This window comes from Coregonus clupeaformis, chromosome 31 (genome assembly GCF_020615455.1).
Source record: "Coregonus clupeaformis isolate EN_2021a chromosome 31, ASM2061545v1, whole genome shotgun sequence".
Taxonomy (NCBI): Eukaryota; Metazoa; Chordata; class Actinopteri; order Salmoniformes; family Salmonidae; genus Coregonus; species Coregonus clupeaformis.
The window spans coordinates 37290656-37351603 of NC_059222.1; the positions used below are offsets into that span (position 1 = coordinate 37290656).

Here is a 60948-nt window from a genome sequence, read left to right on the forward strand (position 1 = left end):
AGAGCAAAATGTGATTAGGGTGTACAGCACATGTCAAACTCATTCCACGGAGGGCCGAGTGGCTGCAGGTTCATTCTTCCCTTGTACTTGATGAATTAAGGTCACTAATTAGTAAGGAACTCCCCTCACCTGGTTTTTTTAGGTATTAATTGAAAGGAAAAACCAGCAGACACTAGGCCCTCCATGGAATGAGTTTGACACCCCTGGTGTTCAGTAACCAAAAATGTTGAGAACCACTGCTGTATGGTGACGAAATGATTCTTGATAATATGATGGGCATGACATACTTGCCTTTCATTTTCTTCTCTTATCCACCAAGAGGCGCTAGAACCTACTAAATGACAACACTAGCGCCCTGAAAATAACCACCATTCAAGTAACTGCTAAAATACTGGAGTAAATGAGGGATACAATGTATATTGAATGCAGGTGGTTCCACACGGGTATGGTTCCTGAAGTATGCAATCATGTTTAAAAATGCTGGGCATGCATTTACAGTATTTTTGGTACCATCGCTACGCCACCATCGGAAGACTATGCCCCCATCCACAGGGAACAAATGGTCACTGAATGGTTTGATGAGCATGAAAAACCATATGCCATGGTCGTCTCAGTCACCAGAGCTCGACCAAATTGAACACTTATGGGAGAATCTGGAGCGGGGCCTGAGACAGCGTTTCCCACCATCAACAAAATACCAAATGGAATTTCTCATGGCAGAATGGTGTAGCATCCATCCAACAGAGTCCCAGACACTTGTAGAATTTAAGCTGTTCTGGCTCATGGTGGCCCAACACCCTATTAAGACACTATGTTGGGGTTTCCTTTATGTTGGTAGTTAACTGCATGTCCACAAGTGGATGAAAGGCCAAAAACAATCATGCATGGTTTTAATCATATTTAATAGTGGAATTCACTCAGTGTGACAATTTGAACAAACAAATAACATTGACAACATACCCATCATTCAAACGCAGCGATTGTTTTACAAGCAGCATGGGCAAAAAAAATGTATACAAAAGACGGCCCAATAGCTACACTGAGTACACAAAACATTAAGAACACCTTCCTAATATTGAGTTGTGCACCCCCCTCCCCCCTTTTGCCCTCAGAACAGCCTTAATTCGTCGGGGCATGGACTCTACAAGGTGTCGAAAGCGTTCCACAGGGATGCTGGCCTATGTTGACTCCAATGCTTCCCACAGTTGTGCCAGGTTGGCTGGATGTCCTTTGGGTGGTGTACCATTCTTGATACACACGGAAAACTGTCCGGCGTGAAAAACCCAGCAGCGTTGCAGTTCTTGATTCACTCAAACTGGCACCTACTACCATACCCCGTTCAAAGGCAAACATTTTGACTTGCCCATTCACCCTCTGAATGGCACACAAACCATGTCTCAATTGTCTCTAGGCTTAATAATCCTTCTTTAATTTGTCTCCTCCCCTTCATCTACTCTGAAGTGAATTTAACAAGTGACATCAATAAGGGATCACAGTTTTCACTTGGATTCACCTGTTCAGTCTGTCATGGAAACAGCAGGTGTCCTTAATGTTGTGTATACTCAGTGTATAGTGACAGATCCAATTGTCTCAAAAAGTAAAGTAGGCCATGAGTGGACATTCGGCCTGGAATGAAGAGTAGTGGAATGAATGCATGAAGTGGAATGAATGCACCTTTATCCACAACAGTTTCCAGCAGTCCATCCTCTTAGGGCCTTCATCTGCGCCCCATCGTTTTAAAGGCCTTCAGAGACTTTGCCATCATAGGTGCCACCCCTCAAGAGAAAAAAAAAAAAAGTAGAACGTTAGCAACTTGACCATAGCCTGGTGTAACAAGCCTCATCTCTGCGTTCACCATTGTATTTCACAGTAAAAACAGAATGGTTAACACCGTGATCAAGCTGGTTCCACAGGCTAATTTGACCGGTCTAGGATTATGAATGGCCAGACTGATGTTTAATTCTATATTTGATCTTCACAAGTACACCTTCAGTATACCATTGGCCTGGGGTATATTCATTACGCCGATTCTGTTGAAAAGCGTTTCTTAAACTGAAGCAAACAGAACGGGGAGGGACCTACCTGAATTTGTCCAATAGAAACTCATTTTGCTCTGTTTGGTTCTTAAAACAGTAAACAGTTGAATAAACCAAGCCTTTGTAGGACAAATAACTCATTTCTGAATTGAATGAAAGATGCTGGCATATTTCAAGGAAATCAAATCCATGTAATATAGCCATTGTGAACAGACCATTTCTACTCCTACAGAGTAATTTAGCAGAGTATTTGTAGGAAGTAAAAACGTGATTTAATCCAACAGTCAAACTCACTAACTCCATTGTGGGAATGCCTGCCTTTAACACCTGCTGGTTTAAATGTCATCCTGTAATAAGGCACACGCATCCACTTCTACTACAAGTTGCTGGCCTATGACAGCTGCATGCACAAAATGGAAGCAGTACAATTTAATCCACGTATATTATTACCATTAGCCAAAAGCATCAGTCCCTGGAGTAAAAAGTTACAATTAAATGTCATTACAATTACACTATTCATGAAATCAGTAGTGATGTAACGTTAACCCATTAGGTGCCAAATGATTCTACTCACGTGTTTTTTTGCGGGAGTCTTGTGCTTGGCTGGTCCCAGAGACAGTGGTGCTAGGTTTAGGGGGCTCAACATAACAGGGTCTGGCTCTGTTTTCCTGGGCCTTGACACTAAGGAGAGGGGCAGTACATAGTGTTAATGTAGATGCCACGCTCTAACGGTTACATCCCAATCGTACACACCCCAAAATGATTTCATATCAACACACTGTTAGTGAAACTGTAAACCACACACGCACAGACAAGTAAAGGATTAACACTCAACATGTTTTTGGATTTTGAACAAGTCCGGTTTTTAAAACAGGTTTAAATAGCAACAGTTCAAAAGCACCACCAGAAACATCTAAATAAACCATGCTACAGATGGCAGAGTCAAGGCAGAGCAGGGACTATGTACACACCAGCAGTGGACATCTAACCGAAGACAAGCAGAACGAAACCAGTTTATCCAGCACTTTCCTCTGGTCTCTACTCTCGCCTAACCTCACGCAAAAGGTATTTCATCTAGCACTATCACAATCTCTAAAAGCCAGGTTATGGCTCTGCTTAGCAACCGTTGCTGGTTATTTTCATTTGGGGGAGTAGTGCGTAGACCACAGGAACAAAACGCTGTCAGTGGTCAGGCAATTTTGAGCTACAATGAAAGTACAATGACATGAGTAAACAGTTTAGTAGAATGTCAACCATGCGTTATGTAGCAGAACTAGATCCTCTATTCTAGGGAATACATTAGGCTCAAAATTGAGTTACCCATCTTATGAAATTATATTTGAAAAATTAGTTTATCAAGCCATTGACTGAAAAATGAATAACTTTAGTTAAAATTATGAATTATTCTAAGGATAGCAACTCCATATTAAGATGTAGGATTGTCAAACAGAGCAAGAATAAGGTATTTTCTGGCATATAAACTCAGCAAAAAAAGAAACGTCCCTTTTTCAGGACCCTGCTTTCAAAGATAATTCGTAAAAATCCAAATAACTTCACAGATCTTCATTGTAAAGGGTTTAAACACGGTTTCCCATGCTTGTTCAATGAACTATGCACAATGAATGAACATGCACCTGAACGGAACGGTCGTTAAGACACTAACAGCTTACAGACGGTAGGCAATTAAGGTCAGTTATGACACTAGAGGCCTTTCTACGGACTCTGAAAAACACCAAAAGAAAAGATGCCCAGGGTCCCTGCTCATCTGCGTGAACGTGCCTTAGGCATGCTGCAAGGAGGCATGAGGACTGCAGATGTGGCCAGGGAAATAAAATACAATGGCCGTACTGTGAGATGCCTAAGACAGCGCTACAGGGAGACAGGACGGACAGCTGATCGTCCTCGCAGTGGCAGACCACATGTAACACCTGCACAGCATCGGTACATCCGATCATCACACCTGTGGGACAGGTACAGGATGGCAACAACTTGCCAAGTTACACCAGGAACGCACAATCCCTCCATCAGTGCTCAGACTGTCCGCAATAGGCTGGACTGAGGGCTTGTAGGCCTGTTGTAAGGCAGGTCCTCACCAGACATCACCGACAACAACGTCGCCTATGGGCACAAACCCACCATCGCTGGACCAGACAGGACTGGCAAAAAGTACTCTTCACTGACGAGTCGCGGTTTTGTCTCACCAGGGGTGATGGTCGGATTCGCGTTTATCGTCGAAGGAATGAGCGTTACACCGAGGCATGTACTCTGGAGTGGGATCGAGTTGGAGGTGGAGGGTCCGTCATGGTCTGGGGCGGTGTCACAGCGTCATCGGACTGAGCTTGTAGTCATTGCAGGCAATCTCAACGCTGTGCGTTACAGGGAAGACATCCTCCTCCCTCATGTGGCACCCTTCCTGCAGGCTCATCCTACATGACCCTCCAGCATGACAACGCCACCAGCCATACTGCTCGTTCTGTACGTGATTTCCTGCAAGACAGGAATGTCAGTGTTCTGCCATGGCCAGCAAAGAGCCCGGATCTCAATCCCATTGAGCACGTCCGGGACCTGTTGGATCGGAGGGTGAGGGCTAGGGCCATTCCCCCCAGAAATATCCGGGAACTTGCCGGTGCCTTGGTTGAAGTGTGGGGTAACATCTCACAGCAAGAACTGGCAAATCTGGTGCAGTCCATCAGGAGGAGCTGCACTGCAGTACTTAATGCAGCTGGTGGCCACACCAGATACTGACTGTTGCTTTTGACCCCCCCTTTGTTCAGGGACAAATTATTCAATTTCTGTTAGTCACATGTCTGTGGAACTTGTTCAGTTTGTGTCTCAGTTGTTGAATCTTGTTATGTTCATACACATATTTACACGTTAAGTTTGCTGAAAATAAACAGTTGACAGTGAGAGGACTTTTTTTTTGGTGAGTATGTATGTATATATAAATAAACAAACCAGTCAAAAGTTTGGACACACCTACTCATTCATTTTTTTAGTGAAGACATCCAAACTATGAAATCATGTAGTAACTAAAAAGGTCTTAAATCAAAACATATTTTATATTTGAGATTCTTCAAATAGCCACCCTTTATGACAGCTTTGCACACTCTCTCAACCAGCTTCACATGGAATGCTTTTCCAACAGTCTTGAAGGAGTTCCCACATATGCTGAGCACTTGTTGGCTGCTTTTCCTTCACTCTGCGGTCCGACTCATCCCAAACCATATTAATTGGGTTGAGGTCGGGGGCTTGTGGAGGCCAGGTCATCTGATGCAGCACTCCATCACTCTCCTTGGTAAAATAGCCCTTACACAGCCTGGAGGTGTGTTGGGTCATTGTCCTGATGAAAAACAAATGATGTCCCACTAAGCCCAAACCAGATAGGATGGCGTATCACTGTAGAATGCTGTGGTAGCCATGATTGTTAAGTGTGCCTTGAATTCTAAATCAATCAATCACAGACAGGGTCACCAGCAGAGCACCCCACACCATAACACCTCCTCCATGCTTTACGGTGGGAAATACAAATGCAGAGATCATCCGTTCACCTACACCGCATCTCACAAAGACACGGCGGTTGGAACCAGAAATCTCCAATTTGGACTCCAGACCAAATTCCCACCGGTCTAATGTCCATTGCTCGTGTTTCTTGGCCCAAGCAAGTCTCTTATTGGTGTCCTTTAGTAGTGGTTTCTTTGCAGCAATTCGACCATGAAGGCCTGATTCACGCAGTCTCCTCTGAACAGTTGATGTTGAGATGTGTCTGTTACTTGCACTCTGTGAAGCATTTATTTGGGCTGCAATTTCTGAGGCTGGTAACTCTAATTAACATATCGGTCCTCATGAGAGCCAGTTTCATCATAGCGCTTGATGGTTTGAGACTGCACTTGAAGAAACTTTCAAAGTTCTTGAAATTTTCCGTATTGACTGACCTTCATGTAAAAATACCTATTTAGTTAAAGACCAAGTAATGGACTGTCGTTTCTTTGCTTATTTGAGCTGTTCTTGCCATAATATGGACTTGGTCTTTTACTAAATAGGGCTCTCTTCTGTATATCCCCCCACCTTGTCACAACACAACTGATTGGCTCAAACGCATTAAGGAGGAAAGAAATTCCACAAATTAACTTTTAACAAGCCACACCTGTTAATTTGAATGCATTCCTGGTGACTACCTCATGAAGCTGGTTGAGAGAATGCCAAGCATGTGCAAAGCTGTCATCAAGGCGAAGGGTTGCTATTTGAAGAATCAGAATATATATTTTGATTTGTTTAACACTTTTTTGGTTACTACATGATTCCATGTGTTATTTCATAGTTTTGATGTCTTCACTATTATTCTACAATGTAGAAAATAATACAAATAAAATAAAAATGCTGGAATGAGTAGGTGTGTCCAAACTTTTGACTGGTATTGTGTGTATGTATATGTATATGTATATATATATATATATACAGTGATGGAAAAAAGTATGATCCCCTGCTGGTTTTGTACATTTGTCCACTGACAAAGACATTATCAGTCTATAATGTTAATGGTAGGTTTATTTGAACAGTGAGAGACAGAATAACAACAAAAAAATCCAGAAAAACACATGTCAAAAATGTTATAAATTGATTTGCATTTTAATGAGGGAAATAAGTATTTGACCCCCTCTCAATCAGAAAGATTTCTGGCTCCCAGGAGTCTTTCATACAGGTAACGAGCTGAGATTAGGAGCACACTCTTAAAGGGAGTGCTCCTAATCTCAGTTTGTTACCTGTATAAAAGACACCTGTCCACAGAAGCAATCAATCAATCAGATTCCAAACTCTCCACCATGGCCAAGACCAAAGAGCTCTCCAAGGATGTCAGGGACAAGATTGTAGACCTACACAAGGCTGGAATGGGCTACAAGACCATCGCCAAGCAGCTTGGTGAGAAGGTGACAACAGTTGGTGCGATTATTCGCAAATGGAAGAAACACAAAAGAACTGTCAATCTCCCTCGGCCTGGGGCTCCATGCAAGATCTCACCTCGTGGAGTTGCAATGATCATGAGAACGGTGAGGAATCAGCCCAGAACTACACGGGAGGATCTTGGCAATGATCTCAAGGCAGCTGGGACCATAGTCACCATGAAAACAATTGGTAACACACTTCGCCGTGAAGGACTGAAATCCTGCAGCGCCCGCAAGGTCCCCCTGCTCAAGAAAGCACATATACAGGTCCATCTGAAGTTTGCCAATGAACATCTGAATGATTCAGAGGAAAACTGGGTGAAAGTGTTGTGGTCAGATGAGACCAAAATCGAGCTCTTTGGCATCAACTCAACTCGCGGTGTTTGGAGGAGGAGGAATGCTGCCTATGACCCCAAGAACACCATCCCCACCGTCAAACATGGAGGTGGAAACATTATGCTTTGGGAGTGTTTTTCTGCTAAGGGGACAGGACAACTTCACCGCATCAAAGGGACGATGGACGGGGCCATGTACCATCAAATCTTGGGTGAGAACCTCCTTCCCTCAGCCAGGGCATTGAAAATGGGTCGTGGATGGGTATTCCAGCATGACAATGACCCAAAACACACGGCCAAGGCAACAAAGGAGTGGCTCAAGAAGAAGCACATTAAGGTCCTGGAGTGGCCTAGCCAGTCTCCAGACCTTAATCCCATAGAAAATCTGTGGAGGGAGCTGAAGGTTCGAGTTGCCAAACGTCAGCCTCAAAACCTTAATGACTTGGAGAAGATCTGCAAAGAGAAGTGGGACAAAATCCCTCCTGAGATGTGTGCAAACCTGGTGGCCAACTACAATAAACGTCTGATCTCTGATTGCCAACAAGGGTTTTGCCACCAAGTACTAAGTCATGTTTTGCAGAGGGGTCAAATACCTATTTCCCGCATTAAAATGCAAATCAATTTATAACTTTTTGACATGCATTTTTTCTGGATTTTGTTGTTGTTATTCTGTCTCTCACTGTTCAAATAAACCTACCATTAAAATTATAGACTGATCATGTCTTTGTCAGTGGGCAAACGTACAAAATCAGCAGGGGATCAAATACTTTTTTCCCTCACTGTGTGTGTATGTATGTATATATATATATATGTATTTGGTAAGTAGGTATCTTTGCCACCATGATCAATATGGGAATTAATGACAGGATGGTGGGAACAGACCTGGGCCTGTCCAGTGGGTGAGGCGGCAGTACAGCACCAGTAGTAGTTCCATTGTTCTCCTGCTGGATTCGTGGATGTCTAGCAGTTCCATGGATCTCTTGCTGGATTCTCACATTTCTAGGCGGCTTGGCAACAGAGTTAATAAACGCCATTTTCACCTGCCGGCCTAGGAGTGTGAGAAACAGGAAAAACTCACTTTTAGAAGACACATTCTTATTCCAAAACAACTAGTATTAGTGAAAATACCTACAGTAAGTAAATATGCCAACTGTGTGAGTTTAGATGATATGGTTGGAGAGATTTAAACCAAATAGCTGTTTGACCTAATAATTCGAAGAACATAATGTAAGTATATATTTTTTCACATTTTAAGGGATAATTGCACTATAGCATTTAGTTTACTGTTAGAAATGGGGAGATTGGGATTTTACAGAACCCCAGTCAGTGATGGGAAAGGCTTTTGGAACCTCTCAAATTCTACATAAAAAGGCCAGCCGAGGCCATGACAAATTGACAAGGTTTAATTTAACCCCGTAGCCAGTCTCACTTCAGATCTATTCATAGCCTCAGATGGTCAGGGTCTACGTTAACCCAGTGCCTGGCCAGCATTTAGGAGATCACTTCAAAACAACTGGTCCAACTGTTGCCCAGTCCCTTTCAACCAGAGACTGGAGTTTGTAAAGAGGACGATCTCAGTTCAAACAGAAGCATAACAACTTAACGTCAACTGAGCATGAGCACTATCCAATGGCTGATTGGAAAGACATCTATGGTTACTTTTTGACCTGTCCAAGAACTTGAATGTTAAGGATTTCCTGTGAATGATGTGAAGCGATACAAATCAACAAAAACGTGATGGAATAGCAGCTTGACACACACCTTTGGGTTTTCCTGAATGAGCAGAGACTATGGTTTTTGTCAGTCTTTGGAGCTTCCTCTCTCTTTCCTCAGATAGCCTCATGTGCATCTCTCGCCAGGACTCGTATTCCTCCAGCTGGGCATTCCTAAAGTCCCGCTGACAGTGCTTCTCCCATAAGTGATCAGTCAATCCAACATACATCTGTCAGAGAGCATAGACTGTTTAGCTGACAACATCATGAAAATGATGTGCACGATTCAATGGGGCAGAAGTCTTGTTGTGATTCTGGGTGGCCAGATAGCTAGCAACAATGAGAAGAAGCTGCCATGTGGGGAATCGTAGGTGGCTCGTTTCAGCTAGCTTTATCTTGTTCTTGATACCATGTCTTGTTTTGTGTTGACTGTCATGTCTATGCTAATTTCACAAAAATTCGCTAGCTAACCAACAACTGTACCGATGTAGGAGACAACAAGTGGTCATTATGCGCGTCAGTTTTGTTGCTGAACAACCAACCCATCTATTGGCTGATCAGTCAAAATAAGGGGTCAAGTTAGGTGATGGGAGGTCTTTCCAGCATTAACCCTTGCAGGCACAACACTTAAATCAGGCCTCCTCAAAATCAACTCAAGACTGGGATTCTTACCGGGTTGCACTCTTCAATACGAAGCAGCTGATCAGGTGTACAGCGCTCTAGTACTGGCTCAAGGATTTCAAATGGGACCCCTCCGATCTCATAGAGCACTAAGGAAAGATCAGAGCGTTAACGTTCTCTCCGTCCAAAGGACTGCCTGTGTGTGAGTGTTGAGGTTCTCTGCCTGGGCCATACTCACAGTCAATGTTGTTCTGCAGTGCCCGGATACATTGCTGGTACAAAGACATCATGGTTGGGAGAAAGGCAGACTTGGCACCAGAATAGACCTGCATCTTCCGGTTGAGTCTTTGACCAGTGAAGACCGGACCCTCAGAGACAGAGACTTTAGACTTGTCTTCCACTGAAACAAATTAAAGTATAAAACCCAGCAAATACACTTTATTTTTGATTATTCAACAGGGAGTCCCATTGAGACCAATGTCTCTAACAAGGGAGCCCTGCAGGGAGCCCTGCATTTTACACAGCAAGATTAACTCAAATTAAAGTCATGACACACAACTACGTGTTCAGTGGAGTTACATTGAGCAAGCTGTGCAAACTTACAATCTACAACAAACCCTTGGGGGAAAAAACACCACATTTGAAACTCACTTTTCCTGTCGTAGTAGTTGAAGTTGGAGAGCTCGTCATATTCAGGTAGAAATGTGGGCAATGGAATATTAAGCAAGTCCATCACAGACCCCTTCATAGCCTTAAAAAAGGATGTCCTTGATCAATGTGACATTGTTGAGTCAGAATGTCAGCACAAAACATTTTTATGAAACATTTGTAATGCATTAAAGCTCCATGCCAAATGTACCTTTTTAGGGGGTGAAAGATCTGCAGTCGCCGCAGGTAACTGCTTATTGGATTTCGTGCTGGGTGTCTTCACAACCTTTACTTCTTTTTCAACAGTCTTGAATTTCTTTGGAGTTCTTTTACTGTCAGATGTTTTCTTCCTCTTAGGTGTGTTGATGTCATAGCTTAAGAAAGACTCAAAAGACATGGAGGGCACCTCAACCTCATTCTCATTCGGCTTGTCCTCAATAATCGTCGCCATTTTCTCTTTAGTCTTCGCTTTTCCCTCATGTACAGTCTTTTTTTTGTCTTCATGGTAGACTTGCTTTCTTTCACTTGGTTTCGGCCTCTCTCCATTACAACCTAAGGAGTCACTCACTTTTTTAGCTTTTTTGTTGTCTTGGTCATTGGATTTGTCAATAACTGTCCCTTTTCTATCAGGTTTAGATTTTGAAGACTCATCGCTGGATGGTTTTGGACACTGCAGTGTTTTTCTATTGGACTCTTTCCACGTCCCACATTTCCCCCCGTTATCTGAATTGTTTTTAGATTCTTCCCTGGAAATCGACTTGGCTTTCTTGTGGCTGCTCTTAGATGTTGTGCTTCCAAGCACAACATTGTCATCTTCAGAATTTCTACTCCAATGATGATTTTTTTCAGAAACCATTAAACCCTCTCGTTTCCCCTTGTGTTTTTTCGACTCATCCTTGGAATTGTCCTTCTTCAAAGTATTCTTGTTTTCCTTCTCACTTTTAAAATGATCCTTCTTCAATTCATTTGAGTCTCCATCTACTTCCTGTAAATGAGCCTTCTCTGCAGTACCTTGGTTTTTGTCTTCAGTTTTCAAATGCTCATCTTTTACATTTTCTTGATTCTCGTCCCTTTTCAAATGCTCTTCTTTTGAAGTAGGCCCATCTTGGTTTTCCTCATCAGTTTTTAAACACTCATCTTTTGAAGCATTTTTACTTTGGTCCTCTATTTTTGAGCACGCCTCCTTTGAACAGTTTTGAATCTCCGCTTCAGTTACCAAAAGCTTGCTCTGCGAAGCATCATCCTTCTCTGTATGGCTGAATGAGGGAGAAATTCAAACACGTTAGTAATGAACACTGGACAATCATCATACAAATTATTCCAAAGCAAATGTGTTAAGTACAATACCTCAAGGTTTCTTTTGGAACCAATTTCTTCCAGTGACTGACCAATAGCCTGACGACTTCTCCTGCATCCCCATGCTTGCGCAAAGAGTTTACAGCTTTGCCGATTCCGGTCTCCTAATCAGAATTAAGACAAACATACATTCAATTGAGTACAAATTGGTGCATGCAATCCACAACTCGTCATGAGATATATATAATTATTACAAAAATGTTAAGTATAGGATTGCCTTACTGCAAGAATGCCTAGGGTTATATCCAACTCCTGTAGTTTCTTTAAGATTTTCAGGACCTGTAAAATAAACAGATGGCTATGAATAAACCAGACTGTATATGGTATAAACCTTCAGTTTACATTAGAATGCAAAATATAGTTCCCTTTTCCAAACATCGGTACACAAACTGTCCTTGCACGATTAGAATGGCCAACATTAATGTTTATCATGAATAACTACCATGGGGATCAGGCAGAGTTTGTATGACAAAGGTAATTTAAAATAAATGTGTATGAAAGCTGAAACTGGAAAATGGAAAGATATGCCCAATATGATAATCCTTGTTTCAGTTCATTAGAAAGCAATGCTTGACTTGGGCAGGAGCTCACCAGAGCAGAGTACCCGCACCTCAAGTTTACTGCTAGAGCTCCTGTTCCTCTTTAAAATGTGGCTGCCCACGTAGGATACTGCATGTGTGCAGCCCAGAAACACAAGACACACACACCTGAAACAAGGTCTTCACATGACAGGTGGTGAGCATTTCATCTGTATTCATAATTATCTCAAACAAAACTATTCCAGTAAGTGTTTAAGCAACTCCGTGCCGAATTGACAGACAGCAGCCACAAGTTGGGCAACTGGCTGGGTTGTTAATTATAGCGCCAGAGCATATCCCATTCCCCCCCAACACTCTCCCCCACTCCTCACTGGTTGACTAGATAGGATGCAGCTTATGTCAAAAGTGACATTTCGTAGCAGGTTAGGATAATTAACGTAGCAGGTTAGGAGAATTAGGTTAAGGTTAGGAAAAGGGTTGGGGTTAGCTAAAATGCAAAAACAATCCGACGCGACTTGAACAGGCAACTTTTGACGACACTTTGACATTAGCTGCAGCCCTTCTAGCCATGATCCCCCACACTCCTACCCTAATATGAAGTTGTTGCACAAATGCTCAGACACAGCAGCATCCTCAGCAGCATATAGTCAGTCACAAGAGATCCCCATGTCAACTTTAAAGTTGTTAAACTCTTTCAAACATGAGTGTCAAACAAAACAAGCATTTCATGAATGGATTTGGGGGAGCAGACCTGCAGACAGTGAATATACATGTTAAAATATAATAGGCCACGTTATTTATTTTGTAAACCTCAGTGCTTCTATCACTATCCTACTGTACAATAATTGTGATTCAGTCGAGAAGGCGAGAGGGCTATCAAATTTGAACCATTGGTGGCAACCTATTACTGTCCAGGTAATGAGTAATTGTACAATAAAGGACCGGCTTAAAACGACAGGCAATTACACTTGTTATTAGTGCGTCTAAAATACCTTCTTTGAGTCGGTCGTTTCTTTGAGCTGAAGTTTTAACTGCAACACCTTCTTCGACACATCAACGGCGTCCATCACGGCGGCTCACGTCCATTCATTCACCTGCAGACCCAAAAGCTCTATTGCGCCATGGTCACATTTTATAAGGGGCGGTGTCAAAGTGTTTTTATTAAAGAGGTATGTCCAATTATATAAATATCAATTAGTGAACGTGAGCAGATGTCAATGTCACTGTAAAAGACCCCTCTACATCAGAGCAATTATGAATCCCAAAAAACCTTCTGTATACAAATGAGCCGATTAAATTATATGGTCCTAATGTCACAAATTACACATCCATTAGACACATTAGACATCACGGTTGTCTGAAAATCTTCATCCTCATGATAATATTTTTTCTCCATATGCAATCTGAACTTCATCACTAGTCGAATTAATCACCAGATAACCATGACATCTATTCGAGGTATTAAATTGGGTTGACAATTAGGCCCTACCCCTGATAATCATGCCATAGAGATGGATTTGAATGTTGCCTATGCTATATGACAAGTTATTCAGGGTGATCCCAGCTACCATATTTCAAGTCAATAGACTAGTATTGTTAGGGTGTCTGATTGCCTGGTGAAGGGTATGGCTTCAGGGTCTTCAAACTCATAATACAGTATGTGTTCCCCTCACGCGTATTGCGCAATAATTCTATTCGCATGCTCGGAGGAGGAGTTTGCCCCGCTTTTCTGACACTGTTGAGGATAGCCAGTTTCTCCTGCACACTATCTGGAGGTGCAAGTCTTTTTTTCACCGGCTTCTCATCTCTTTGGTAAGTAAGCCACGTTTAGGCCATATTATTCCTATGTTTGTAATGTCTTTATGTCTGTCTGTCAATGAAAAAAGTTGCCTAAATGTTTGTTAGCATGTTTGGTTTGATTTTGGCACAGTAGCCTAATGTGTAAGTTTGACACCATAGTTGTATTGTCAGTTTATTTCCATCAGATTTCAAATTAACTAGGAAAGTTTTTACTATAGGCTTATTATTTTATAGGCTATAATATATATCTGCTGACTTTTTGGATAATGTTTTGGATTTTTCGTTCAACTTTCAGTTTCTTTACATTTATCATTTCTAGAAACGTGAATTATTTAATTGATTAGTTGATCATTGGGCCTTCTTTTTTTTTAAACCTTCAGAACGTTTTAGAAGGACATTTGGCCAGGTCCTCCTGACACAAGTCTATAAAAGGAACGTCATGGGTGAGCTATCCAGCGTTGCTATTCCTGGACATGGCACTGATAAATCGCGACAGATGCAGAGAGCGGAATGTTGACTCGCTGACTTGCGCTATAGGGTCATTCTGGTATAGGCCTACTATACTGTCGTTTTAACTTATTTGATGGAAAAGATTGGTGGTCTATAGTAATCATGTTTACGTTGATTATGTCTAACAACATTGCTTTAAATTGTTATCAAATATAAATGTCAAAAATGTAAGTAAGATAGAACAGGCCTTCACGTGGTTAGGGAATGTAATGTCATTGTCACAATCGTCTACAAATGTAAATAAAAAATAATAAAAAATACAACGGTTTATATTTTCATTAAGGTGTTGAACTTTGGTTGCAAATTTCAAAATCTCAAAATGACAGGATAAATGTACACAAATGATTGTGTTTTCTTCCGACTGCCACTTATTCACACATTATTCAGCCACTTTGTCAATTATTCCACAACATACATTGTCAAATGGCAGCAGCAACATATATAACATGCCTAGATGCAGGACTGACATTTTCGAAAGCAGGCCTACATATAACCACAAATAAAAATAAAGCTGTAATGATTATAGCCCACTATATTACACATTTGAATTTGACAATATTTTGTGTGACAATATTTCAGTCCATTGTACATCCGTCAGATTCGTCATAAATGTATCACTTGCCATATGGTGTTGTGGTTGTGATTGTTCATATCAACAGGTTGCTCTCTTGCTCTGACATATTCTTATTTTCTTTCCAGTAGGTCTGGGCTGTGCCCCTCTGCTACAGACATGGCACCCAAAAAGAACAAGAATGCCAAAAAGAACAAAGGAGATATCAGTGAAGTAAGCATAGTGGTCGAGGATAGCCCGATCAGAAACATTAACGGGTTGAACACCTTGTTGGAGGGAGGAAACGGCTTCACCTGCATCTCAAGTGAAGTCACTGACCCTGTCTATGCTCCTAACCTCCTGGAAGGTCTTAGCACCATGAGGCAGGACAGTTTCCTCTGTGACCTGACTGTCTCCACCAAGTCAAAATCCTTTGATGTCCACAAAGTTGTCATGGCCTCCTGCAGTGAGTACATTCAGAATATCCTGAAGAAGGATTCCGCCCTCACGAAGATTGACCTCAATGACCTTTCACCCACAGGCCTGGCCACTGCCATCACATACGCCTACTCAGGGAAACTAACCCTGTCGTTGTACAGCATTGGCAACACCATCGCAGCAGCCATGTTGTTGAAGATCAACACCCTGGTGAAGATGTGCAGCGACTTCCTCATGCAGGAGCTCAGCGTGGAGAACTGCATGTACGTGGCCAACATCGCCGACACCTATGACCTCAAAGAAACCAAAGAGGCCGCCCAGAAGTTCATGAGGGGGAACTTTATTGAGTTCTCTGAGATGGAGCAGTTCCGGAAGCTCACCTACGAGCAGATCAACGACTTCCTCAGTGATGACTCCCTGCAATTGCCCTCTGAGATTACAGCCTTCCAGATAGCAATGAAGTGGTTGGACTTCGATGAAAAGAGACTGAAATACGCCCCAGATCTTCTGACCAACATCCGCTTCGGCACCATCTCAGCCATGGACCTGGTCAACCATGTCCAGAGTGTGCCCAGAATGATGCAGGACCCCGAGTGCCATCGTCTCCTGGTGGATGCCATGAATTACCACCTGTTGCCTTACCAGCAGAACATTCTGCAGTCCCGCAGAACAAAGGTGCGTGGTGGCCTCCGTGTCATGCTGACAGTGGGTGGACGACCGGCCTTGGCGGAAAAATCTCTCAGCAAAGAGGTTCTCTACAGGGATGAGGACGACGTATGGAATAGGCTGACAGAGATGCCAGCCAAGAGCTTCAATCAGTGTGTGGCAGTCCTGGATGGATTCCTTTATGTTGCTGGTGGTGAAGACCAGAATGATGCTAGGAACCAGGCTAAACATGCTGTCAGCAACTTCTGCAGGTGAGCATTTGTTTCTATATAAGCTTATTCTATTGTAAATGTATTCTTTCTGCTCTTAAAGTATGGCCGATATTACACAGACCATTACAAGATATTGTACTGTGCATTCAATTAATAATTTGTATCTAATAACATGTCTTTGTCCATTAGGTATGATCCTCGATTCAACACATGGATTCATTTGACCAACATGATCCAGAAGCGCACCCACTTCAGTCTCAACACCTTCAATGGCCTCTTGTTCGCTATTGGAGGTCGTAACTCTGATGGGTGCCAAGCTTCAATGGAGTGCTACGTGCCCTCCTCCAACCAATGGCAGATGAAAGCCCCCATGGAGATCCCCCGGTGCTGCCATGCCAGCTCCGTCATTGATGGCAAGATCCTTGTTAGTGGTGGTTACATCAACAACGCGTACTCCAGGGCTGTGTGCAGCTATAACCCTTCCACTGATATGTGGCAGGATAAGAACAGTTTGAGCTCCCCTAGAGGCTGGCATTCCACTGCTACAGTCGGAGACCGGGCTTACGTGATTGGTGGCAGCCAGCTGGGTGGTCGTGGAGAGAGGGTGGATGTCTTAGCTGTTGAGTGTTTCAACCCTCACAATGGACAGTGGAGCTACTCTGCCCCGCTAAACACAGGAGTGAGCACTGCTGGTATCGTCAGCATGAATAATAAGATCTATCTCCTTGGAGGCTGGAATGAGGTTGAGAAGAAGTACAAAAAATGCATCCAGGTGTATAACCCTGACCTCAATGTATGGACTGAGGACGATGAGTTGCCAGAGGCTACAGTTGGCATCTCATGCTGTGTCGTTACCATACCAACACGGAAAACACGAGAGTCCAGGGCCAGCTCAGTTTCATCTGCGCCAGTCAGCATATAGAATCTGGCAGTTTGTTTGAAGATGTAGTTTGCTTGCTAATTAAAGCAAGACCAAAAATCCTCTAGCTAGTCCATTTCAGAAAATCCTTTATGCAGAAAGGGATCATCCCTCCTTGAGTTCACAAAAAAAAAACTGATAACATACAAATTTCACGCATACATCTAATTTGGAATTGAATCAGATATATTCAAATTGTTTATTCAAGTTTTATTACGAATTTCTTCCAAATTAAGGCAAATCATAAAACTGTTATGTGCGACATGAATTCAGGAAGTTGTTTTGTGTTGTGAGACTAATTTAAATATTTTATTATCAAGGGAACATTTCCATAATAGTTGAATCAGCCCTACTCTCTGTAGACCACAGATGTAATTCCCAATATTAAACTTCTTTAAAACTTTTGGTGTATATGTGCTAATGGTAACTGCATTATTTGTACAATACACATAAACATGCCTATATTTTGAACCCTTGTTATAATGTCACTATCATTATTTACCAGTGACATAAAGCTAAAAACACTGTATATAGTATAATCAACGACTGGACATATGATGATGATGGACGACCATTGACTTTAATCCTCATATGCAGAAGTGGAGGCTGCTGAGGGGAAGACGGCTCATAATAATGGCCGGAACAGAGTCCATGGAATGGCATCAAACAAAATGTATTTGATACCATTCCACTTAATCCGCTCCAGCCAATACCACGAGCCCGTTCTCCCCAATTAAGGTGCCACCAACCTCCTGTGATATACAGGTATACAACTGTGATTAACATTTAAAGGGAAATGTAAAAAAAATGTCAACTCATATTCCTCATCTCCAGCACCACCCCAACATCAGCATATGTACATGATGGTGTGTTTCTATGTTTTGTAGTAAAATAGATAGAGGAAGATAAATGTTTCCAATGACATCATTGGTTTGTATCATGTGATTTTAACCAATTATGAGTAGGCATTGCATACTAATTGCCTACTAATTGTCTACTAATTGGTTGATGATGTCATTAGAAACACTGATCTTCCACTATCTTTTTTACTACGAAACATAGAAACGCGCCATTTTCACATCCAGTATGTTGATGTTGTTGTGGTGCTGGAGATCATAAATATTAAGTAGAACATTTTTGAAATGTCCTTTAAAAACTTCAGATGTCAATGGAGAAGATAAAGGAATGACTAAGCATTCTCTGTTGCTGAAATAATACATTATGAAGAAATGATATCATACCTACCAGGAGTAGATGCTGCTGGTTACTTGATGGTTCGTTTTCTTGAGCATTTAACACACTACACAGTACAGCCATGTGAATTGTATGTACTGTCCTGACTCAGAAGAAGCTGTTGGGAGAACGTTGTTATGATGAAGGTTGAATGGGTTCAAAAATGTATTTGACAGTGGTAATATTTATTTTGTAAAAAGCTATTAGCCTGAGCTGTTAAGGGTGTGGGCACTCTGCAACAGTGCCTCGTAATTTCCCTGACAGCTCATGATTTGTTTTATTCTTATATTTAACAATTTTTAAAGTTGTGTATGAAATAACTGAAATTGTTTATTTAAGAGGTGGATGGTTCTAATTTTCACAACACATGCCCTCACTTGCAGGTGCTGAATTGATTAGTCTCACCATACTCTTTTCAAAGCAATACACCAGTATTAAACAAATCCTACATAAATATTGTCTGAATTTGTCTTTTCCTCTGTTATTTATGCAAAGCTACATTTTAAAATTATATATGCAAACATATTTTAAACTTGATCTTTGGTGTAAGTTTTTTCATATTTATACGAGGCCACAGAAGCATTTTGCTTTCGTTTGGCAGCAAAACATCTAGAAAAAAAGTTACTCCTCATCAATCAGTATATCAACTGTACTTGAGTAGTTGTTTTAGTTTGCCCTGTACAATGGAACCAAGGGAGTAGTCTAATTGAATGAGTGAGCTAAATCAAGCACACCTCAAACACTAAGTATATACAGTACATTCAGAAAGTATTCAGACCCCTTGACTTTTTCCACATTTTGTTACATTACAGCCTTATTCTAAAATTGATTAAATTGTTTTCCCCCTCAATCTACACACAATACCCAATAATGACAAAGCAAAAACTGGTTTTTATAATTTTTTGCAAATGTATTAAGAAGAAAAAACTGAAATATTACATTTACATAAGTATTCAGACCATTTACTCAGTACTTTGTTGAAGCACCTTTTGCAGCGACTACAGCCTTGAGTATTCTTGGGCATGACACTACAAGCTTGGCACACCTGTATTTGGAGAGTTTCTCCCATTCTTCTCTGCAGATCCTCTCAAGCTCTGTCAGGTTGGATGGGGAGCGTCGCTGCACAGCTATTTTCAGGTCTCTCCAGAGATGTTAGATCGGGTTCAAGTCTGGGCTCTGGCTGGGCCACTCAAGGACATTCAGAGACTTGTCCCGAAGCCACTCCTGCGTTATCTTGGCTGTGTGCTTAGGGTCGCTGTCCTGTTGGAAGGTAAACCTTCAACCTAGTCTAAGGTCCTGAGCGCTCTGGAGCAGGTTTTCATCAAGGATCTCTCTGTACTTTGCTCCGTTCATCTTTCCCTTGATCCTGACTAATGTCTCAGTCCCTGCCGCTGAAAAACATCCCCACAGCATGATGCTGCCACCACCATGCTTCACAGTAGGGATGGTGCCAGGTTTCCTCCAGACTTGACGCTTGGCATTCAGGCCAATGAGTTCAATCTTGGTTTCATCAGACCAGAGAATCTTGTTTCTCATGGTCTGAGAGTCCTTTAGGTGCCTTTTGGCAAACTCCAAGTGGGCTGTCATGTGCCTTTTACTGAGGACTGGCTTCCCTCTGGCCACTCTACCATAAAGGCCTGATTGGTGGAGTGCTGCAGAGATGGTTGTCCTTCTGGAAGATTCTCCCATCTCCACAGAGGAACTCTGGAGCTCTGTAAGAGTGACCATCAGGTTCTTGGTCACCTCCCTGACCAAGGCCCTTCTCCCTCGATTGCTCAGTTTGGCCGGGCGGCCAGCTCTAGGAAGCGTCTTGGTGGTTCCAAACTTCTTCCATTTAAGAATGATGGAGGCCACTATGTTCTTGGGGACCTTCAATACTGAATAATGTTTTTGGTACCCTTCCCCAGATCTGTGCCTCAACATAATGTTGTCTCTGAGCTCTACGAACAATTCCTTCAACCTCATGGCTTGCTTTTTGCTCTGACATGCATTGTCAACTCTGGGACCTTATATAGACAGGTGTGTGCCTTTCCAACTCATGTCCAATCAATTGAATTTACCACAGGTGGACTCCAATCAAGTTGTAGAAACATCTCAAGGATGATCAATGGAAACAGGATGCACCTGAGCTCAATTTCGAGTCTCATAGCAAAGGGGCTGAATACTTAGTAAATAAGGTTTTTTATTTCTTTATTTTTAAAAAAAATTCAAAATTTCAAAAAATAAAAAACTGTTTTTGGTTTGCCATTATGGGTTATTGTGTGTAGATTGATGAGGGGAAAGTGTATTTAATCAATTTTAGAATAAGGCTGTAACATAACAACATTAAGAAAAAGGGAAGGGGTCTGAATACTTTCCGAATGCTCTGTATGACATGTATTTGACCCAGGTCTGCTGAACAGGTATGAGCTTACCTGGCTTTAGTGCAGTAACTCCAGTGGCTGTGAGACATATTTGCCTATGAAAACTAATCATAGATCAGATAAAGCCACCTGTACGTGAGTCTCCCTGTTTCATGGTCTAACAGTCATCGTTGTTGAATCATTGTGACTATCAGGATCAAACCTCATGTAGAAGACTACAGAGGGCGTCATTTTCAGTCCGCTTCACAGTGCCAAAATGTGCAAACACCGTGTTAGTCCTATAACTTGCAGCATATATAATACAGACCTATATTTATGACGTCCATGAGGTATCAATAGTATAATACAGATCTAAAGTCAAGTGTATATATGTGATGCAATAACGACCAGCAGTGTAGGTCACTCTATGACATCAGCATTATTCCATCAAATTTGCTTGACCCATTTTGTTTTGATATCTGAAAAACCTATATTGTTGTTTTTCATTGTATAGTAGTTTGGTTTAGAAAGTAAACGTTTATAAGTTATAAAGATGTCCTATTCACTTTATTATAATCAACCTTATTATTATAATCAACTTGATGATAAACTGAATAATTAGAAAGGAGACAAAGGGAGGTAGAGAGGAAGAGAGAGGTAGAGGGGAAGAGAGAGGTACAGGGGAAGAGAGAGGTAGAGGGGAAGAGAGAGGTAGAGAGGAAGAGAGAGGTAGAGAGGAAGAGAGAGGTAGAGAGGAAGAGAGAGGTAGAGGGGAAGAGAGAGGTAGAGGGGAAGAGAGAGGTAGAGAGGAAGAGAGAGGTAGAGAGGAAGAGAGAGGTAGAGGGGAAGAGAGAGGTAGAGAGGTAGAGAGAGGTAGAGGGGAAGAGAGAGGTAGAGAGGAAGAGAGAGGTAGAGGGGAAGAGAGAAGTAGAGAGGAAGAGAGAGGTAGAGAGGAAGAGAGAGGTAGAGGGGAAGAGAGAGGTAGAGAGGAAGAGAGAGGTAGAGAGGAAGAGAGAGGTAGAGGGGAAGAGAGAGGTAGAGAGGAAGAGAGAGGTAGAGAGGAAGAGAGAGGTAGAGGGGAAGAGAGAGGTAGAGAGGAAGAGAGAGGTAGAGGGGAAGAGAGAGGTAGAGGGGAAGAGAGAGGTAGAGAGGAAGAGAGGAAGAGAGAGGTAGAGAGGAAGAGAGAGGTAGAGGGGAAGAGAGAGGAAGAGAGAGGTAGAGAGGAAGAGAGAGGTAGAGAGGAAGAGAGAGGTAGAGGAATGAGAGAGGTAGAGGGGAATAGAGAGGTAGAGAGGAAGAGAGAGGTAGAGAGGAAGAGAGAGGTAGAGGGGAAGAGAGAGGTAGAGGGGAAGAGAGAGGTAGAGAGGAAGAGAGGAAGAGAGAGGTAGAGAGGAAGAGAGAGGTAGAGAGGAAGAGAGAGGTAGAGAGGAAGAGAGAGGTAGAGGGGAAGAGAGAGGTAGAGAGGAAGAGAGAGGTAGAGGGGAAGAGAGAGGTAGAGGGGAAGAGAGAGGTACAGGGGAAGAGAGAGGTAGAGAGGAAGAGAGAGGTAGAGAGGAAGAGAGGGGTAGAGGGGAAGAGAGAGGTAGAGGGGAAGAGAGAGGTAGAGAGGAAGAGAGGAAGAGAGAGGTAGAGAGGAAGAGAGAGGTAGAGGGGAAGAGAGAGGAAGAGAGAGGTAGAGAGGAAGAGAGAGGTAGAGAGGAAGAGAGAGGTAGAGATATAGAGAGGAATAGAGAGGTAAAGAGGAAGAGAGAGGTAGAGATTAATAGAGAAGTAGAGAGTTAGAGAGTTAGAGAGAGGTAGAGAGGAAGAGAGAGGTAGAGAGGTAGAGAGAGGTAGAGAGGAAGAGAGAGGTAGAGAGGTAGAGAGAGGTAGAGAGGGAGGCCCAGTGGGTCCAGACCAGAACACATGGTTACTGTACCTAAACCTCCTGAAAGAGGTGGGGCAGGTTGCGTGAGAGGAAGAGATCTGGAGGATCATGAGAGAGAGAGTAGCAAAGACAAAGAGACCAAAAAGAGACCAGTAGAATTCCTCAAATAGACAAACACCTCTTTTATCTCCCATTTTCTTGAACTAATAACCTCTGTATGCCCCACCCTCTCCAACATTGTAATTCTGGGAGACTTTAACATCCATGTTGACTAACCCAAGTGCTCTATGGCTGCAGACTTCCTTAACTGGACTGGCTAAACCTTGTGCAACAACCATGGACACACATTGGACCTGTTCACTATTTTACAGTCTGGCAGTCTTGATGATCTCTCCTCTTCTGCTTTTTGCCTCCTCCTCAAACTTAGTGATGGCCTCATTGCATGTTTTTTTCTGTGAGTGGAAAATAAAAAACATTTCAATCAGGTTCATTTCGTGTCATGATAATTGTCCACATACGTATCTTCAGATAATACATTTTTAATTCAAAGATATGCCTGTATTTATACAAGACGTTTGACCTCAACATCACCTGATGCGTGTTCTGCTGCATTATGTGTATTTTTTTTGCACAAGTTCTTTAACTGGACTGGCTAAACCTTGTGCAACAACCGTGGACACACATTAGACCTGTTCACTCTTTTACCGTCTGGCAGACGGTATCGGACCATCAGTCTCGGACCACCAGGCTCAGAGACAGCTTTTACCCACAAGCCATCAGACTGCACATGCACTCGCCCATACATTCACTCACACATATGCACAATCACATACACACACCCACACACTCATGCACACACCCACACTCACGCGCACACACACAAACATATTTTTAGCACCTAGCCCAGTATTGCTATTTTACCTGACGTGATTCTAAATGTATGTTGTTTTTTTGAGATTTGACATAACTCTGTAATTAAAAGTGCTATACAAATTCAATGTATTATTATTATTATTTATTATAACTAGTATATAGGCAGTGGAATTAATGTATATTGTATAACAGTCAGGTTATTGTAACAGTTATTGTATAACAGTGGGGCGGCAGGTAGTTTAGTGGGTAAGACCGTTGTGCCAGTAACCGAAAGGTCGCTGGTTCTAATCCCCGAGCCGACTAGGTGAAAAATCTGTCGATGTGCCCTTGAGCAAGGCACTTAACCCTAATTGCTCCTGTAAGTCGCTCTGGATAAGAGCGTCTGCTAAATGACGTAAATGTAAACAGCAGGAAATCACAATGATTATAATTTTTTATGTAATCTATGGCTGAAGATAAAATAAATTGTGAGGCAATTTAACAACTGTAACTGCTGTAATTGTCTTTTCAGTTTCATTTAAGTTTAAAGCTGAGAGTAACTGCCAGTGTAGGTATTTACTATCTGGGCAATGTAGACACTAACATGGTTTCCATCCAACCATTCCATGTGGATGAATTACCTGACGCATTAAAAAAGTCATGACCGGGTTGATGGAAACAGGATATGCCGGTACAATTGTATTAAATGCCGACAGACAATTTGTTCGTTCGACCTGGTAGGATATTTTTGTGTCTGTAAAATTAACTATGCGAGCAATGGCGGTGGAAAAACGCCTTTAAGCGCAAATGTTCATATAATAGGCTAACCATCATGTCGAAGTCAATTTGGAGTCATGCGATGATGTGTTGTGTGGTCCTCACACTACGACTCGGGAGACCATGCAATGTATTAGGTTACATATTAAATAAATTATGGTGAACTTCACAGGGTGCTAGCTATTGCTAGCTTTTTGGTTGAGCAACTGGGTAAAACGGTTCAGGAGGACGGTCACGTGTGTTTGAGTGGCAGGTCCTGGGTTCGAGCCTCTGAATCAGGAGGAAGGGGTACCTGCTAAGCAAGCAGTGTGATTTACGGCCAATGTCCACTTGCAAGCGATGCTTTGCCTACTTTCGCTAGGTATCAACGGCCAATCCAGTAGAGGCTAGGAGCTATAGTGAGCTTTGATTGGTCAATCAATAGACGAGTATTTGCATAAAGTAAAATTGTTCCTGATTTAAGTCCAGCCCTCTTCACGCTCCCTCACCTATGTTTGCATCGCCCAACTGTCCCACCCCACTTCTCATTGCTTTTCTTCCATTGAAAATGAATGGCTTCCGTCGTCCGACATTGTTCCCAGTTAACACCAGCCGTTAGCCCTACTTTACTTGCATTCCACTGGGCTGGCATCTCGACACAATGCATGAATTCCACTCTGACTTACATTTTAGTCATTTAGCAGACGCTCTTATCCAGAGCGATTTACAGTTAGTGAGTGCATACATTTTCATACTGGTCCCCCGTGGGAATCAAACCCACAACTTTACAGGGTGGTGAAAGTGCACGGTATGATGTCAGCCACAGAGATCTTTTCAAATTTCTTACTGGGCTATAGGCTAGGCTACTCATTCTATTATGCCAAACAATGACTTTGGCTTAATGCCCAGTTTGGTAAAGATGGGGAAACTAGGTGAAAGACCAGCACAGTAAGTGCAATCACTTGCATTGTCATCGTTACATTTTTATTATTTTTTTTTTACACACCTTATGGTGCGTTCAAGACACCTGTGAATTCGGAAATAATAGAGGTCAAATAATGACATTGGTGATCTTTAGGTCAGAAAGTCGGAGCTCTAGAAAGATGCCCGAGTTTCCGACTTGGAATTCCGAGTTGGATGACCATTCAAAAGATTTTCCCAGTTGGAGATCGTTTTTTCCCCCAGTTCCCAGTTGTTTTGAACGCGGCAGTAGTAGAGTGGTTTAGTCGGCGGATGCCTAGTGTTTTGAGGCAGGAGGGAAATATTGCTGAGTCATAATGACGTGTTCTGCCTGTGACATTGGTTGCTTTTCCCTGTTGTGTGATACGTAATCGACTAGGTCATCGATTTACAGATTAAATAAATGATGTTAAAGGTTAAATAAAAAATAAAATAAATTGCTATAACATATAATGTGGTTAGCTAATATGTAAAATATCTCTCCAGGCGTTGTAAGATCTGGCAGACATACGAAACGTCTGAGGAGGACGCGCCCACAGTCACACGTGTTCAGTCACTGTGGGTGTAAAGAGAGCAAGGAAGGAAATGTTGTACACTCGGGTGATGCACTCTGAAACAGAGGATTCATAGCCAGTGGATTGAATTGACCGGTCCTCATTACAAGGAAGTGATTCCATCACGGAAAAATATATTTAGGTGTAGGTGCTATTCTGAATTAGATAGGTATTGCTGGGGGAACAACCTTGACATTATAATTGGCGCGTGGGACATTGTATCGGCTGCACATTTTAATAGCTTGCTAGCTAGATAGATAGCAAGATATGTGTGATGCCCTCTCCCTTGTTGGCTAGCTAACAAGTATCCAGCGTTACAGTTTAAATAGCAAGACCATTGTTGGTTGGGCTCAAGTTCTGTTTTGTTTTGTTGTCAGTAGCTACGTCGCTGAACTTGGATAAAACGTTAGCGAGCAAAATTAATAGATAGCTAAACAAAATAGCAAGCGCCAGTCTCGCTGTTGGTACCGAACGCTTGCGATATGGGCTTGCTGTCAAAAGGGTCACCGCTCAACTGGGAAGAAACCAAAAAGTATGCAGACCATGTTAGGAAACATGGCATTGTTCAGTTTCTCAACATCTATAACAAGGTGAAAGAACGACAGAAAGATGTCTTGTTATGGGGCGATGAGGTAAGGATGTTGTATTGCTTAACCTTTGCATAACGTGATTTTTGCATAACAAACAATAACATGTGATCCATAATAATGGAATTGTCAGTGAGTCTGCTCTATCACCAGTGAAGTGAGGTTGTAACTATGTTGCCAACGTGCCAACTTGGATTGTGCAGATGAAAGACTGTAACCGATTTGCAGCAACGGCGTGTAACTAGTGTTTCAGTTAGGCTACATCCTGTCGTCAGGATAGTAGTGCATGCAGTACAAGTAGTTGTAGCGAATGCTTTGATGTTTATACTCCGTCCATAGACATTGAACCCATTCAAAGCATCTGACCATTACATAACTGTTTTAGATTTAGACAACTTTTAATCAGTAACTGATGTATTATTCAGTTACTTAGGCCATGGAACCGTTTATATTGTTGCTAGGAGCGGCAGGTAGCCTAGCGGTTAGAGCGTTGGGCCAGTAATCGAAAGTTCGCTGGTTTGAATACCTCGTTGTGCCCTTGAGCAAGGCATTTAACCCTCATTTGCTCCAGGGGAATCATACAACTATGGCTGACCCCGTAAAACAACAACCTATCCATTCGCTGTATGTGAAATCTTTTTATTTTTGTCTGGAGAAAGTTTAGGTTTTCTTATCTATACAATTGTTTACATTTCATGAGAACCGATGCATACTTAATACAAAAGTTTTCCAAATGTCTGTCATCGAAAAAGTGTTTGGTAAGTAAATGCCTAAAACGGAATAAATACGCTTATTTATCATAAGGTTTGCACCTATTGAGACATTTTTTCTTTTTGAGAGATTTCTTATCTGAGCTTTATATGTTTCTAAACAAAGGTTGTCCCTTAACATGCATCTGGCACGTCGATAGGTTGTTTAACAAAAGTTGCACATAGCATCTAGATGTAGTCAATATGTGATTTCTGTCTGTGCTGCCTTCAGTGTGCCTCAATTTGATGTGGAATGTTGTTGTTATAGATTAATCCCTCTTTCAGACAGGGGGATTACAGGGTAGCAGAGTCAAAGTCAAGGAAACATAATTGATGAATTGGAATGGATGTGATGGCTCCCCGTTTTGATCTTGGGAAGTATGGATCAAGGCTTTGGGTCTACACAGTGACGCACATTGGAAAGAAAGGTGGTGTTTGTAGACATGGTCTGCTCCATTCTGGTCTAATGAACAACAACAAAAGTTTAGCCTTATGGCTGATAATCTTGCATTGTCATTGGAGAATATAAAAAAAAAATTGCGATTGGGCCACACCATCCTATTGATGTTGAAGGCCTCTGTGGTGTCTTCTAGTCGGCAGCACAATGGTTACTAGGTTCAGGTGCAATAATATACAAAAGTGAACTGATGTTAATGACATCAACAACAAAAAAACATTCAGGCTGAATTTGAGCTGTGATATCTTATAGGGTTGATTATGCATCTTGTACACATTGACAGCTGAATTGCAGTGCACTTGTGATATTGAGCAATGGCCAGAATGTTTGATGCCACAAATGTCTAAACATGTGGATAGTTGGGAGTCTTTTTAGCAGTCTTGTTTGTCACAATTACAGTTGTGCTGTTATAGGCTTAGGATACATCATGTTAACACTAATCAACATGAGCTTTGATTCTACTTTCATCTGTTTTTAGTCAGTGGGTGCAGTCACAGATGTCAACATATGCAGTAGGCCAAACTGATTTCAACATGAAAGGCATTGAATTTGCACACAGTTTTTATGGTTTGAAATATAAACAGATTATGCTACATTTCTTTTCCTCCCCTTTTAGGTGGAGTACATGTTGATTGAAATGGATGAGAAAAATGGAAAGGTTCGTCTTGTTCTCAATGGTGAGGAAGTTTTGGAAACCCTTCAAGACAAAGGAGAAAAGACCAACCCCAAGTAAGTCAGCTTTAAATCTGTTTAGAAAATGACCATATTATCGTGTTGAGTGTGAAATGGTCTGCTATGTAACGGCCTTTCTTATGTTAACTCATTTGTGTGGCGTACACTACAGGGACTAAAGACTGCTCCTGTCACTGCGTAACACTGTGTTCCACTAGCCTGTTCTGCAACTTTTTAATTAAAAAAAATACAAGAAAAGTCGAACTTCCCTTATTGCTCATGCAAAAGCTACTTTACAAGTATGCAACTTCAGCATGAGTTTAAATTTTTTTGTTTTCTAGAACTATGCCCTTACAAATGCACTATTGATTCAACCTGCCGCTTTACCTTGGGCTGCTAAATTCCTTCAACATGGGTTAAAAAGCCTTCATCTCTATTTGATGGGAATGTGTTTGTACAAGCCTCACTGTGGTAGTCTGGTTGCTAACTGTCCATGACATTCTAAATCTGTGAAGCTGACTTAACCCAGGCCAATTGTAGGTATAGCAGTAGCATTCCTCATTACTGCCTCTCTGGCGCACATATTGAAGAGCACGCGCCCTGTAGCACAAATGCATTGCCCACAGCATTTTCCCTCTGGTGAGATAGTGGCTCACATCAGATTTTTTTAAAAGCACAACATGTTTACTTTTTAATGTGAAAGACTGGCATAATACAATGGACTCTATCGAACCGGGAGCTTGTTTTGTTAGACAACATTATTCAATGACTTCTAAAAATGGAAGTTGGCTTTTTTATTTCTTTATTTATATATATAATGCTTTGTTTTTCCTGGTAGCCATCCTACCCTTTGGAGGCCAGAGTATGGCAGCTACATGATCGAAGGGACTCCGGGGCAGCCCTACGGTGGGACGATGTCAGAGTTCAACACAGTAGAGGACAACATGGGGAAGCGAAGGCGAGAGGCCTCATCTGTGCTGAATAAGAATGAAACACTTGCCACCATCACGTCATTCCCAAGGTAGTTAACTACCTATTCTGTCACTCACTAAATCATTTGAAACGGTTGTATTTTATTCATAGTACCTTAACATTATTGTTATTCTTGTAACAATGGTTTTAGGTTAGGTTGTCCAGGCTTCACACAGCCAGAATACAAGCCAACACCTGTTGAAAAAGGAGTGTCCAAATCACTGTTCTTCCCGGATGAAGCTATAAACAGACACCCAAGATTCAGGTAGACTTGAATTTTATATATATATATATATATATATATATATATACACACACTACTGTTCAAAAGTTTGGGGTCACATAGAAATGTCCTTGTTTTTGAAAGAAGTTATTTTAAATGGACAAAAAAATTGCATCAAATTGATCAGAAATACAGTGTAGTCATTGTTAATGTTGTAAATGGCTATTGTAGCTGGAAACTGCTGATTTTGTAATGGAATATCTACATAGGCGTACAGAGGCCCATTATCAGCAACCATCAGTCCTGTGTTCCAATGGCACGTTGTGTTTGCTAATCCAAGTTTATCATTTTAAAAGGCTAATTGATCATTGGAAAACCCTTTTGCAATTATGTTAGCACAGCTGAAAACTGTTGTGCTGATGAAAGAAGCAATAAAACTGGCCTTCTTGAGACTAGTTGAGTATCTGGAGCATTAGCAATTGTGTGTTTGATTACAGGCTCAAAATGGCCAGAAACAAATAACTTTCTTCTGAAACTCGTCAGTGTATTCTTGTTCTGAGAAATGAAGGCTATTCCATGCCAGAAATTGCCAAGAAACTGAAGATCTCGTACAACGCTGTGTACTACTCCCTTCACAGAACAGCGCAAACTGTCTCTAACCAGAATAGAAAGAGGAGTGGGAGGCCCCGGTGCACAACTGAGCAAGCGGACAAATATATTAGTGTCTAGTTTGAGAAAGACGCCTCACAGGTCCTCAACTGGCAGCTTCATTAAATAGTACCCGCAAAACATCAGTCTCAACGTCAACAGTGAAGAGGCGACTCCGGGATGCTGATCTTCTAGGCAGAGTTGCAAAGAAAAGACTGCCCATCTTAATCTTTTATTGTCTGAGATATGGCTTTTTCTTTGCAACTCTGCCTAGAAGGTCAGCATCCCGGATTCGCCTCTTCACTGTTGACGTTGAGACTGGTGTTTTGCGGGTACTATTTAATGAAGCTGCCAGTTGAGGACCTGTGAGGGGTCTGTTTCTCAAACTAGACACTCTAATGTATTTGTCCTCTTGCTCAGTTGTGCGACTTACAGTCATGCGTGTATACATTTTTATGTACGGGTGGTCCCTGGTATCCAACACACTATCCTGGCCATGCTCTACCAACTGAGCTATATAAGTTGCTATGGCACTAAGTTTGTCACAGGTGTTTGCACTATGTTATGTCGCTGCCTTGTGTTGTGTCATGTTTCAGCTCTTCATTTGCAAAGTATGTTGTGAATGTTTTTTCAGCACCCTGACCAGAAACATTCGTCACAGAAGAGGAGAGAAGGTGGTGATCAATGTACCCAGTAAGTCTAAATCAAAACAGGTCTTCACCGTTTGCTTTCAGTCAAATACATTTAGTAATATTTTATTTTCACTGGTCAAATTTAGGCCACATTTACAATTTAGTCATTTAGCAGATGCTCTTATCCAGAGCGACTTACAGGAGCAATTTGGGTTAAGGGCCTTGCTCAAGGGCACATCAACAGATATTTCACCTAGTCTGCCCGGAGATTCGAACAAGTGACCTTTCGGTTACTGGCCCAATGCTCTTAACCGCTAGGCTACCCATCGCCCCAAATTTGCTGCAACATTTTTTATGAGTTGAAATGACTTGCTTATGGTTATCTACTTTCCTTTGTGCTTCTTTCTCCTTGTTAGTCTTCAAAGACAAGTGCACCCCATCTCCATTTGTGGAGAAGTTTCCGGAAGATGATGGGGAGGCCGCCAGGGCAGCTCTCCCTGATCACATCTACATGGATGCCATGGGATTTGGAATGGGCAACTGCTGTCTTCAGGTATACGCAACACTTTATAGGATTATAAACCTGGTACACTGGAGTTATCTGTCTGTCTTTAGATGCATGTTCTTTTAATTTTTTATTACGTGTTTATTTACTAGACTAGAGAAATATTTTTTATAAGTCATGGACATGTTTTATATACAGTGAGGGGGAAAAAGTATTTGATCCCCTGCTGATTTTGTACGTTTGCCCACTGACAAAGAAATGATCAGTCTATAATTTTAATGGTAGGTTTATTTGAACAGTGAGAGACAGAATAACAACAAAAAAATCCAGAAACACGCATGTCAAAAATGTTATAAATTGATTTGCATTTTAATGAGGGAAATAAGTATTTGACCCCCTCTCAATCATAAAGATTTCTGGCTCCCAGGTGTCTTTTATACAGGTAACGAGCTGAGATTAGGAGCACACTCTTAAAGGGAGTGCTCCTAATCTCAGCTTGTTACCTGTATAAAAGACACCTGTCCACAGAAGCAATCAATCAGATTCCAAACTCTCCACCATGGCCAAGACCAAAGAGCTCTCCAAGGATGTCAGGGACAAGATTGTAGACCTACACAAGGCTGGAATGGGCTACAAGACCATCGCCAAGCAGCTTAGTGAGAAGGTGACAACAGTTGGTGCGATTATTCGCAAATGGAAGAAACACAAAAGAACTGTCAATCTCCGTCGGCCTGGGGCTCCATGCAAGATCTCACCTCGTGGAGTTGCAATGATCATGAGAACGGTGAGGAATCAGCCCAGAACTACATGGGAGGATCTTGTCAATGATCTCAAGGCAGCTGGGACCATAGTCACCAAGAAAACTATTGGTAACACACTACGCCGCGAAGGACTGAAATCCTGCAGCGCCCGCAAGGTCCCCCTGCTCAAGAAAGCACATATACAGGCCCGTCTGAAGTTTGCCAATGAACATCTGAATGATTCAGAGGAGAACTGGGTGAAAGTGTTGTGGTCAGATGAGACCAAAATCGAGCTCTTTGGCATCAACTTCAACTCGCCGTGTTTGGAGGAGGAGGAATGCTGCCTATGACCCCAAAAACACCATCCCCACCGTCAAACATGGAGGTGGAAACATTATGCTTTGGGGGTGTTTTTCTGCTAAGGGGACAGGACGGTGCCATGTACCGTCCTGGGCATGGGCATTGAAAATGGGTCGTGGCTGGGTATTCCAGCATGACAATGACCCAAAACACACGGCCAAGGCAACAAAGGAGTGGCTCAAGAAGAAGCACATTAAGGTCCTGGAGTGGCCTAGCCAGTCTCCAGACCTTAATCCCATAGAAAATCTGTGGAGGGAGCTGAAGGTTCGAGTTGCCAAACGTCAGGCTCGAAACCTTAATGACTTGGAGAAGATCTGCAAAGAGGAGTGGGACAAAATCCCTCCTGAGATGTGTGCAAACCTGGTGGCCAACTACAAGAAACGTCTGACCTCTGTGATTGCCAACAAGGGTTTTGCCACCAAGTACTAAGTCATGTTTTGCAGAGGGGTCAAATACTTATTTCCCTCATTAATATGCAAATCAATTTATAACATTTTTGACATGCGTTTTTCTGTCTCTCACTGTTCAAATAAACCTACCATTAAAATTATAGACTGATCATGTCTTTGTCATTGGGCAAACGTACAAAATCAGCAGGGGATCAAATACTTTTTTCTCTCACTGTAGGCAGGTTGAGTAATCCTTAAATTAACTTTAACCCTTTTTATGATGTTTTTCCAGGTGACATTCCAAGCATGCAGCATTGAAGAGGCGAGGTACCTTTATGACCAACTAGCAACATTCTGCCCCATAATGGTAAGATATGCTTAGAAAACATACAGAAAGTATTAATTGCCTCAAAATAGTAATTGGAAAAAATCTAAGGTGTCATAAACAGCTTTGTTTAACCACATCTTTGAATCCTTACAGTATTCAATAATGCTTTGGTTGTTTTGAGTGCCTTTTGTGTGGTGGAAACTGGAAAGCTAACTGCTGATCTGTTTACAGATGGCCCTCAGTGCTGCATCGCCTTTCTACAGAGGCTATGTGTCAGACATTGATTGTCGCTGGGGAGTTATTTCTGCATCGGTGGATGACAGGACCGGGGAAGAGAGGGGGCTGGAGGTGAGCAGATTAATCAGGAAAAACTGGCTCCTAATGAAAGGAACATGACCCAGCCAAACAAGGCCCACTCGCTTGTTGCTAGTTGCTTCAGCGGGTTGAATGTAACGCTTGGATAGTGTCAGCCTCAGACAGGCATTATTAATTTCTCTGATTTCCTGGTGTTCAATTGTAATGTTAGTCAGAGCAGGTTTTCAGTTATTTGTCTTCTTTGTTCCTTGATATGTCAGAGGATTTTCAGACTTGTCTTTCAACGAGCATGAAAATGTGTTTTCTTTGCAGCCTTTGAAAACCAACAAATTTCGAATCTTGAAATCAAGATATGATTCAATCGACAGCTACCTCTCCAGCTGTGGCGAAAGGTACAATGACATAGATCTGACAATAGACGAGGAGATCAACAAACAGCTGCTGGATGCAGGTAAAGCACTTTGTAACAATAACATAAATATTTGATACTACATGGTGTATAGAAACAATAGAATATGGTGAAGGACAGGTGATTGGTGAAAAATACTTTCAAGATGAATAGTGAAATAATCTTACAAAAGAAAAGTAACTTTTGATGTATTTTTCAAGCAATAAAACTGTTTGTACAACCGTTTGTTAACAATGTGGTTATTCATATTTTAATCGTAAAACCTTCTATAGAGAAGTGATCAGAATCTGTTTTTGTAGGGATCGACAAGCTGCTGGCCCAACACGTAGCCCATCTCTTCATCCGGGATCCGCTGTCACTCTTTGAGGAGAAAATCCACCTGGATGATGAAAATGTGTCTGATCACTTTGAGGTAAAAAATAATACTATACTAGACTGACTTATAGTGACTACATGACTGTATGCGAACTAGACCAATACTTGTGATTTAGATTTTATAAGGAGGCATTTTAGTTGATATAATCTAATTTCTCTTTCGTCTTTTCTGTCTGTCTTGTAGAATCTGCAGTCAACCAACTGGCAGACCATGAGGTTCAAACCACCTCCTCCAAACTCGGACATCGGATGGCGAGTTGAGTTCCGCCCCATGGAGGTAGCGTAAGCCTTACAACTCTATTGACAAAAAATATTGAATATCATTTGGATATTTGTTTACCTGAAACACACTCATTGTTTAAGTAAATACTTGCAACATGATTTACATGTACTGTGTCTTAACCTGTTTTTGGACAATGTTTGTAGAGTAGAAATATTCAGTGCATGTTTTCTTTTGTTCCAGGTGCAACTTACTGATTTTGAAAACTCTGCTTACGTTGTCTTCATCGTGCTGCTCACCCGGGTTATACTGTCCTATAAACTGGACTTTCTCATCCCTTTGTCAAAGGTGAGAACAGCTGTTCTTCTGATATACATTTCATTTGCTGAATTTTAGGAAATTCCATTAAGTTAAGTTCTAGTACATGTAGGGTCATGATACATGTAGGGTCATAACATTAAGTATTCTGTTTTGTCTTTCAAAAGGTTGATGAAAACATGAAAGTTGCCCAGAAAAGAAATGCAGTCCAAGAGGGCATGTTTTATTTCCGGAAGGACATCTATAAAGGTGAGAGGATACGAATCAGATTCCAGTGTTTTGAAACCTGGTCAGGGAGCGTTTTGGCAAAATGTCTGAACAGGTTGATGCTAAATCTTCTCTTGTGTCCTCCCATAGGCTGCAACCCTGCCCTCGATAGCTCCTCATCGGCTGCCCAGAATGGCTTGGACAGTGAGGGTGACAATGAGTACACACTGATGAGCATTGACACAATCATCAACGGAAAGGTGCTTATTAAAGATGCGTTATTATGGTTTTGGGTAATTTCAGCCAGTAGTACGTCATCCATTTTGTATGATATGTAACGTCCTGCAAAAAAAAATGCATATCGTATGATATATGTTACGAATTCCAATTTGTACAATATGTAATGAATTTGTAAGTGCTTAAGATCCCGTTCAATCTCTTTTAATAATAGTTATCATTGAATATATATTTCTCCTGCACTCTTGACTTTAAACCATAAGTTGTTGTTTCTTATCATTTAGGAAGGAGTTTTTCAAGGGTTGATACCGATCCTCAACTGCTACCTGGAAAACATGGAGGTGGACGTCGATACAAGATGCACCATCCTAAACTACCTGAAGCTCATCAAGAGACGTGCCTCAGGTATATTTAGGCAATAAGGCCCAAGGAGGTGTGGTATATGGCCAATACGCACGACGCAACGCAGAGTGCCTGGATACAGCCCTTAGCCGTGTTCTATTGGCCATATACCACAAACCCCCGAGGGTCCCTATTGCTATTATAAACTGGTTACCAACATAATTAGAGCAGTAAAAATAAATGTTTTGTCGTATCTGTGGTATACGGTCTGATACACCACGGCTTTCAGCCAATCAGCATTCAGGGCTCGAACCACCCAGTTTAGAATGAGCAAATAAACAATGACAATTTGACGCTGGGTTAGGTAACAGGGTTTTGTGGGGTATTGGTGTGGCCCATGGGCTTTCCACATCATTGGTGGAGCTTAGCAAAAGCATGCGGCATTCCAATAGTAGAAGGCACATGTTGCTCCCTGACAGTGTCAACAAGGTTTGATAACTCTTGGCTGCTTTGAGAAAGGCAGCCCAATTCTGAACTTTATTTTTCGCTAATTGATTTTTGGACCAATCACATCAGATCTTTTCACATATCTTTTTCAGAGCAGATCTGATTGGTCAAATGAGCAATTTAGTGAAAAAAAAAAGTGTAGAATTGGGCTGCCTGTCTAAACACAGCCTTAGTGCTTTACAGTGTTGAATCTGAACTGAAGCCACATTAGGCCACATTAAATTGTTAATGTATACAGGGTTATAAATGCCAAATAGGCACTTGTTTATATGTTAGTGGTGTAACATCTTAATTATCAACAACAACACGTTTTGCTCACTTTGTTCTTGTTGCTGATGTAGGTGAACTGATGACCATGGCTAAATGGATGAGGGAGTTTGTGGACAAGCACCCCCAATACAAGCAAGACAGCGTCATAACTGACAGAATTAACTACGACCTACTCCGCAAGTGTGACAGCATCACAAAAGGAGAAGAGCGATGCCCAGAACTTATTGGCGACCCAGTCAATCGGGGCAAATGAACTTACTGTCACAGCTGTAATCAATGAATGAATGTGTTGTCCATCATGAGAAGGAAGACCAAATATCTGTCTGGACAAAGTGGTCCAAACAAATTCACTTTTAATGGAGAATATAGAATTGCACGTGTGCATTTGGATGGTCAAGCGGGTGTATTGCATTTGTGTATATACTGTATCAGATTTGTACAATTCGACAATTATTTTAATAGGCGGCAAATTCAATTCAATCGGATGTGTAATAGCAATTGGATATGTAATTTGATATCCTGTGTTCATGGTAACAAAGTCTGACTGTGAGTGTGAAATTATGTAAATGCTGCGAACACTAAAGTTGTACACTAGATTCATTTTAATCTTTAAGTCTACTGTAAATACTGAACTTTGATCTACAAACATTTAACAAGAGTTATTTCATTTCTCGAATGCGGTATATCTGCATTCTGTCAGAAATTATTAGGCCTTTCATGCAAGAAGTGTGAAATTAAAGTCTTTGATTTGCTGTGATGACATAGTAGAATCTTTAAAAAAAAAGTAGTCTTGCATTGAAGTGCAGGTGAATGTAAACATTTGATTGGAATGTTATGTCTCAATTAATAAATCTGTGTACAGCACTGACTAAGCATAGTATTTCGCTTGGTTACATGGTTCTATGTTATCTCTGGATAATATGCTCAATGTAGAGTGAGACCTTTAATCCACTAGAGGGCGCCAGGGACATGAACATAATGTATATTACTGCTATGTGGCCAAATGGACAATATGGAGATGATGTGTTTATTTGGAGCTTTATGCCAATCTTATCAACTAAAAACTATTTGACGATAGATTAACATATTAAGAATATAGTCTGTCCGTTTTACATCGGGGGTGTCAAAGTCATTCCATGGAGGGCCTAGTGTCTGCGGGTTTTAGTTTTTTCCTTTAAATTAAGACCTAGACATCCAGGTGTGGGGAGTTCCTTACTAATTTAGAGACCTCAATTCATCAATCAAGTACAAGAGTGGAGCAAAATCCTGCCGACACTCGGCCCTCCGTGGAATGAGTTTGACACCTGTGATTTACATAGTACCTTCAAGGGAACCTTGCATATATGACAAATCACAGTGAATGTAAAGAACTGATGGTGTTCCAAGCCCTAAAAATGTAGGCCTACACTTGAATAGTGTCAAAGTGCCAACCTATTAAATGGATTTGTCTTGTTAAGCAAGTCCTCCTAGCATTGTGCCAATGTTCAACTTTATCACCATCTGACCAAGGCCATATTTTTCCTTGCCAAAATTGTAAAAGATGCTGACATGTTTTGTAAGGCAAGCGGTTCAAACTTTTTTCAGGCTTTGAAGTCTCAACAGAGTAGGCTAGCTAGGCTATGATTTTCTTGCAGCAATTGGACAGTTGTACATTTGATGTGTATAAGCCACACATATATATATATATAACATACAGTTTGAAAAGAAAAATATATTAATGTTTAGTTGCCTACACACTAGAGTTTGACATTCTGCCTCACTATAGGATAACATACCAGTGTGGTGATACTGATGGTTTGTTGAGACTGGGTGTTTGTTTACATAGTAGGTTAGGAGAATTAACTTGGCAGGTTAAGATCATTAACGTAGCAGGTTAGGAGAATAAGGTTAAGGTTAGGAAAAGGGTTAGGATTAGCTGAAATGCTACGGTTGTCAACACCGTATCCCCGACGCGACAACTAGATGGCGCTGTACTAGTATCCACAACCGTACAAACCATCAGTCTCGAAAAACCACCAGTATCATAACACAGGTCACTGAGCTCTGCTCTGCGTAGCCATGTGAGTGATGCAGTGATTTGATTGGTCTCCACTGACGAGAAATGAATGGGGTGACATCGGCTTGCTAACTTACTTACGAACTGGTTGTGAGTGATGCACTGATTTGATTGGTCTCTCCACTGATGAGAAATGAATGGGGTGACATCGGCTTGCTAACCGATTTGCTAACTGGGGCGCGTTCAGCAGGATTGAACGTTTTGGAACGTTCAGATAGAAATAGGCTATAATATATATCAAACATGCGTCTCTGACAATAATAAGGAAACACATAGGCTCTATTCATGGGTTTTCTATCTGCAACGTTCAAGAACGTTTGGCAACTGAACATGGCGCAGGTTGTAGTTCTACACGTGCCCGCGTTCAACCAGTTAGCAAGTCGGAAATTTCCGAATTTCATAGCTCGGACTTGAACGCCGCATTGGGGCAGAGTCTATTGGGCACATTTTCTTGTCACTTTTTATAAATCCAGCATGTCGCCTATACTATAGGCTACGAATAAAACCTCACGAGTAATCTTGTCCAGACTCCTAACTACAATGCACATACCGGGTGTCTGTAGCCTAGGCAAAATGTAATCATAGGAAAATTCCCTTGATTCTGGATGAAAAGTGTCATGCACAATGTATTACCTATTGACCTACGCCATATTCAAATAAAGTGAAACGTTAACAAACGTGTGACGTAAAAGAGTGCACAGATATTATTAAACACATTGGCTAAAAAAATCGCTGCTAAAATCGCTCTAAAAGATAATAGCTCTTTGGCATACGCAAATGCGCAGTTGTGCATTAAAAGCTTGCCTACAGATGAAATAATGCTACACTTCACAGGCTGGAGACAGTGCACGCTGATGAGCTTGATGCTCATTTCCAATAAATATCGAGGGTCTTAATCTGGTGACATGATGATCGATTCTTGACTGTGGTTTGACAAATATAAATATTCACGCTCTTATCCATAATAATCTCATTATGTAGCTACCGGCACAGCCTACCCGCGCTGTATCTGCCAGCTGTTGGCTAGAGCGCACATGCCAAGACCAGAGTAGGCTAGCACATTTGCTATTTAATGCAAGAGGTTTTGTGACAAAACAATCGAAAATGCTATAAACACATTGAATTTAAGAGAAAAAAGTACATTTTGTGTGCACTATGTCATCACGCACTGATTTTTATCCACAACAAGTCGGTTTGGTGGAAACACCACTGGTAGGAACATGCCCATATTTTCTTTATGCCGATTTTGGAATATTCACATGAAAATCTGTCGCCAATTGAATGGAAACCTAGTTTATGTGGGACGCCAACATCAGCAGACGGTCAAATCATCTTCTGGGTGATGATAACTGCCAATGTGCTTTCCTGTAGGCCGTTAGGCGGGCTGATAGCCAATTATCTACCATATGAAGATGATAGCCTAATAGCTAGATCTCGTCACTTATGACGCTCAGGACAATTTGCCATGTAGACTGAGTTCATGTGTTTCTCCCGCTGTTTCCACTGACCGACGAGGCTGCACATTTGTGCTTTGGGACCCGGGCAGCCAAGATTACGCATCCTCCAGAGGTACGTTTTATGAGCTAGAATGTGGTTGGAAATAAGATATTCTTAGTTTTCATTGAGTTGTGGAAATGCTATAACAGTATTTAGCATACGTAATTGATATACTTGATAATCTACTTTTAGCAGCGATTTCATACTATTTCATGTCTCGCTAGCTAGATCATTTATGTAGGCTATGTAAAAGAATTTATGCTGAATCGGTGACCTCTGTGATGCGAACGATTGCGATTGCTGTTTGAGATATGTGTGCGATAAGAGTTGGGCTGATGATTTAGACATTATTGTAATATAGGATTTGTCTACAAGACTAAACTTAGACAGTAGCCTAGTGATAGGCTATGGTAGCCTGCATCCTGATCCAGCACAGCAGCCATAGGCTATCTAACTTGCCTGCTATATATAATAAGTTATAGCGCTATTTGGCTATGATGCTCTCTCTCTTTTTAGTTTTTTTGCTTTGTTTTTATTAGAAAACTTTAACGACATGTTTAGGTAGTGGTTAGATCTGATCAACCGACAACATTTTGAGACAAGTCGGTTATAACTACAAGTCATCACTAACAATAAAGAGAGAAGGTATATACCTCTATTGACCCATACGTTATCTTGCAAGAATAATGTAAATGTTTTATGTTTGTATTTCTGTGCGTTTGGGACTGCTTGAGCAGCTACATAATAATTATAAAGGAAATATCTGAATGCTTAAAAATAACAAAGCATTCTTAAAATGTGTGGGGTCAATTCCATTTCAATTCCAGTCAATTCAGGAGGTACACTGACATTCTAATTCTAATTCTCTTCAATGGTTTTCCATGAGGAAAATTTGGAATTATAATTTTGTTTACATTCGTAATTAACTGGAATTAACTATTGCATTGAGCCAATAGTAAGGATTATCGCTCAAGCCTTAACCTTCTGAATGGACTTTATAGCTTGCCTAAGCTGTAAGTAGACAGGCATCTTTGCGTGTTCTTTCAGTCCGAAAGTGGTTTTATTGTGAAGTCATCGTGACAAATGATCCTACCTCTGCTACAATGAACCAAGCTATGATTTCCCTTCAGCTGCTATGTATAATTAAACAGACATACAGTACCAGTCAAAAGTTTGGACACACCTACTCATTCAAGGGTTTTTCTTTATTTTAACTATTTTCTACATTGTAGAATAATAGTGAAGACATCAAAACTATGAAATAACACATATGGAATCATGTAGTAACCAAAAAAGTGTTAAACAAATCAAAAAAGTATGTATATTTGAGATTCTTTAAAGTAGCCACCCTTTGCCTTGATGACAGCTTTGCACACTCTTGGCATTCTCTCAACCAGCTTCACCTGGAATGCTTTTCCAACAGTCTTGAAGGAGTTCCCACATATGCTGAGCACTTATTGGCTGCTTTTCCTTCACTCTGCGGTCCGACTCATCCCAAACCATATCAATTGGGTTGAGGTCGGGGGATTGTGGAGGCCAGGTCATCTGATGCAGCACTCCATCACTCTCCTTCTTGGTCAAATAGCCCTTACACAGCCTGGAGGTGTGTTGTTCCTTGTCCTGTTGAAAAACACTAAGCCCAAACCAGATGGGATGGCGTATCGCTGCAGAATGCTGTGGTAGCCACGCTGGTTAAGTGTGCCTTGAATTCTAAATAAATCACCTGACAGTGTCACCAGCAAGGCACCCCTTGAACTCTGTGAAGCATTTATTTGGGCTGCAATTTCTGTGGCTGGTAACTCTAATGAACTTATCCTCTGCAGCAGAGGTAACTCTGGGTCTTCATTTCCTGTGGCGGTCCTCATGAGAGCCAGTTTCATCATAGCGCTTGATGGTTTTTGCGACTGCACTTGAAGAAACGTTCAAAGTTCTTGACATTTTCCGGATTGACTGATCTTCATGTCTTAAAGTAATGATGGACTGTCGTTTCTCTTTGCTTATTTGAGCTGTTCTTGCCATAATATGGACTTGGTCTTTTACCAAATAGGGCTATCTTCTGTATACCACCCCTACTTGTCACAACACAACTGATTGGCTCAGTTGCATTAAGAAGGAAAGAAATTCCACAAATTAACTTATATCAAGGCACACCTGTTAATTGAAATGCATTCCAGGTGACTACCTCATGAAGCTGGTTGAGAGAATGCCAAGAGTGTGCAAAGTTGTCATCAAGGCAAAGGGTGGCTACTTTGAAGAATCTCAAATATAAAATATATTTTGATTTGTTTAACACTTTTTTGGTTACTACATGATTCCATATGTGTTGTTTCATAGTTGTGATGTCTTCACTATTCTGCCCTACCAAGCAAAAAGGTAGTAACTGCTCATAGCGTGGAACTGAGAAAAAGTTATTTTATTTACCTTGGTTTCACACTAACCTTATATGGTTACTGCTAACATGACCCCCATTTTCTCCAAAACACAATACAATAGAGGCAGGATACTTGTCGACATGATTAAGCATGTATTTAATGTAGCAAATATGACATTAACTCATTTTCAACCAAATGAGCAGTTACTGTCTTTTTGCTTGGTAGGGCAGTATTACTCTACAATGTAGAAAATAGTACAAATGAAGACAAACCCTTGAATGAGTAGGTGTGTCCACACATTTGACTGGTACTGTATAAATATATATATTTTTTATTATTTTATTGTTGGGCATAAAAGACTGTAAAAACACCAGCAAATCATCTCCAAATGATTTTAATTTTGGAAATCTGTTCCAAAATATTCCCACTTATAATGGAGAGATATACAGTATGTGATCGTATACAAATGTAAACAAGGTTTGAAATTATTATATTTTTAAATATTATATCTGTTTGGGCTTCTTGCGGTCAATTTGCACTTGACAAATTATTTGTAATTATGTTCCGACCCCCTGACCATCCGCTCAAGAAAAACATCGGCCCGTGGCTGAATCTAGTTGATGATCCCTGACCTAAGTGGTAGTAGTTTACCATACATTTCAGTCTATCAGAGTGTATAACTATGTCTGGTGATAAGCTGCAATGTGTGACTGTAGGTACTCTCTCATCTGTCTGTTCAGGTTGGAAATGGAGGCTTTTAATCATAAACTAAACACGTACATAGACTCATGGATGGGTCCCAGAGGTAAGTGTTATTACTGTTTCATTACTGTATATTAAATTACAGTATAAGAATTATCATATGAATCAATGCTTAGTTATGGACTATTGACATAAAATGATTTATCACCATATATCTCCTCACAAAATGTTTGCATTGTGTTAATACATGGTCCTGCAGTGGAATGCACCAGGTCTGTTTGCACCTCCATGATTCTAGCATAACCTTTCCAGGAGTTAAACAAACATGCTTCGGTAGTCACTGCCAATTCTCATTCAAACTGTGTTGTGTCCTCTTGCCCTCTCCAACCAATATGCCCGCCCTGCAGTGTAGCTACAGATGTAGGATCTTAATTTGATCACTTTTCTGTTGTTGATGAGCTTTGTGATTTACATCAATTCACTAAAAACCCACACTAACAAACAGTTATATTAACAGTATTGCACTTTTCATGTAGCCTACTTTTGGCCAGCTAATAACCTAACCACCGATCAAACAACATTATGGACTAAACAGTTCAAATCCTGTTGCTGCAGGATTATTTTGCTGTGAACAACATAGGTCAAATTAAGATCCTACATAGGTCAAATTAAGATCCTACATCTGTACCACTCTCTACGCTCAGTGCTATCTCCCTGGTTCAGGGGATACAGTAAATGTGGGAATAATGTTCAGGAAAAAGGGAACATTCTACTGTATATTGTAATACGAGGCTGTTCTCTTGTATTTCAGATGAGCGGATACAGGGATGGCTGCTGCTAGACAACTACCCTCCAACCTTTACACTAACACTCATGTACCTGCTGATCGTATGGGTGGGACCCAAGTACATGAGACACAGACAGCCGGTGTCTTGCCAGGGCCTCCTGGTGCTCTACAATCTGGGCCTCACGATCTTGTCCTTCTATATGTTCTATGAGGTAGGCAGGCAGGCTACACCTGAAGGTGGTGTTGGTGTCATCGCAACGCAACACTGCAGGTGGATGAGGGGAAGTGAGAGGATCGGGTGACTGATAGATGTGGCTAAAGGACCATTTTATTTTGCTGAAGGATTCTGTGAGGATGAGGGAAACTGTGATCTTTGATTCGGATTAGACACAAATGCCGTCTTGCACTGAAGCCACCCCGGGACACAATGCTGTGAGGGAGTGAGTGGGGCACAGCTGGTCTCTGACAGGATCATTGTTAACACAAACAAATCTCTCACCCAATGTCAACACAGCCCTCAATTGTTTTCTGAAAACCTGCTATTATTATTAGAATGTTTGAAGTTGCGACTTCTAATTCTGAAATGGTTGACAGTATATATTGATGTACTGTCTGTATCCTCAGTGGATGGCTATGCTAGTAGTTGATAGCATTATCCCTAGTTATCCCTATAGTGTAATGAAACGGGAGGGAGGGTGAGCTGCCAATGCTTTCTGTAGTGTAATCAGTTGTGGTAGTAAATATGTCAACATAGTGTTATATACAGTGAGGGAAAAAAGTATTTGATCCCCTGCTGATTTTGTACGTTTGCCCACTGACAAAGAAATGATCAGTCTATAATTTTAATGGTAGGTTTATTTGAACAGTCAAAGACAGAATAACAACAACAAAATCCAGAAAAACGCATGTTAAAAATGTTATAAATTGATTTGCATTTTAATGAGGGAAATAAGTATTTGACCCCCTCTCAATCAGAAAAGATGTCTGGCTCCCAGGTGTCTTTTATACAGGTAACGAGCTGAGATTAGGAGCACACTCTTAAAGGGAGTGCTCCTAATCTCAGTTTGTTACCTGTATAAAAGACACCTGTCCACAGAAGCAATCAATCAGATTCCAAACTCTCCACCATGGCCAAGACCAAAGAGCTCTCCAAGGATGTCAGGGACAATATTGTAGACCTACACAAGGCTGGAATGGGCTACAAGACCATCGCCAAGCAGCTTGGTGAGAAGGTGACAACAGTTGGTGCGATTATTCGCAAATGGAAGAAACACAAAAGAACTGTCAATCTCCCTCGGCCTGGGGCTCCATGCAAGATCTCACCTCGTGGAGTTGCATTGATAATGAGAACGGTGAGGAATCAGCCCAGAACTACACTGGAGGATCTTGTCAATGATTTCAAGGAAGCTGGGAACATAGTCACCAAGAAAACAATTGGTAACACACTACGTCGCGAAGGACTGTAATCCTGCAGCGCCCGTAAGGTCCCCCTGCTCAAGAAAGCACATATACAGGCCCGTCTGAAGTTTGCCAATGAACATCTGAATGATTCAGAGGAGAACTGGGTGAAAGTGTTGTGGTCAGATGAGACCAAAATTTAGGTCTTTGGCATCAACTCAACTCACCGTGTTTGGAGGAGGAGGAATGCTGCCTATGACCCCAAGAACACCATCCCCACCGTCAAACATGGAGGTGGAAACATTATGCTTTGGTGTTTTTTTCTGCTAAGGGGACAGGACAACTTCACCGCATCAAAGGGACGATGGACGGGGCCATGTACCGTCAAATCTTGGGTGAGAACCTCCTTCCCTCAGCCAGGGCATTGAAAATGGGTCGTGGATGGGTATTCCAGCATGACAATGACTCAAAACACACGGCCAAGGCAACAAAGGGGTGGCTCAAGAAGAAGCACATTAAGGTCCTGGAGTGGCCTAGCCAGTCTCCAGACCTTAATCCCATAGAAAATCTGTGGAGGGAGCTGAAGGTTCGAGTTGCCAAACGTCAGCCTCAAAACCTTAATGACTTGGAGAAGATCTGCAAAGAGTGGGACAAAATCCCTCCTGAGATGTGTGCAAACCTGGTGGCCAACTACAAGAAATGTCTGACCTCTGTGATTGCCAACAAGGGTTTTGCCACCAGGTACTAAGTCATGTTTTGCAGAGGGGTCAAATACTTATTTCCCTCATTAAAATGCAAATCAATTTATAACATTTTTGACATGCGTTTTTCTGGATTTTGTTGTTGTTATTCTGTCTCTCACTGTTCAAATAAACCTACCATTAAAATTATAGACTGATCATGTCTTTGTCAGTGGGCAAACGTACAAAATCAGCAGGGGTTCAAATACTTTTTTCCCTCACTGTACAGTACCAGTCAAACGTTTGGACACACCTACTCATTCAAGGGTTTTTCTTTATTTTTACTATTTTCTACATTGTAGAATAATAGTGAAGACATCAAAACAATGAAATAACACATATGGAATCATGTAGTAGCCAAAAAATATATTTTATATTTGAGACACTTCAAAGTAGCTACCCTTTGCCTCGATGACAGCTTTGCACACTCTTGGCATTCTCTCAACCAGCTTCACCTGGAATGCTTTTCCAACAGTGCAACAGTCTTGAAGGAGTACCCAAATAAGCTGAGCACTTGTTCGCTGCTTTTCCTTCACTCTGCGGTCCAACTCATCCCAAACCATCTCAATTGGGTTGATGTCGGGGGATTGTGGAGGCCAGGTCATCTGATGCAGCACTCCATCACTTTCCTTCTTGGTCAAGTAGCCCTTACATTCCTTACACAGCCTGGAGGTGTGTTGGGTCATTGTCCTGTTGAAAAACAAATGATTGTCCCACTATGCCCAAACCAGATGGGATGGCGTATCGCTTCAGAATGCTGTGGTAGCCATGCTGGTTACGTGTGCCTTGAATTCTAAATAAATCACAGACAGTGTTACCAGCAAAGCACCCCCATACCATCACACCTCCTCCTCCATGAGAGATGTGTCTGTTACTTGATCTCTGTGAAGCACTTATTTGGGCTGCAATTTCTGAGGCTGGTAACTTTAATGAACTTATCCTCTGCATCAGAGTTAACTCTGGGTCTTCCTTTCCTGTGGCGGTCCTCATGAGAGCCAGTTTCATCATAGCGCTTGATGGTTTTTGCGACTGCACTTGAAGAAACTTTCAAAGTTCTTCACATTTTCCGTATTGACTGACATTCATGTCTTAAAGTAATGATGGACTGTCGTTTCTCTTTGCTTATTTGAGCTGTTCTTGCCATAATATGGACTTGGTCTTTTACCAAATAGGGCTATCTTCTGTATACCTTGTCACAACACAACTGATTGGCTCAAACGCATTAAGAAGGAAAGAAATTCCACAAATTAACTTTTAACAAGGCACACCTGTTAATTGAAATGCAATCCAGGTGACTACCTCATGCATCTGGTTGAGAGAATGCCAAGAGTGTCTAAAGGTGTCATCAAGGCAAAGGGTGGCTACTTTGAAGAATCTCAAATATAAAATATATTTGGATTTGTTTAACACTTTTTTGGTTACTACATGATTCCATATGTGTTATTTCATAGTTTTGATGACTTCACTATTATTCTACAATGTAGAAAATGTAAAAAATAAAGAAAATACCTTGAATGAGTAGGTGTTCTAAAACTTTTGACCAGTAGTACACTACCGTTCAAAAGTTTGGGGTCACTTAGAAATGTCCTTGTTTTCCATTAAAGCATACATTAAATGAGTTTGAATAGGAAATATAGCAACATGAATAGGAAATGTAGTCATTGACAAGGTTAAAAATAATTGTGTCCTTCAAACTTTGCTTTCGTCAAAGAATCCTCCATTTGCATCAATTACAGCCTTGCAGACCTTTGGCATTCTAGTTGTCAATTTGTTGAGGTAATCTGAAGAGATTTCACCCCATGCTTCCTGAAGCACCTCCCACAAGTTGGATTGGCTTGATGGGCACTTCTTACGTACCATATGGTCAAGCTGCTCCCACAACAGCTCAATAGGGTTGAGATCCGGTGACTGTGCTGGCCACTCCATTATAGACAGAATACCAGCTGACTGCTTCTTCCCTAAATAGTTATTGCATAGTTTGGAGCTGTGCTTTGGGTCATTGTCCTGTTATAGGAGGAAATTGGCTCCAATCAAGCGCCGTCCACAGGGTATGGCATGGCATTGCAAAATGGAGTGATAGCCTTCCTTCTTCAAGATCCCTTTTACCCTGTACAAATCTCCCACTTTACCACCAACAATGCACCCCCAGACCATCACATTGCCTCCACCATGCTTGACAGATGGCATTAAGCACTCCTCCAGCATCTTTTAATTTGGTCTGCATCTCACAAATGTTCTTCTTTGTGATCCGAATACCTCAAACTTCGATTCGTCTGTTCATAACATTTATTTCCAATCTTTCTCTGTCCAGTGTCTGTGTTCTTTTGCCCATCTTAATCTTTTCTTTTTATTGTCCAGTCTGAGATATGGCTTTTTCTTTGCAACTCTGCCTAGAAGGTCAGCATCCCGAAGTCGCCTCTTCACTGTTGACGTTGAGACTGGTGTTTTGCGGGTACTATTTAATGAAGCTGCCAGTTGAGGACCTGTGAGGCGTCTGTTTCTCAAACTAGACACTCTAATGTATTTGTCTTCTTGCTCAGTTGTGCACCGGGGCCTCCCACTCCTCTTTCTATTCTGGTTAGAGACAGTTTGCGCTGTTCTGTAAAGGGAGTAGTACACAGCGTTGTACGAGATCTTCAGTTTCTTGGCAATTTCTCGCATGGAATAGCCTTCATTTCTCAGAACAAGAATAGACTCACAAGTTTCAGAAGAAAGTTCTTTGTTTCTGGCCATTTTGAGCCTGTAATCGAACCCACAATTGCTGATGCTCCAGATACTCAACTAGTCTCAAGAAGGCCAGTTTTATTGCTTCTTTAATCAGCACAACAGTTTTCAGCTGTGCTAACATAATTGCAAAAGGGTTTTCTAATGATCAATTATCCTTTTAAAATGATAAACTTGGATTAGCAAACACAACGTGCCATTGGAACACAGGACTGATGGTTGCTGATAATGGGCCTCTGTACGCCTATGTAGATATTCCATTAAAAATCAGCAGTTTCCAGCTACAATAGCCATTTACAACATTAACAATGTCTACACTGTATTTCTGATAAATCTGATGTTATTTTAATGGACAAAAAAAGTGCTCTTCTTTCGAAAACAAGGACATTTCTAAGTGACCCCAAACCTTTGAACGGTAGTGTATATACTGATGTACTGTCTGTATCCTCATTGGATGGCTATGCTAGTAGTTGATAGCATTATCCCTAATTATCCCTATAGTGTAATGAAACGGGAGGGAGGGTGAGCTGCCGATGCTTTCTGTGTGGTAGTAAATATTTCAACATAGTGTAATATACATGGTGTAATATGACATCCTCTAAATGTAATGAGGTAGTTATACTGACGATGAGGGACAAAGTCTGTTCTCCATGCACGTGTAAGTCTTAAGTCTTCTATTCTCACCACCCTGGCCAAACTGGCTCAATTCGGTCTGCATTGCATAACCCCTCAAAAGATTGGCTGTGCCCATGCTGTGTAAATCAGTACAAAGCAATTGCTAGCCGTTATCACCTGTCTACGGCACTTAAAGAAATTGCATTTTCACAATGTTATAGGTGTGGTTTGATTTAAGATGTGTTTTAAATAGCCATACTGAATAGCAAAATAACCAAGGGCATAGGCCTGATAGGTTTGTAGGTTCGTTAAGTTACCATGGATGCAAGCTGGACACAATAAAGGCTTTAGGTTTAGAAACAGATCCTGAGCTCACTCTGCATTTTAGATAGTCAATATTGATTGGAATGCGCTGGCTCTTAAGCTAATTAAAACAGTTTCTTCTGCAGGAAAGTGGGTCTTCACTAATATCACGAATCAGCACTGTTCCACCCAAATCTATATGGACATTTACCCCATATTTCCTTTGTTTTGAATTAAGAATAAAGAAGATTTAGTACTAGTGTATTAGTAATAAATAGGGTATTATAACTCAAATAGCCTAGTATGCAGTATATTGTTGTGAATAATCATGTTGCTAATACAGTAAACGTGTCCATGCAGCATCACAACAACAGGCATGACAGTGGCATTGTTGAATGATTAGACACTCTCTGTGTAGAGACTTTTGTGTTGTTATTCGATGAGTCCTCTGCATGTTCGGGATTACCCAGTTGAGTAGTGGATCACAACATCTGCCAATCCCAGGCCTGTCCCTGTTCTGTTTTCATCCCCATGGGCACATGCAGGGCAGTCACTCTCCTGATGCCACAATCATCGGATAATGCCACTGTATGCCTCGAAGTCATCAACGTAATTAGATCCCTGCTTTGCCCTGCTTTTTTATCGTCCTGTTCTTGAGCCAAATGCACTAAAGTCCTGTGGGAAAGCTTAATGTTCCTCAGAATCATGTTTTATTCAGTAGAACATAACAAGGGGGGCAATTCTGACCAATGGGTTCTGCTCTGAGTTTGATGAGGTCATATTGAGCACAAAACACTTGAAGCTGAACCTGAATCTTGGTATGTCTTTAGATGCTTTATATTTAAATCCTTGTTTTTGTCAGTTATTCAAGGCAGTGGTGGATAAAGGCAGAGCTATTTCCATCCATCCCAAATTAGACTAAATGTGTGAACACTGGCCTGCTCAAAAACAAACAATACAGGGATCCAATGTTGCAGTGGCAACAAAAAGGATACTGATATTCTCTCTGGTAAAGGAGACTAAATGGAGATGACGAGACTCTGGGATATAATATTGTTCACTACTTCCTCTTTCCACTCCTGCAGCAAGTATATGAAGCTAGCATCCTAAATGCCAATGTAAATTCTAACAGTTCTACACTCAGCTTTTGGGTGGAGAAAGCAAATTGATGTTGCAAGTGTTTTTCAATTTGGATCTTGTGACACTTGCAATACAATAATTAAATAAATGTGATATTACAAGGGCAGTGCAGTATTTGGGTGATTTAAAGTTGTTTGAAGATGTCAAAGACTTGACAATCTATGTGTTTCTACATCACCTTATGGTCTGTCTCCAGATGGTGTCTGCTGTGTGGCACGGGGGTTATAACTTCTACTGCCAAGACACACATAGTGCAGGAGAAACAGATACCAAGGTAAGACGGTCTTACTCAATATCACTATACATCACCCCTCTGTTTTATATTCAATTCTATATAAGTGAACAATCTGTGTTAGGTTCAAAGTATGGACTGTATATGCGGTTTAAAAAATGCATTGTCACCAGACACCAGCTTGACTTCACCCTTTCACTCATTCTGTTCATTCTCTTCAACTATGTTTGTCCTGGTGGCTTCCAATTCTACTGGTTCAATTTATGTCAGACAGTACCTGCAAATCCTAACAGATAAGCCACAGGGTCAGACAGCCAGTCTATTTAATCTGTGCTGCTGTGTCATCAGTATTTACTCTCTGTAATGTCCCTTGGGAACATTGAACACTGAGAGGAAACTTGTTCTCACTGAAATGTGCGATTGGATTGCAGTTATGCTGTGATTAAAACGTGTAAAAGTGTCCCTGCTGTCACAGCAGTGAATTAGCGTATTTTTCTCTTTGTCCTTAATACAGATTTCAAAGGCATTTCTGTGCAGATGACCAATTTTGGTCCCTCAAAACATTTGACTTTTTTGGTCAAATTATTTGCACTGGCCAGTCCTCATAAAAAAAAAAGTAAAATACAAATCTGGCAATGTATTCCTCTCAGGAGGAACATTGAGTATGTCCTTGCAGGAAAGATATTGTATTGCCTGAAAGCTAGGAAAGTGAACTACTAGAAAATATATTGTATTGCCTGAAAGCGTGATTCTTCTTCTTATATTTGTTTCTCGTCTCAGATCATTCATGTGCTGTGGTGGTACTACTTCTCCAAGATTATAGAGTTTATGGACACCTTCTTCTTCATCCTACGGAAGAACAACCATCAGATCACGTTTCTGCACATCTACCACCATGCTAGCATGCTCAACATCTGGTGGTTCGTCATGAACTGGGTGCCCTGTGGTCACTGTGAGTGTTCTAACACAACATTCCCTTTCTATCCTCAACACTGTGGTCACTGTGAGTGTTCTAACACAACATTCCCTTTCTATCCTCAACACTGTGGTCACTGTGAGTGTTCTAACACAACATTCCCTTTCTATCCTCAACACTGTGGTCACTGTGAGTGTTCTAACACAACATTCCCTTTCTATCCTCAACACTGTGGTCACTGTGAGTGTTCTAACACAACATTCCCTTTCTATCCTCAACACTGTGGTCACTGTGAGTGTTCTAACACAACATTCCCTTTCTATCCTCAACACTGTGGTCACTGTGAGTGTTCTAACACAACATTCCCTTTCTATCCTCAACACTGTGGTCACTGTGAGTGTTCTAACACAACATTCCCTTTCTATCCTCAACACTGTGGTCACTGTGAGTGTTCTAACACAACATTCCCTTTCTATCCTCAACACTGTGGTCACTGTGAGTGTTCAAACACAACACTGTGGAATAAACAAGGCAGTTTACATAATGAATCATTCAGAACCACCAAAGCCAAATCCACCTAGCCTTAGGTGAACCTTTCTACTGAATTCCTGAAATAGGCTAGGACAAGCAGCCTACACTCTTAGAAAAAAAGGGTCCAAAAGGGTTCTTCGGCTGTCCCCATAGGAGAACCCTTTTTGGTTCCAGGTTAAACCTTATTGGTTTCAGGGCGGCAGGTAGCTTAGTGGTTAAGAGCATAGTGCCAGTAACCGAAAGGTCGCTGGTTCTAATCCCCGAGCCGACTAGGTGAGAAATCTGTCGATGTGCCCTTGAGCAAGGCACTTAACCCTAATTGCTCCTGTAAGTCGCTCTGGATAAGAGCGTCTGCTAAATGACTAAAAATAAATAAAAACAATTTAAAAAAATAGGTAGAACCCTCTGTGGACAGGTTTTACATGGAACTCAAAGTTTTTTTTACCTGGAACCAAAAGGGTTCTACCTGTAACCAATAAGGGTTGTTCAAAGGGTTCTACTATGGGGACAGCCAAATAACCCTTTCAGGTTCTAGATAGCACCTTTTTTTCTAAGAGTGTACTGTATATACAGTGGGGAGAACAAGTATTTGATACATTTACATTTTAGTCATTTAGCAGACGCTCTTATCCAGAGCGACTTACATGAGCAATTAGGGTTAAGTGCCTTGCTTAAGGGCACATCGACAGATTTTTCACCTAGTCGGCTCGGGGATTAGAACCAGCGACCTTTCGGTTACTGGCACAACGCTCTTACCCACTAAGCTACCTGCCGCACTGCCGATTTTGCCGGTTTTCCTACTTACAAAGCATATAGAGGTCTGTCATTTTTATCATAGGTACACTTCAACTGTGAGAGACGGAATCTAAAACAAAAATCCAGAAAATCACATTGTATGATTTTTAAGTAATTAATTTGCATTTTATTACATGACATAAGTATTTGATACATCAGAAAAGCAGAACTTAATATTTGGTACAGAAACCTTTGTTTGCAATTACAGAGATCATACGTTTCCTGTAGGTCTTGAGCAGGTTTGCGCACACTGCAGCAGGGATTTTGGCCCACTCCTCCATACAGACCTTCTCCAGATCCTTCAGGTTTCGGGGCTGTCGCTGGGCAATACGGACTTTCAGCTCCCTCCAAAGATTTTCTATTGGGTTCAGGTCTGGAGACTGGCTAGGCCACTCCAGGACCTTGAGATGCTTCTTACGGAGCCACTCCTTAGTTGCCCTGGCTGTGTGTTTCGGGTCGTTGTCATGCTGGAAGACCCAGCCACGACCCATCTTCAATGCAATTACTGAGGGAAGATCTCGCGATACATGGCCCCATCCATCCTCCCCTCAATACGGTGCAGTCGTCCTGGCCCCTTTGCAGAAAAGCATCCCCAAAGAATGATGTTTCCACCTCCATGCTTCACGGTTGGGATGGTGTTCTTGGGGTTGTACTCATCCTTCTTCTTCCTCCAAACACGGCGAGTGGAGTTTAGACCAAAAAGCTCTATTTTTGTCTCATCAGACCACATGACCTTCTCCCATTCCTCCTCTGGATCATCCAGATGGTCATTGGCAAACTTCAGACGGGCCTGGACATGCGCTGGCTTGAGCAGGGGGACCTTGCGTGCGCTGCAGGATTTTAATCCATGACGGCGTAGTGTGTTTTCTTTGAAACTGTGGTCCCAGCTCTCTTCAGGTCATTGACCAGGTCCTGCCGTGTAGTTCTGGGCTGATCCCTCACCTTCCTCATGATCATTGATGCCCTACGAGGTGAGATCTTGCATGGAGCCCCAGACCGAGGGAGATTGACCGTCATCTTGAACTTCTTCCATTTTCTAATAATTGCGCCAACAGTTGTTGCCTTCTCACCAAGCTGCTTGCCTATTGTCCTGTAGCCCATCCCAGCCTTGTGCAGGTCTACAATTGTATCCCTGATGTCCTTACACAGCTCTCTGGTCTTGGCCATTGTGGAGAGGTTGGAGTCTGTTTGATTGAGTGTGTGGACAGGTGTCTTTTATACAGGTAACGAGTTCAAACAGGTGCAGGTAATACAGGTAATGAGTGGAGAACAGGAGGGCTTCTTAAAGAAAAACTAACAGGTCTGTGAGAGCCGTAATTCTTACTGGTTGGTAGGTGATCAAATACTTATGTGATGCAATAGAATGCAAATTAATTACTTAAAAATCATACAATGTGATTTTCTGGATTTTTGTTTTAGATTCCGTCTCTCACAGTTGAAGTGTACCTATGATAAAAATTACAGACCTCTACAGTGCGGAAAAAAAGTATTTAGTCAGCCACCAATTGTGCAAGTTCTCCCACTTAAAAAGATGAGAGAGGCCTGTAATTTTCATCATAGGTACACGTCAACTATGACAGACAAAATGAGATTTTTTTTCTCCAGAAAATCACATTGTAGGATTTGTTATGAATTTATTTGCAAATTATGGTGGAAAATAAGTATTTGGTCAATAACAAAAGTTTCTCAATACTTTGTTATATACCCTTTGTTGGCAATGACACAGGTCAAACGTTTTCTGTAAGTCTTCACAAGGTTTTCACACACTGTTGCTGGTATTTTGGCCCATTCCTCCATGCAGATCTCCTCTAGAGCAGTGATGTTTTGGGGCTGTCGCTGGGCAACACAGACTTTCAACTCCCCTCCAAAGATTTTGTATGGGGTTGAGATCTGGAGACTGGCTAGGCCACTCCAGGACCTTGAAATGCTTCTTACGAAGCCACTCCTTCGTTGCCCGTGCAGTGTGTTTGGGATCATTGTCATGCTGAAAGACCCAGCCACGTTTCATCTTCAATGCCCTTGCTGATGGAAGGAGGTTTTCACTCAAAATCTCACGATACATGGCCCCATTCATTCTTTCCTTTACACGGATCAGTCGTCCTGGTCCCTTTGCAGAAAAACAGCCCCAAAGCATGATGTTTCCACCCCCATGCTTCACAGTAGGTATGGTGTTCTTTGGATGCAACTCAGCATTCTTTGTCCTCCAAACACGACGAGTTGAGTTTTTACCAAAAGTTCTATTTTGGTTTCATCTGACCATATGACATTCTCCCAATCCTCTTCTGGATCATCCAAATGCACTCTAGCAAACTTCAGACGGGCCTGGACATGTACTGGCTTAAGCAGGGGGACACGTCTGGCACTGCAGGATTTGAGTCCCTGGCGGCGTAGTGTGTTACTGATGGTAGGCTTCGTTACTTTGATCCCAGCTCTCTGCAGGTCATTCACTAGGTCCCCCCGTGTGGTTCTGGGATTTTTGCTCACCGTTCTTGTGATCATTTTGACCCCACGGGGTGAGATCTTGCGTGGAGCCCCAGATCGAGGGAGATTATCAGTGGTCTTGTATGTCTTCCATTTCCTAATAATTGCTCCCACAGTTGATTTCTTCAAACCAAGCTGCTTACCTATTGCAGATTCAGTCTTCCCAGCCTGGTGCAGGTCTACAATTTTGTTTCTGGTGTCCTTTGACAGCTCTTTGGTCTTGGCCATAGTGGAGTTTGGAGTGTGACTGTTTGAGGTTGTGGACAGGTGTCTTTTATACTGATAACAAGTTCAAAGAGGTGCCATTAATACAGGTAACGAGTGGAGGACAGATGAGCCTCTTAAAGAAGAAGTTACAGGTCTGTGAGAGCCAGAAATCTTGCTTGTTTGTAGGTGACCAAATACTTATTTTCCACCATAATTTGCAAAAAAATTCATTAAAAATCCTACAATGTGATTTTCTGGATTTTTTTTCCTCAATTTGTCTGTCATAGTTGACGTGTACCTATGATGAAAATTACAGGCCTCTCTCATATTTTTAAGTGGGAGAACTTGCACAATTGGTGGCTGACTAAATACTTTTTTTCCCCACTGTACATGCTTTGTAAGTAGGAAAACCTGCAAAATCGGCAGTGTATCAAATACTTGTTCTCCCCACTGTACATGGTATGTTATTATTTTAAGTAGCTATACAGGTGTTATAGAGGACATGGTTTTCTTGAATTGATTCTGTGACTGAGATACTTTCAAGTGAAGTTGATCGTTTTTTAGATGGTAAAGGAATCAAGTGTGAATTGAACCTACTGCTATTTCAGGACTGCACGGCATGTATTTTTTCAGTGATATACTGTACCCTCACCTCCTAATTGCTTTACCCTCTCACTGTGTCCTAGAATAGGACCCTCTGACCTACGTCTAACAGCTCTCTGTGTTTTACAGTGGACTCTCTGAGAATGAACACCTCAGCTGCTTTCTACTGTGTGCCATTGTCACAGCTATTTCTTACTATTATAAAACAGGCACTGAATAGCAAGAATTGTAATTTCGTCATTCACTGATGTCTCTGACCCTGCTACTGTACTGTAGATTAATCACCCACCCCCTCTCTCCTGTCTTTTCCTCAGCCTACTTTGGTGCCTCCCTCAACAGCTTCATCCATGTCCTGATGTACTCTTACTATGGGCTCTCTGCTGTCCCGGCCATACGGCCCTATCTATGGTGGAAGAAATACATCACACAAGGACAGCTGGTGAGCCTGTATGTCCCTGTTTCAAACCTCAGAGATGGACTTTCACGTCCATAGTCATCATCCAGCGGTGGAGGCTGCTGAGGGGAAGACGGCTCATAATAATGGCCGGAACAGAGTCCATGGAATGGCATCAATCACCTGTAAACCATGTGTTTGATGTATTTGATACCATTCCACTGATTCCGCTCCAGTCATTACCACGAGCCCGTCCTACCCAATTAAGGTGCCACCAGCCTCCTGTGCCCTCCAGTGTATAGCTCAGCCAGTTTCAGGGTCTTAGTTAATGTGACAAAGGCCCCATGAGATGAAACAAAAACATGAACCATTGGTACAGATTGAAAGTGCAACATTACCCACATCCTTTTAAGGTATTTTTTAGGCCAATGGATCAATGGCATTAATTCATGCATACTGTGTGTTTTTGTGTGTGTGTGTATGTATTGACGTTGACTTAGTTTACAAACAATGAATTCCAGTTTTGTTTCATTCCTCTATAGATTCAGTTCTTTTTGACCATGTCCCAGACCGTATGTGCAGTCATTTGGCCATGTGGTTTCCCCAGAGGCTGGCTGTATTTCCAGATATTCTATATGGCCTCGCTTATTGCCTTTTTCTCAAACTTCTACATTCAGGTGAGCAAATATACAACTCTTGCATTAATTAATTAATTAATTAGACATGATTATTTCAATTAATGATGGTGTTGTGAAGTATTTTACACTGGTGGTGACAGGGTTAAATATAACGTGCATTGTTGTCTACAGTAGTGTTTTGCAGATTTTGAGCACATCCTAATGTGTTGACTCCTTCCCTCTGTTTTTAGACTTACAAGAAACACAGTGTTTCACAAAAGAAGGAGTATCATCACAATGGCTCTGTTGATTCACTGAATGGCCATGCGAATGGGGTGACACCCACAGAAACCATTACACACAGAAAAGTGAGGGCAGACTGAAGCTTGAATAACTTCACAATCCTAACTGTAGGACATATCTACTGTATGTAATATTGCTAGGAGAGATGAAGGATTTCTTATGAAGAAATGTATTAGAAGAGACTAGCTAGTTTATTCACAATATACAAAAAGCCATGTTTATCTGAAAGAGATTCCTAACGTTTTGCACACCGCAGCCTGTTATTATTCATATTGAATCAAAGTTCTTTACAGTTAAGTAACAAGCATAGCAGAGGGAATACAGTACAACACAGCCCCAGAGACCCACTTCCTCTTAAGGCTGCACAACATCTTCAACTATGTCTGTCTTCAGTCTGGTGGGGACATAGCTTTAAGCAACCTTGACCCATACAGAAATAACAATGTTTTCCTATGTTTTAATTCCCAACGTATGCACTTGTCTACATGCTAGATTTTGTCCCGATTGGAAAATCAATTTTTAGGATTCCCTTGCTTAGAGACAAGGCTGTCACAGTGTCAAATGTGTCCACTGAGTAACTCTATCCATTGAGTATGGCAACTCTCCTTAGAGAGGTTCACCTTCATTGTATGCATTGTAAATGCATGACTCAGGAGAGCTATAGTTTAAAACCAGTTGCAATAATAGATTTGTCTATTGTCTGTATCAGTTGAACAGGTTTGAAAAGTATTTGGCCATCAAATGGCACTGATCAGAACAATACGTAATGTGAATGAGAAATACTATAAATTCACATTTTTACTTTAGGTCTTGCTTTAGATATTGCTATTGCTATAGCAATAGTTTACATACAAGGACATTTTATGAGAGCCCTAATCTCTTGTGGACAGATGCAGGTAACATAAATCGAGCATCTGACGCAATTATGCGATTTTAGTTCTGGGTGTCTGAGAGTATGAGAACCCTAGCTACTTACTGCACAATAATATTCCTCTACAGTAGCAATTTAGTTTCTATCTAATGTTTTCCCAGTTGGAATATTTATTACCTACTTTATTGCACCATATTATACAACAAAAAGCCAAAATCACACTGATCGTGTCATGGATTGTGTTAAAAATAGATGAAGCATGTTGAAATAGTTAAATGTGTCTACTCAACCCTCAGAATTCAGCCCGATATGATATTACCGTATTAATGTATGCACGCTTGACTGTAAGTCACTTTGAATTACAGTGTCTTGTAAATGGCTTATTATTATTATTATTATTATTATTATATGACATACATTCTCATATTCTCATTATCTTTCTGAACCCAAAGTCACCGTTTTACTGTCATCATCTGTATGCTTAGATTTTCAACCTCATCTCCATGGAATGCAGAAAACAATGAATACAATTATAAACTAAACTTACAACTGTTTGTATCATGTTTAATATAGTTTATATATATATATATATATATATATATATATATACACACACACACACACACACACACACACATACATACATATACATACATACAGTGCATTCGGAAAGTATTCAGACCCCTTCACTTTTTCCACATTTTGTTACGTTACAGCCTTATTCTAAAATTGATTAAATTGTTTTTTTCCCTCATCAATCTACACATAATACCCCATAATGACAAAGCGAAAAGTGGTTTTTCAGGTCTCTCCAGAGATGTTTGATCGGGTTCAAGTCCGGGCTCTGGCTGGGCCACTCAAGGACATTCAGAGACTTACCGAAGCGACTCCTGCATTGTCTTGGGTGCAGGCTGCGGTTTTTGCTTTGTCATTATGGGGTATTGTGTGTAGATTGCTGAGGAATCATTCTTAAAAAATCAATTTTAGAATAAGGCTGTAACGTAAACAAAATGTGGAAAAATTCAAGGGGTCTGAATACTTTCTGAAGGCACTGTATATCTATCTATCTATCTATCTATATATATATACAGTGGGGAGAACAAGTATTTGATACACTGTTGATTTTGCAGGTTTTCCTACTTACAAAGCAGGTAGAGGTCTGTAATTTTTATCATAGGTACAACTGTGAGAGACGGAATCTAAAACAAAAATCCAGAAAATCACATTGTATGATTTTTAAGTAATTAATTTGCATTTTATTGTATGACATAAGTATTTGATCACCTACCAACCAGTAAGAATTCCGGCTCTGACAGACCTGTTAGTTTTTCTTTAAGAAGCACTCCTGTTCTCCACTCATTACCTGTATTAACTGCACCTGTTTGAACTCGTTACCTGTATAAAAGACACCTGTCCACACACTCAATCAAACAGACTCCAACCTCTCCACAATGGCCAAGACCAGAGAGCTATGTAAGGACATCAGGGATACAATTGTAGACCTGCACAAGGCTGGGATGGGCTACAGGACAATAGGCAAGCAGCTTGGTGAGAAGGCAACAACGTTGGCGCAATTATTAGAAAATGGAAGAAGTTCAAGATGACGGTCAATCACCCTCGGTCTGGGGCTCCATGCAAGATCTCACCTCGTGGGGCATCAATGATCATGAGGAAGGTGAGGGATCAGCCCAGAACTACACGGCAGGACCTGGTCAATGACCTGAAGAGAGCTGGGACCACAGTCTCAAAGAAAACCATTAGTAACACACTACGCCGCCATGGATTAAAATCCTGCAGCGCACGCAAGGTCCCCCTGCTCAAGCCAGCGCATGTCCAGGCCTGTCTGAAGTTTGCCAATGACCATCTGGATGATCCAGAGGAGGAATGGGATAAGGTCATGTGGTCTGATGAGACAAAAATAGAGCTTTTTGGTCTAAACTCCACTCGCCATGTTTGGAGGAAGAAGGAGGATGAGTACAACCCCAAGAACACCATCCCAACCGTGAAGCATGGAGGTGGAAACATCATTCTTTGGGGATGCGTTTCTGCAAAGGGCACAGGACGACTGCACCGTATTGAGGGGAGGATGGATGGGGCCATGTATCGCTAGATCTTGGCCAACAACCTCCTTCCCTCAGTAAGAGCATTGAAGATGGGTCGTGGCTGGATCTTCCAGCATGACAACGACCCGAAACACACAGCCAGGGCAACTAAGGAGTGGCTCCATAAGAAGCATCTCAAGGTCCTGGAGTGGCCTAGCCAGTCTCCAGACCTGAACCCAATAGAAAATCTTTGGAGGGAGCTGAAAGTCCGTATTGCCCAGCGACAGCCCCAAAACCTGAAGGATCTGGAGAAG

At 41.5% G+C, this 60948-nt stretch overlaps 4 protein-coding genes across 7 annotated transcripts; 3 read left to right on the plus strand and 1 right to left on the minus strand.

Moving 5' to 3' along the window:
- Positions 1 to 1334: 1334 nt before the first annotated feature.
- eloal (elongin A, like) lies at positions 1335 to 13272 on the minus strand. The gene is made up of 11 exons (XM_041858245.1): positions 13180 to 13272; positions 11871 to 11927; positions 11640 to 11752; positions 10504 to 11548; positions 10296 to 10395; positions 9883 to 10044; positions 9696 to 9793; positions 9073 to 9253; positions 8194 to 8359; positions 2611 to 2717; positions 1335 to 1776 (listed from the first exon to the last, which is right to left on the minus strand). Exons 1-11 carry the CDS (start codon positions 13252 to 13254, stop codon positions 1718 to 1720), a joined length of 2163 nt encoding a protein of 720 aa, XP_041714179.1. The 5' UTR covers positions 13255 to 13272; the 3' UTR covers positions 1335 to 1717.
- A 626-nt stretch (positions 13273 to 13898) lies between these two features.
- Positions 13899 to 17421, plus strand: klhl31 (kelch-like family member 31). 4 transcript variants are annotated; one of them, XM_041858249.1, is made up of 4 exons: positions 13899 to 13999; positions 14368 to 14430; positions 15197 to 16402; positions 16553 to 17421. In XM_041858249.1, exons 3-4 carry the CDS (start codon positions 15228 to 15230, stop codon positions 17283 to 17285), a joined length of 1908 nt encoding a protein of 635 aa, XP_041714183.1. In that variant the 5' UTR covers positions 13899 to 13999; positions 14368 to 14430; positions 15197 to 15227; the 3' UTR covers positions 17286 to 17421. The 4 variants fall into 4 exon arrangements, with proteins under 4 accessions (XP_041714183.1, XP_041714184.1, XP_041714182.1 ...); XM_041858250.1 differs by having other exon boundaries at positions 15200 to 16402; XM_041858248.1 differs by lacking the exon at positions 14368 to 14430 and having other exon boundaries at positions 13904 to 13999; positions 15200 to 16402.
- An 8405-nt stretch (positions 17422 to 25826) lies between these two features.
- On the plus strand, positions 25827 to 37181 carry gclc (glutamate-cysteine ligase, catalytic subunit). The gene is made up of 16 exons (XM_041858251.2): positions 25827 to 26478; positions 28256 to 28368; positions 29150 to 29332; positions 29435 to 29548; positions 30789 to 30847; positions 31203 to 31339; positions 33073 to 33147; positions 33340 to 33456; positions 33736 to 33874; positions 34132 to 34244; positions 34392 to 34484; positions 34671 to 34775; positions 34913 to 34994; positions 35103 to 35212; positions 35474 to 35594; positions 36380 to 37181. The coding sequence occupies exons 1-16, from the start codon at positions 26329 to 26331 to the stop codon at positions 36559 to 36561; spliced, it is 1893 nt and encodes a 630-aa protein (XP_041714185.1). The 5' UTR covers positions 25827 to 26328; the 3' UTR covers positions 36562 to 37181.
- Positions 37182 to 39848: 2667 nt separating this feature from the next.
- On the plus strand, positions 39849 to 59129 carry elovl5 (ELOVL fatty acid elongase 5). The gene is made up of 8 exons (XM_041858252.2): positions 39849 to 39933; positions 42974 to 43038; positions 43747 to 43934; positions 50839 to 50916; positions 51655 to 51826; positions 56722 to 56846; positions 57344 to 57478; positions 57670 to 59129. The coding sequence occupies exons 2-8, from the start codon at positions 42981 to 42983 to the stop codon at positions 57799 to 57801; spliced, it is 888 nt and encodes a 295-aa protein (XP_041714186.1). The 5' UTR covers positions 39849 to 39933; positions 42974 to 42980; the 3' UTR covers positions 57802 to 59129.
- Positions 59130 to 60948: the final 1819 nt, after the last annotated feature.

Coding starts and splice junctions, on each gene's coding strand:
- eloal (XM_041858245.1), bottom strand. CDS start 13,254: ATGGACGCCGTTGATGTGTCGAAGAAGGTGTTGCAGTTAAAACTTCAG. Junction 8,360..9,072: donor TCATTCAGGAAAACCCAAAG/GTGTGTGTCAAG, acceptor TCACACTCCTAG/GCCGGCAGGTGAAAATGGCG. Junction 2,718..8,193: donor CACCCACTGGACAGGCCCAG/GTCTGTTCCCAC, acceptor CCCTCTCCTTAG/TGTCAAGGCCCAGGAAAACA.
- klhl31 (XM_041858249.1), top strand. CDS start 15,228: ATGGCACCCAAAAAGAACAAGAATGCCAAAAAGAACAAAGGAGATATC. Junction 16,403..16,552: donor GCTGTCAGCAACTTCTGCAG/GTGAGCATTTGT, acceptor TTTGTCCATTAG/GTATGATCCTCGATTCAACA.
- gclc (XM_041858251.2), top strand. CDS start 26,329: ATGGGCTTGCTGTCAAAAGGGTCACCGCTCAACTGGGAAGAAACCAAA. Junction 33,148..33,339: donor CAACATTCTGCCCCATAATG/GTAAGATATGCT, acceptor ATCTGTTTACAG/ATGGCCCTCAGTGCTGCATC. Junction 35,213..35,473: donor ACACAATCATCAACGGAAAG/GTGCTTATTAAA, acceptor CTTATCATTTAG/GAAGGAGTTTTTCAAGGGTT.
- elovl5 (XM_041858252.2), top strand. CDS start 42,981: ATGGAGGCTTTTAATCATAAACTAAACACGTACATAGACTCATGGATG. Junction 43,935..50,838: donor CCTTCTATATGTTCTATGAG/GTAGGCAGGCAG, acceptor GTCTGTCTCCAG/ATGGTGTCTGCTGTGTGGCA. Junction 57,479..57,669: donor TCTCAAACTTCTACATTCAG/GTGAGCAAATAT, acceptor CTCTGTTTTTAG/ACTTACAAGAAACACAGTGT.